The sequence below is a fragment of the Carcharhinus amblyrhynchos genome, chromosome 23, assembly GCF_965287045.1.
Source record: "Carcharhinus amblyrhynchos chromosome 23, sCarAmb.v2.hapA, whole genome shotgun sequence".
Taxonomy (NCBI): Eukaryota; Metazoa; Chordata; class Chondrichthyes; order Carcharhiniformes; family Carcharhinidae; genus Carcharhinus; species Carcharhinus amblyrhynchos.
The window spans coordinates 16,923,323-16,995,411 of record NC_137346.1 but is presented as its reverse complement, the minus strand read 5'-3'; the positions used below and the strand labels follow the sequence as shown (position 1 = coordinate 16,995,411).

Sequence of the window (72,089 nt, the reverse complement as noted above, 5' to 3'; positions counted from 1 at the left end):
ATGTGTTAGTATACAGTGAAAAGTATCGTTTCTTGCGCGCTGTGCAGACGGTTGTTCGTTTCAGGACGGTGTAAAGGGCCCTTTCCCTCCCATTTCCAGTCAGTAACACTGCAAGAACCCCCCCTGTAGCTCCCTGAAACTTGTATGAGTAAAACTTCCAGTTTGGTGAAAGGATCGGGCAGTTCTCTTTCTGTGTAAACCAGACCCATGCCAACTTACATTTATATAGCGCCCTTAAAGAAGGTAGTTGGCAGGGCTGCTTGTCCCTTCCTGCTGTGTTTTGTGGGTAAAACTGCCCAGTATTCTTCAGTGGTAGTTCTATATCTATCAGGAATGTGACTCTAAATGCGGGGTCACATTATAGCGACAACAGGGCAAATTTTCCTCTTTTGCCCACCATTGGAGCGGGCGAGGGGCAGATCACAGAAAGGTCCATTGACTCCGGGGGGGGGATTTTCTGGGCAAGTGCAGCCGGAAGATCCCACCCAACATGTTTACATATTATTTAACATTCTCACTGTTCCATAATCTTTAACTCTTGAAAAATTAAAATCTGAAAATGAGACTCACTGAACAGCCTTGAAGTTTTTCTCGTTCAAACTTAATTGTATTAAAGTACCAAAATGTATTAAAGCAGTGTGGAAGGCACGGTGAGACAGTGGTTAGCACTGCTACTTCACAGCACCAGGGACCCGGGTTCAATTCCCAGCTCGGGTCACTGTCTGTATGGAGTTTGCACGTTCTCCCTGTGTCTGTATTGGTTTCCTCCCACAGTCCAAAAGACATGTTGGTTAGGTGCATTGGGCATGGTAAATTTGCCAGAGGATTTTCACAGTAACTTCATTGTGGTGCTAATGTAAGCCTACTTGTGACACTAATAAGTAAAATTGCCGCAGTTTTGTTCGAAGAGAACAAATTGCATTTCATTCTCTCCTGGCCTGAGACAAGCCAGTGAGGGGAACACGCAACTTTGCTCAACTTGTAAGATTCCCCATGATGCAGAGTGTCATTGACTGCATGTACATTGCTTTACAAGTTCCTCATGTCAATTTTGTCCTACGTGCCCAGCAAGTCTATGACCATAAGCAACATGTAAATTTTTAAAGTTTATTTATTAGTCACAAGTAAGGCTTACATTAACACTGCAATGGAGTTGCTGTGAAATTCCACACTCCGACACCTGTTTGGATCAAGACATCTAACCAGCACGTCTTTTAGATTGTGGGAGGAAACCGTAACACCTGGAGGAAACCCATGCAGACATGGGGAGCACGTGCAAACTCCACCCAGACGGTGAGCCAGGAATCGAATCTGTATATTATCCAGGTCAATGCCCAATACCCTGGCAGCAGGCATGATGCTTCTTATTCCTCCACAATTCACTGCGCCAGCTGCATTTGAGCAACATGGCAAAGCAGAAGGTGGTGACTGGGCAACAAAGGCAACCCGCTGATGGTATGGCTGGTTGCTCCAGCTTGCAACCTAGGTGCATGGGCATACATACAATGAAATTGCCGGATGAAATGTGACAGAGCAGACCACTGCTATTCTTAATCAAAGCTCCCATGACCTGAACCAATCTGGAGGAGCTCTGTAGAACTCAGTGGTGCAGGTGTCAAGGTTCATCTGCTGCATGCTGCAGAACCTCACCAGCAGGCACATGCCACCAACCAACTGGCACACAGCTGAGGGGAAGGAGAATGCAGAAGAGACATCCTGGACAATCCCTTTCTCATCCAAATGTAATACCAGTAAATTCAACCCCAATTCCCATTTAGCAATAGAACAATACCTTACCGTCTATCTGTCAGTGAATGTTAGGTCACAATGCACAAAGAAAAGACAACATTCCAAAGCAAAATTATACATTAAATTAAGCCATATTGTGTGATGGTATTGTGCCTTTAAGAAATGTATTTATGTCATGTTTCTTGTGAAGGAGATATTAAGATTCAACTCTGTTTAAATGGTGCCACTTTGTCTGTTCCAGGCAGTCCACCTGCTGAGAACTCAAAAGAATAATTGCTCCTAGTTATTGGGGTGTTTGTTTTAATCTGAGTTAATGCAGGGATTTTTTGGGTTGCCTGCTGGGGTTTCAGAGTAGGGTTTAATTAGGGTGTTAGCCCGAGACATGTAACTAATGGGAGGAGCTAGGGTTACAGAGGGAGACAAGCAGGCAGTTTCTGTTCCGATCTGGAAAAAGCAAGAGGTGTTTTTTCTTCTCTCTTCTCTCTTTGGAGATTGAAGTCTGGGACCTGCTAGAATATAGATATCTCTCTCCAGTGATGCTCTGGAGGTTTGAGGACTAGCAGCCCGCATACCAGCACTTAAGTCTGTTGTTTGCTAACTGATTTTAAAGAGGAGTTTATGGCTGTGTGGAATATTGCTTAAATTGGAACTAATAGAGATAGGCTAGCAGTTAAGAATTGTATCTTGTCATGTTGAAGTATCTCAACTGGTAAAAGTTACTCTAATTTTTGTTATGTATTAAATTTTGTATTAAATAAAGTTTGTTTCGAAAAAAGCATCTGAGTGTTGCAATAGAATCACACCTGGAGTGATACATCTTATCCTCACATTAATGCCAAAATCTAAAACAGATGGTGTCTAGTCTAACTTCATAATATACCTTGGAGTTTCTGATCTGGTCCCTAACAATTGAATACAAATAATAAACTATTGTGTGTGCCTTTGCTTGCCTTACTGCAGCTTGGTTGCTGACATACAGTGAAGGAGATTGCATAAGGTCCTCCTGGGAGCTCTGGCTGCTGTGTGCACGACCTTGGTGTGGGCTGCAGCGATATGAGCTGGCCAGTTGGCAGGCAGCAGTAGGGGCAGGAATGTTGTTTCTCTGAGAAAGGATAATGGGTTCATTCACCATGAAGCTACTGCCATTGTTCCAGGACGATGCCTCAGCAATTGACATAACATGGAGAAGGACAGATTGCTGGACTGCTGTGCCACCCTGCAAGCTCCTCGGCACAGCATAATCCACAGTCCTGATGATAGAAGTCTCAGCTTGCATGGCAGCAGCTGACCTTGCAGGACCCTGGACTGGGTTTCCACTTAAAATGTTGGCCAGTTGCTGCTTATAATCTATTGGATGCTGGGACGTTGGCCATCAGACACACCCAGAAGTATGAGAATAAAGTTGATGGCCAATTCCATGTTGGAAACGATGGGCTCCAAGCTCTGTGCAAAGCCCTGTGCCAAATTGGTGCTGGACTCTGGTTTCCTCCCACACTCCTGAGATGTGTGGGTTAGGTTGATTGGCTGTGCCCAATTTCCCCTCAATGTCAGGGTGACCAGCAGGGTAAATAGATGAAGTTATGGGAATAGGACCTGGTTGGGATTGTTGTCAGTGCAGGCTTGATGGGCTGAATGGTCTCCTTCTGCACTGTAGAGACTCTATGATTCCTCCATGCTCCTTGATGTTGACCGCTGGTTCCTGGCAGGCTATCCAATGCACCAAGAATTTCATCGAGCACACCCATCAATGTCTTCTGGAGGCTGCCCCATTTAAGCTGGAGAAGCCATGTGCCCTTTGGTGAGCTGGCATCTGCACTATCCTTGTTCCCTCCCTGCTTCTGACTGATCCTCTGTTATAAGTGCAATGTCAATATCTGAGCTGGCGAGTGCAAATGTGACATCAAGTGAGAGCGCTGTGTCTTCATCATCACTTTCTGACTGATGTCCCTCCACTGCCTGACCAGGTTTCACCTCTAAGGTGTCAGAAAGGACGAAAGCACAAGTAATGCAGGGAGCAAAGAGAGAAGACTTCCACCATCTCAGCTTGGAAATCGAAAGGGAGTGTGGATGGTGTGATATGGGATCTGAGGAGGGTGAGGAATGAGAAAACTATAATCTTTCAAGGTTTCAAAAAGACTGGAGATAGGATAGAAGTCAAAAACGAAGGCTGATCTGAAGTTGTAACCGACTCACTAGCTCTTTAAACAATTGGCACATGTTTAACCCCCAATCAATATCACTAAAACATATTATCTGGTCATGATTACACTGCTGTTTGTGGGATCTCGTTGTTAATAAATTGGCTTATTTCCTACATTACAACACTGAGTATTTTGATGGCTTTAAGGTGCTTCGGGATATCTTAAAATTGTGAAAGGTATTCCATAAAAAATTGATTCATTTATTTAAGTTAACTCATAAACTTTACAGTCATTTACCAAACTGTTTGTTTGCAGCTTTCTCAGACATGCAAGGTATGTTACTTCTGTGTACTATTCTGTCAAACCCATGGCCAGAATGTTACCATCGTTCACAGCAGTGGGATTTTCCCATCTCGCTGCAGTAAAGAGATTTTGGCTGGGCGCCAAATTCTCCAACCTCGCTGCAGCGGCAGTGTGGTGCGAACATAAAATCGCACCTGTTATTTTGCAGAATGACTGGTGTAACATGGCTTTGGGAACTTGCCATAAAAAAACAGACAACATTCCTATTGATTTTTGTACAACACTGTAACAGTACAGATTGAATAAATAACCAGAGCAAAAAAATCTGGTCAATTTTGTATTCTTGAATAACGTATACTGATAGTTGTTTGTCAGTATAATTTTCATAGAATCCCTACAGTACAAAAGGAGGCCATACGGCCCATCAAGTCTGTATTGACCACAATCCCACCCAGGCCTTATTCCCGTAAACCCTTACATTTACCTTGCTAATCCCCCTGACACTAAGGGACAATTTAGCATAGCCAATCAACCTAACCCGCACATCTTTGGTCTGTGGGAGGAAACCCACGCACACACAGGGAGAACATGCAAACTCCACACAGACAGTGACCCAAGCTGGGAATTGAACCTGGGTCCCTGGCGCTGTGAGGCAGCAATGCTAACCACTGTGCCACCAAAGAGTCAACAAAGGAAATAGCAGATGCTGGAAATCTGAAATAAAACAGATATTGCTGAAAATGCACAACAGGTCCATCAGCATTATAAAAGACACTCTCAGATGCAGTTTGCATGTGAAACATTCAATTTGTCCTTTCAGACTTTGAAAATGGAAATATTTCCTGCTCTTTTTCTTCCAGATTCAAAGTTGATAAGTCATTAACGCTTCAAGCGAAGTAAGAAGTCTCACAACACCAGGTTAAAGTTCAACAGGCTTATTTGGTAGCACGAGCTTTTGGAGCACTGCTCCTTTATCAGGCCATTCACCAGACTCCACATAGACAGTCACCAAAGCCCGGAATCAAAGCCGGGTCTCTGGTGTTACGGGGTAGCAGTGTTAACCCACCGTGCCACCAGGTGAAATTGATGATAACATAAAACTGGCCAGAGCAGAACAGCAGCCTATTCAACACATTTTTGCCTGATATTTTTTCTTCATCAAAGTCAAAATCAGGCAACGTATAAAATGGGCTATCAATTTGTTGTCGCTTGTTTAACACCTCCACCCAGGATTAGTTTCACCTCTTAAGTGCAAGAAAGTTGTAATCAAACTGCACAGCACCCTGGACAGTGTGAAGGTCTGGGTTGCCAAATTACAATCACTGGCGACAGTGCAGAGGAAAGCTATGACACTGATCCACAGAGTCAGAGATCTGAGTTCTGATGGATTCCTGCAGAGGGACCTGAGTTCTTCAGCCAGCCAAAAAGGCATCTGAGAAATGATCTTGTGAAGATTCAAAAATAAGGGAATAGGAAAGATGAATTCAGAATATTATATTACATCTACATATAGTGCATATGGTTAGCACTGCTGCCTCACCGCACCAGGGTTCCGGGTTCAATTCTCAGCTTGGTCACCGTGTGGCATTTGCATTTTCTCTCTGTGCCTGCGTGAGTTTCATCCACGTGCTTTGGTTTCACCCCAGAGTCCGTGATGTGCGGGTTAGGTGGATTGGCCATGCTAAATTGTGCCTTAGTGTCAGAGGCACTAGCTAGGGTAAATGCTTGGTCCTATGAGGATTGGGCCTGGGTGGGATTGTGGTTGGTGCAACCTCGATAGGCTGAATGGCCTCCTTTTGAACTGTAGGGATTCTGTGATTCTATTAGAGGAGGTCCAAGGAAATCAGTTTCTCAAATCAGTAGAAGGAAACCCAGCACTAATATTGGAAAGATCTACTCCCCAGAGTGGAAATACTTGGAATGGGCTTCCAGAAAGATTTTCGGAAGTATGACGGAAGCGTCACGGCATTTAAGAAATAATTAACTGCAGCAATGGGAGACTTTAGAGAACATAAGAAATAGGAGCAGGAGTAGGCCATCTAGCCCTTCGAGCCTGCCCCGCCATTCAATAAGATCATGGCTAATCTGAAGTGGCTATGAATGAGTGTTTAGAGTGTTTATGAATGAGTGATTTGAAATGGCCAAAAGACCGCCTCATCTGTTACCTTGTGATCCTGTTAAATGCAACAATGGATTGCATCTTAATATAGTGACACCATATAGGAATATCTACACCTTATAGCTGAAGAATTATCCTGTTTGGTTTTTTTTTGGTGCAAAAATAAAAATATTGAATAAAAGCAAATTACTGAGGATACTGGAATCTGAAATCAAAAGAGAAAATGCTGGAAAATCTCAGCAGGTCTGGCAGTATCCGTAAGGAGAGAAAAGAGCTGACATTTCAAATCCAGATGACCCTTTGTCAAAAATATTGAAAGGCTCATTGGTGCATTTCCCATAAAAGTCCTGAAGTTACACCGCAGAGGTGGTTCCAATAAATGATGCAGAAGAAGCAAGCTGCAATCCATAAACAAGGAGAGGAATTAATACTCCATTATGTTTACACTCTAATTGGATGTACTTTCAGCTCATTTATAATTTATTGTGTCAATGCGGTTTCAAATGAACTCGACGCCACTGCCTTTGATTTAATTTCTCCTATCGTACTTCCCTCTGTTTTCTGAGAACTGCAAACACACTTAGTTATAATCTGTCAAAATAATTGCAGTATGTGCGGAAAGAAAATGGCAGTGCGTAACCACACTTCATAAACTTTAAATAAATAAAGCACAAAGATAGTGAGTTTCCTACCAGTCCATACAAGAATAGTATAATTTCTCAAACAAGAACAAAGAACGTATTTGACTTCCTAAACACACAAAGTGAAAACAGCCACGTAACGCGAGACAGCTTTGTAAACAAATTTAGAAATAATCAAATTTTAGTTTTCAATTTCCTGAATTATATTCCTATTTGAATTCATTTGATCCAATGTATATATCTGAACAGAAAATAGTGCCAGTTTTAACCTATTTCTTTCGCGAACAAACTTTGGTCATATTTGGTCTTGAATAAAGTTCTGATCAAAAACATTTGTCAATATATATGGCTGTTCATTTTTTTCCTTCTCGTCTTGTCAGGAAGTATTATCAAAATTTTAAGATGCTTTAAGGATGGGCATGATTACGGTTTAAAGTCTCACAGAACTCTGAAAGGCCACAAGACATAGAACCCCAGAAGGAGGCCATCCAGCCCATCGACAACCATCTCACCCGGGCACTATCACCATAACCCCAAGTATTTACCCTGCAAATCCCCCGATACTAATTGATTGGTGATTTAGCATGGTCAGTCAACCTAACCCATGTATCTTTGGAGTGTGAGAGGAAACCAGAGCACTTGCAGGAAACCCACGCAAACACTGGGAGAACGTGCAGACTCCACACAGTCACCTGAAATCAGAATTGAACCCGGGTCCTGGCACTGCGAGGTAGCAGTGCTAACCACTGTGCCATATTGCCATACAAATGGACTCCAGTTGGCCAGGACTAGCTTATGAAATGTACATGGCCTTTGTACAGTTCCCTTTGCATTTGGTCTCTGCAGCCCACAGTGGATTATTAGGGTCTCTTCAGAGGTAACAAAGTGTCACTTCTAATGAAACCATGATATTAGCTGCGATTGTGCCTGAGTCACAATCAGGCATAGCTTCAGCCATTTTTCAAAGGGTCTTTGTCCAAAAAAGAGTGGACAAGCAATCCTGATAGGACGTTTTACCGTATGGGGAACAGATAGCTGTTTCTGCAGCTGCAGACATGACATTAGGATAATATGTTGCCTCCTTGCTGCCAGGAGCAAGGATGTCACTGAACAGCTGCAGGGCATATTGGGCAGCATGGTGGCACAGTGGTTAGCACTGCTGCCTCACAGCGCCAGGGACCCAAGTTCAATTCCCAGCTTGGGTCACTGTCTGTGTGGAATTTGCACATTCTCCCTGTGTCTGCATAGGCTTCCTCCTGGCGTTCTGTTTTCCTCCCAGTCCAAAGATGTGCATGTTTGATGGATTGGCCATGCTAAATTGCCCATTAGTGTCAGGGGCACTAACTAGGGTAAATGCAAGGGGTTATGGGATAGGGCCTGTGTGGGACTATAGTTGGTGCAAACTCGATGGGCCGAATGGCTCCTTCTGTACTGTAGGATTTTATGATCTATGACATTCCGAGGGAGGAGGGTGAACAGCCAGAGGTTGTGCTCCTTATTGGTGCCAATGACATAGGTAAGAAGGGAAATAAGGTTCTGGAAAGTGAATATAGGGAGCTAGGAAATAAATTAAAAAGCACAACCTCAACCGACATGATGGCACAGTGGTTAGCACTGCTACCTCACAGCACCAGGGTCCCAGATTCAATTCCAGCCTGGGGTCACTGTCTGTGTGGAGTTTGCACATTCTCCCCATGTCTGCGTGGGTTTCCTTTGGGTGCTCTGGTTTCCTCCCACCGTCCAAAGATATTCAGGCTAGGTTGATTGGCCATGATAAATTGAACCTAGTGTCAGGGGGATTAGCAGGGTAAACACGAGGCTTGGGGATACATGTTACAAGGATGCAACAGTAATCGTGGGTAACTACTTATGGATTGGGTAAACCAAATAAGCAATAATACAGTGGCAGCTGAATTCCTAGAGTGCATACAAGATGATTTTTTAGACCAGTATTTTGAAGAAGCAACTGGAGAACATGTTATCCACGATTTGGTATTATGCAATGAGAAGCGGTTAATTAACAATTAGGGAAAGCTGACAAAACATGATAAAATGATTCATTAGGATGGAAAGTGAAGAAGTCTGATCTGAAACTAGGGTCCAAAATCTAAAACATAGGATACTATGAAGGTATGAAGTGGGAGTTAGCTCAGATAGTTTGGGGAACTCCATTAAAAGTCATGATAGTAGTTAAGCAATGATTAATATTTAAAGAACAAAACTATACGTATGGCAACAGTTTATACATTCCTTTCTGACACAAAAACACAACAAGAAAAGTGGTTCAACCATAGGTAACAAGATAAACTAAGGATAGTACTTGATCCAAAGAGGAGTCATATATAAAGTTGCTAGAAAAAGTAGCACACGTGGAGATTGCGAGCAGTTCACAATTCAGCAAAGGAGGAACAAGATTTTGATTAAGAGGAGAAAAAGAGACTACGAGACTAAATTTACAGGTAGCATAAAAACAGACTGTAAATACATCTATAAGTATGCAAAAAGATCAATGAAGACAAATTCAGGGCCCTTACAGTCCAAATGGGGACGTTTATGTTTGAGAAGAAAGAAATAGCAGAGAAATTAAACAACTACTTTAGTTCTGTCTTCACAGAGGAAGACATAATTAACTTCCCAGAAGTGCTAGGGAACTGTGATAACCCCCATGAGGCCCATGGGGAATCACTGATTGATCTCCCTGTGGAGCTCATTGAATATGGGTTCTCCTGGTAACAGGCAGTGGCCTACCCAGCTGAAACTCATTACCTGAGTCTTTTATAAGACAGGCCCAGGACTGGGCCTGCTGAACTGTAGTCCCAGGCAGGGACAAGTGTTTGTTGAGTTAGCGGATTAGTCATGATCATCTTCGATGGTGGGGAAGGTTCAAACGGCTGAATGGCCTAGTCCTATCCCTATTTTCTATGTCGATGTTTCGAAACTGATCCTCAGTGATATTGACAAGGGGAGTAAAACCACGTATTGTTTTCAGCTAAAGTGGAGTTAGTGCGTAGGAGATAATTGCATTAGGGCACACAGTCCACTTGTTAATGTTGCATATTGTGCCCTATAATCTGGATTTTTGTTATTAAAAAAAACATATATCAAGTTTATAATGGAAAGTGTTTATATAAACTTGTCACAGTGTAATTACACCTTCCTTTCAAATGATACAACTTTATAAAACCCAAAATACTCCTGGCACTTTTATGAACTTTATCTAACTGCACTTTCAAGGAATGCTGAACTTGAGCCCCCAGGTATCTTTATTGATCCAAACCATTCAATGTATTTTCATTACATGTAAACTTTAATCCTTGTTTCTCTTCACAAAATGGATTCATTCACACTCTTCCATATTAAATTCCAGTGGTGTGGAGATGCGGGCGTTGGACTGAGATAAGCACAGTAACACCAACACCAGGTTAAAGTCCAACAGGTATATTTGGAATCACGAGTTTTCACTAGCGCTGCTCCTTCATCTGGTGAGTTAAATTCCACTATGCCACCTGTCTTGTCATTCATAATCTCTTTATACCTTTTCAAAGTTATTTCCAATTTTTCATTTTTTAATCCCTTGTTTTTGTATTATCTTTAAATTGATTGTATTGCTTCTACCTCAATCCATGTACATATAATAATATGTGTGTATGTATGTATGTATATGAAGATCAGAAGTGCACCCAGTACTGACCACTTTCAGCATTTCTTTAATTCAAACGTCACCCGTTAACCCTACCACTATGCTTCTTGTCTACAACCAAACTTTAACTTATACTGTTACATTTCTGATTGGGGCGGCACGGTGGCACAGTGTTCAGCATTGCAGCCTCACAGCACCAGGGACTCAGGTTCGATTCCCGGTTTCGGGTCACTATCTGTGTAGAGCCTGCACATTCTCTCCTTGTCTGCATGGGTTTGCTCCGGTTTCTTCCCAGAGTCCTGGTTAGGTGCATTAGCCATGCTAAATTCTCCCTCAGTGTACAGGCACCAGAGTGTGGCGGCTAGGGGATTTTCACCGTAACTTCATTGCAGTATTAATTTAAGCTGACTTGTGACTAATAAATAAACTTTATCTTTTACTTTACAATGTATTGATGCTTTTTTTAATGTACTTTGCGACAGGTAAATCATTGAGCATCTTCTGAAGATGTCATGTTAGCTACATCCAGTCCATATTCTTTAACTGTATAATCATAGAATCATACAGCGCAGAAGAGGCCCTTCAGCCCATCAGGTCTGCACCGACACATTAGAAACACTTGAACTCCCATCTAATCCTATCTGCTAGCACTTGGCCCATAATAGTCCTGAATGTCATGATATGCTAAGTGTTCATCCAGATATTTTTTAAAGGATGTGAAGCAAACCACCTCTGCCACCCTCCCAAGCAGCGCATTCCAGACTGTCACCACTCTTTGGGTAAAAAAGATGTTCTTCTCAACCCCTTAAATTTCTTGCCAGTCATCTTGAACCTATGTCCCCTTGTGACTGACCATTCAACCAAGGGGAATAGATGTGTAGGTTAGGTGGATTGCCCATACTAAATTGCCCCTTAATATCCAAAGATGTGTAGATGAGATAGATTGACCATGTTAAATTGCCCTTAGTGTCCAAAGATGTGCAGATTAGGTTGGATTAGCTGTAAATGCATGGGTTACGGGGATAGGATAGGTTGTAGGCCTACTCTTTCGGAGACTCAGTGCAGATTCCATTGGCTGAATAGTGTCTGTTTGCACTGTAGGGATGCCATGGATTCTATAAAACATTACAATCCCAGGGACCCAGACAAAGAGATAAAAATCTTTTGCTAAAGCCTGAGTAGAGAGATGAGAGTCATGTAACATGAACCCCTAGTTAGTGGAACCAGTAATATTACCTTGAAGAAACCACAATTCGCCATTTTTCCACCTACACAGCGGCAGCACAGAAAAGTCTGAATTCCTGGCCCCACCTACACTATTCCGACAGGAACTTCTGTACTGTGGTCTACAAGACTCACCTCCGTGTGCCTATCCCATCGTGGAAGTGAACTCTATTGAAAAGGTGAACCCTCCTTCTGCACTGTAGGGATTCTATGATTCTATCAAAATTGCCCCTTATCATCAAGGGGACTAGCAGGGTAATTACATGGGATTACGGGGATAGGGCTAGATGGGATTGTTGTCAGTGCAGGTTCAATGGGCTGAATGGGCACCTTATGAACTGTTGGGATTCTATGATTCTAACCAGCTTCAGTTCAGCCTGTGGACCTCTGTGATGGAATATACCATTGGACTTTGACTCTGGACCCTGGGCACATATGAAACAGTGGGTAGGATTTTCCGCTCCCCTCCCATGCCATGTTTTGTGGTAGTGAAAGCAGTCTGCTATTGGTTCCGCTGCTGTTAACGGGTTTTCCCATTGTTTGCACCCTTTGCGTCCAGGGATTTTGAAAATTGAATGTGTATAATTCCCTTCATTTGTTTCTGGGGAATGTAACACAACATTCCAGTTTTCTCTCAGTGACAAGTTTTCTGGAAGGTGTTGTTTCTAACGCTCTCTCCCTCTCTCCTAAACACTTCATGTTGTGTCACTGTGCCCTCTGCTATCTCACCCATGTGAAACCGGAGAATATGTACCAACAGGCTACATGAGCAACTCTTTCAATATCCACATGATGCACTTTTGAGGAGTGGTCACTGGATTAGTGATCCTTACTTGGCTGACTTGATATATTTTTAGCCCAGTACAACAAAGGCCAATTATAACACCCCAGCTGCCATCTTTGCTGAGGTCAGCTAACTTACAATACACAAGGGATGGAACCTTGGTCCTTTCTATATGACAATATCGTACACATGATTTAGCAAGCGGTTCTCTCTCTGTTGGGCTGTTGTGATGAGAAATGACTGCTTACCAACACATTGACTTGGAGAAACAGAAAGTAAACCACAATAGAAGAGTGTTCTGGCATGAAAATGGTAGACCCTTCACTTTTGAAGTATAAAACTGCTGTCCACATGTGAGACACCACCAGATAAAGATAGTGAAAAACAAAGTCTCAACTAAAGGACTTAGTTGCCGTGACACTGAAGTATCTGGAGCCCATTTCATACTTTAAACTTTAAGGGATGGTCCTATACGTGATTGAAATGGAAATCCATCAGCCACTTCCTCCCCATGTAGTATGGCCTAATCTTTATAACATATCAATTAGATCTGCTTTGATACTTAACCAACAGAGCCATGTTGTGTATTTGATATACAAGAAGGTTGAGACTTTGTGATCGGCATTGAATATGCAGTTATTGCTTCATAAATTAAACAATCATCTAAAAAGCTGCAAACAGAGTACCATGGTGCAGTGGAGAGGTGAGGCAGTTCAAATCTTAATTTTCACCACAATCAAAAGATTAAAACCATTGAGTTTATATTCTGAGTTAATCATAACCGTAACTCTCAGTGTAATAAAGTCAGTAGGCCATGTAGTGGGATGGTATTGGGGACAGCCTCTTATCTTATAACTTCTTGGGAAATGTATTGCTAATTGGTGGGTGATGCAAAGAAGGAACTTCTTAACAGCAGTGAGCATCATCAGGTCTTAGGCCAAGCCAATGTCATCAAATCAAATTTGGGTAGATTGACCCCTGCTTTGGGTAGATTGACCCCTACAATGACAAACTATCATTGTGCCAGTTTGTCAGCGAGTGCAAGTCCTCGATCTTTCTACCTAATGTAGATAGGCTTGGGAATGTTAGATTTTACTTCATCTTGACCATTTTTATACAGTATTCATTATAATAACTAACAAGGTCAAGGAAGCCATCTTGACACTAACACATGGTTGAAGAAATAATTTGTATCAGTAGCAATCACACACATTAATTGGATTCTGTACAGTGGCACGGTGGTTAGCACTGTTGTCTCTCAGCTGTAGGGATCTGGGTTCAGTTGAGTGACTGTGTGGAATTTGCACATTTTCCCTGGGTGGGTGTGGGTTTCCTCCGGGTGCTCTGGTTTCCTCCCATACTCCAAAGATGTGCTCGGTAGGTTGATTGGTCGTGCTAAATTGCCTTTTAGCATCAGGGGGGTTAGTAGGATAAATAGATGGAGTTACAGGGATAGAGTCTGGGTCGGTTTGTTGTCGGCTCGATGGGCCAAATGGCCTCATTCTGCACTGTAGGGATTCTATTCCATTCTATTCTAATGGCCATTCATGACTGTAAAATTAACAAACCTGAATTTAGTTACAATTAGTGAATCAATTTATTAAGTATATTTGAAAGACCAGATTCTTTCTATATAATAACAGTATAAGTTTAAATCTCTGTCATGTGCTGTGTCAGTAAAAATTCTTTAAATAACGATATGTATCTGGAACCCTAATAAGACAGTACACACTGACCTTGTTGAGTCAGGCTTAATGAGTAGAGAGGCTATTTAAAGTCAGGTTAACACTGGGAGAGCAAAGAAGCCATTGATCTTCATGGAGGACACATTGCTGTCCTTCTGTACCAAGTGCTATCAACCAGATGATCTCATTAAGAACCAAGTAAACTCACCTACCAATAGCCAGAGCCAATCCTAAATCAACAATAGCCTGAATCTGACATGGTGTGATGGTCATCTGGGGGATAAAAAGAGGGTTGCATAGATGAATCGTTGCCAGGCAATTCTGAAGGTTTTAAAGACTATGAACCATGTATCAATCTCCACAAACGAGTTTGTGATTGAGATCCGCGCCACCTGAAACAGTGAACATGATGTACACTTCAACAGAGTGGAGAATTGACTGAAACTGTCAAATTCACTGTCCTAAGTTTGTTGAGTAAACATTTGCTTCAAATAAACTCTTGATGAAAAGTACTGTTCTGTCAGTTGGTTGAGTCTTATGTGCACAAAAGTAAGGATTACACTTAAGCTTGTATATTTAAACTGAATTACACATTACTTCAAAATTGGAGTGCTTTAGAAACACAAAACTCATTACACTAACAAGACTTTGGAAGTGCATTCACCACATGCACCGCTCAAGAAAGTTACCCACCGCCACATTCTCAAGAGCAATAAATGCTGATCATACAAGTGAAACACATCCTAAAATCTTTTTCCAACTGGAAATTCAATTTAAAATCAACTTTTTAAAAATTCTTTCACAGAACATGGACAGGTCACTGGGTAGATTAGCATTTTGATTGCCCATTCTTAATTACCCATGAGAAGGTGGAGGTGAGTTACCTTATTGAACCGCTGTGTCCGTGTGGTGTGGGTACACCCACAGTGCTGTTAGGGAGGGAGTTCCAGAATTTTGACCCAGTGACAGTGAAAGAACAGAGGTATAGGACTGAATTTTATCACGCTGCGGTAATAAGAATGGGAATAGGAGTGGGCGAGGGGCAGACAATGGGAGGGTCCATTTACCTCAGGCGGGATTTTACAGTTTCAGAACAAGCAAAGCTGTAACATCTCACCCAGTGTTCTAAGGATGATGTGTGGCTTGGAGAGAAACCAGTAAGTGATGGTGTTCCCGCGCATCTGCTGTCTTTGTCCTTCTAGGTGGTAGAGGTAATGGGTTTGAAGGTGCCTTACAGTACAATATCCATTAGTGCAATAAAAGAAGGTTCTACAATAGTGAGAATAATGTGGGGAAGAGTGGATAAGACAATATATCTGGTGTAAAAAAAATTATATTTATCAGTCTCTACTTAGAGCTTAAAATTCAATAGTTGTGTGAAATGCTTTGCTGAGTGAGGCTGAAGAATAGGAATGGGAATCCCTTGGAACTCAATTTTGAGATGGGGATAGTAGGAGAATCTGTCAGGTTTGAAGAAGTGTGGCCAGATGCATGATCAGTCTGCTTTATAATAGGGGAGGCAATGGCCTAGTGGTATTATTGCTAACTTATTAATCCAGAAATTCAACTAATGTTCTGGGCACCTGAATTTGAATCCCACCATGGCAGATGGTGGAATTTGAATTCAATTTTTAAAAAATCTGGAATTAAGAATCTACTGATGACTATAAAACCATTGTTGATTGTCAGAAAAACCCATCTAGTCCACTAATGTCCTTTAGGGAAGGAAATCTGCTGTCCTTACCTGGTCTGGCCTACATGTGACTCCAGAGCCACAGCAATGTGGTTGACTCTCAACTGCCCTCAGACAAATAGGGATGGACAATAAATGCTGGCCGGCCAGCGGTGCCCATGTCCCACAAATGAATAAAAAAAATGAAGAAAAGATCAATTCTGAAAGAATATTTTAAATACAGACTGAAATAGTTTTATATTGCTTTGTGAGATTATCTGGGAAAGAAGTTAGGAACTGAATTTTTTGGCCAGATTCTGAATTCTTTTGATGAGTATAGGTCATCAACGACAAATTGAACTTTAATCTGCGAAGCCAAAAACTGCTAAAGGGCAGATTATTCAGTGCCGAGTGTTAATATCTTAAATGACAACATGAAGTTCTGCAGCTAAAAATTAGCAAACGAATGATTGGGCAGCACTAAGGAAAGGTCACAACGTTGTAAAGTGCTTCATGTTGAATAAATCCAATAACATATATTTTAAAATGGTTATGACAGGGGGCTGGCAAGCCTGAACTCCTCAGTTCAAATCCCACAAGTTGTGAAATTGAATTCAGTAAAATGTGGCAATTTGCATCATAAAATGATCATGAAATTGCCAGATTGTCACAAAAATGCAACCTGCTTGCTAATGCTCTTTGGGAAGGGAACCTGCCATCCCTGAGCAGTTGGCTTGTTGCCCTATCGGGAACAAGTAAAATAGAAATTCAATTAAAATAGTAATCAATGGGGGTGGGGGGAGCAAAAGATAACTCATTAAATTGTTCTCAACAATTCATCTTTAATACTTAGAAATTAAATCATAGAATCCCTGTAGTGCAGAGGGAGGCCATTTGGTCCATCAAGACTGCACCCACAACAGTCCCATCCAGGTGCTATCCCCATAACCCTTCTAATGCCCCAGACACTTTGGGGCAATTTATCTTGGCCAATCCATCTAACCAGCACATCTTTGCATTATGGGAGGAAACTGGAGGAAACCCACACAGACACAGGGAGAACGTGCAAACTCCAAAGAGATAGTCACCCGAGGCCGGCATTGAATCCAGATCTCTGGAGCAGTGAGGCTGTATTGCTGACCACTTTGCCACTGTGCCAGACCATGTCATACCAATGAGCATTACAAGACACAGTATATGATACAACATTATTATTAAATTATTGCAGTTGTCTTCATGTTGAATAGATTTCACTGGATGATGGCAGTACAGTACTTGATATATGCCATTAGATGGCAACAAAGCTTTCATAGCAAGATGGTGGCATCTAGTGATACAAGTTGTGTATTGCAGTCAAACCCCAGGGAGATTAACCAGAACAGATGCTGGAAACCTGAAATGAAAACAGAAAAGCCTGCAAACACTCGTCACGTCATGAAGTGCGCGTTAGATTTCAGGTCTTCTGGCATTTGTTCTGAACCCCTGACTGGAGGTCATTAACCTGAATCCCTAATCCTACGTTCCGTTCTCCAGTCCCGGCTAGGTGAATATTTCTGCCACTTTCTGAATTAACTCAAATGCTAAACTCGAAAGTACAGGAGAACAGACACCAGCTGTGGAGCTGTGTTGCAGTAAGAGTCAGCATCCTTTACATTCTAACTTACCCTTTCTACACAACAGTACTTCTCAAACATTCCAAATTTACCATTAAACACACGCTGCTAATTTTCTTTACTATGTCCCTTGTTTGTAAAACAAGCCTCAAAAACCTGTCCCCATCAATACTTGTGATCTAAAAAAAACTTTATCAAATTATGTCTATGTTTAAGACTATGAAATGATAAGGGAATGTTGCTTATTATAATTCATAGAGTCCCATTGTGTCTGCACTGAGCAATCCCACCCAGGCCCTATCTCCATAACCCCATGTATTAACCCTGTTAGCCCCTCTGACACTAAGGGGTAATTTAGAAAGCCAATCAACCTAACCTGTTGTGTGGACTGTGGGAGGAAACAAGAACACCCAGAGTTAACCCACACAGACATGGGAAGAATGTGCAAAGCCCACACAGACAGTGATCTGAGGCCAGAATTGAACCTGGGTCCCTGGCACTGTGAGGCAGCAGTGCTAACCACTGTGCCACTGTGCCGCCCTTAAATCATATCATGAGTACTCTGTTTCATTCTTTGATCTACCTAAAACTTAGCATTGTGCTGAAAAAAATCACAACAGTAGTGAAGATCGATTAGCTAATTCATCTGATTTTAAGTCTTGGTTTGAAGGAAGATCTGCAGAGGGCTGGCTGGGTTCCAAAGTAGGGTGTCCTTCATGAAATCAATTGAGTTAGAAATGCAATCTGCCTATCTGCAGCAGCTTGTCACATAATGACTGAAACGTTTCAGGAAATGCACACACGGGGAATCACCAAAGAACAAAAGGATTCGCCTTGAGAAACAATGATTGACGAGCTCAGAAATCTGATGCATTGTATGAAAATGCATTAAAGTGCGTGATACTATGATATTTAATTTTGTTGCACAGAAATTGTTTTGTAGATGGGAGGCATGTGGATTATGATGAAAAGACCATCTGTTCTGTGACATTAATAAAGATCTCACGTTGTTTATCTAATGTTCTGCCCCACCTATTATTGTTCGCTAGAAAACAGCAAAACCTTACACCATTGAAATCGGTCTCCAAGTCCAGCCTGGGAGTGTCGAGATGCTGCAAAGCTTTCACAAGGTTCACGTTTACTTTCTTATTTAATAGCACGGTAGCACAGTAGTTAGCTCTGCTGCTTCTCAGCGCCAGGAACCCGGGTTCAATTCTGGCTTGGGTCACTGTCTGTATGAAGTTTGCATGTTCTCCCCATGTCTGCATGGGTTTCCTCTGGGTGCTCCAATTTCCTTCCATAGTCAGAAAGTTATGCTGGTTAGGTGCATTGGCCATGCACATTCAGGGAACTAGTGTGAGACCCAGCAGGAATGAAGGGGGGGTGGCAATTGGAACCCCCCCCCAGGGAGTCAGGCAATGGGGGGGGGGGGGGGGGGGGGGTTGGTGGCCCTGGGTATGGGCATCCTGGCAATGTCAGCCTATGCCCCCCGGTACTGCCCAAGGGGTAAAGTGTCTATGCCCGGGGGCACCTTGGCACTACCCAGCAGGCATCAGGCAGTGCCAAGGGGGCAGGGCCTATTGTCAGCAGGGCCAAGGGGCAATCGATGGGGGTGGGGGGGGGGTCCCGCTACCACGCTACATGGCAATCGAACTGGGCTGGAGGGGGGCGATATTGGCAGGCTGGGAGGGGTAGTCTGCTGGGAAGGGGGGTGTGTCTGCCTCCTGGGGGGAAGGGGTCAACGGGAGGGGTGGGTGTGTGTGTGTGCTGGGGTGATGGGGTTGGAGGGATCGCCACTGCTTGGGTGGGTGGGCTCAACATCGGGGCATTCTGGGGCAGGGGGAAACAGAGCTGGCCTGGGAATTGTTGTGGGGTCTGCGATTGGGCCGTAGGAGAGGCTGGAGGGGCAGCGCTGTCAGGGTCCCAGGCAGGCCAGCAAACAGGGAGCCTGACAGATCGGAGCCACTCATTTGTGGGGCATGGGCATTGCTGGTTGGCCAGCATTTATTGCCCATCCTCAGTTGCCCTTGTTAAGAGTCAACCACCTTGCTGTTTGTCTGGACTCACATCAGGCCAGACGGCAGATTTACTTCCCTAAAGGACATTAGTGAACCAGATAGTTTTTCTGCAATCAACCAGGCTGCATAGTGGCACAGTGATTAGCATTGCTGCCTCACAGCGCCAGGGGCCCAGGTTCACTTCTGGCCTGGGGTTGCTGTCTGTGTGGAGTTTGTACATTCTCCCCGTGTCTGCATAGGTTTCCTCCAGGTGCTCCGGTCTCCTCCCACAGTCCAAAGCTGTGTTGATTGGCCGTACTAGATTGACCCTAGTGTCAGGGGATTAGCAGGGCGAATATGTGGGGTTGCGGGACTGGGGACTGGGTGAGATTGTGGTCAGTGCAGGCTCGATGGACTGAATGGCCTCCTTCTGCACTGTAGGGATCCTATGATTTCACTGTCATCAGTAGATTTTTAATCCCAGATATTTTTTATTGAATTCAAATTCCACCAGCTGCCGTGGTGGGATTTGAACTTGGATCCCCAGAACATTAGCTGAATTTCTGGACTAATGCTTTAGCAAAAATACCATTAAGCCATCACTTTCCCTAAGTTTCTCAAATTGTTTTTATTCTAAATAGGATAAAACAATATGACGGATAGATAATGTTAAAAGTTAAAATTGATGTGAATCGATGGATGAATGAAGACCGCTTGACAATCTCCAGGCAAGACTGTTCCCTTCCTGTTGGTGAACACTTCAGCGGTCACAGGCATTCGATCTCCGATCTTTGGGTAAACATTCTCCAAGGTGGTCTTCACGACACACAACAGCGCAGAGTCGCTGAGCAGAAACTGATAGCCAAGTTCCGCACTCAACCGGGATCTTGGGTTCATGTCACACTATCTATAACCCCCACGACTTGCCTGAACTTGCAACGTCTCACTTACTGCCCTGTCTGGAGACACATCTCTTTAACCTATGCTTAATACTATCTCCACTCACATTGTCTGCATCTTTAAGACTTGATTAGTTGTAAAGACTCGCATTCTAATCAGTATTTTGTGAACTGTGTGTGCCTTTATATGCCTTTCTGATCAGAACTCTCCACTCACCTGATGAAGGAGCAGCGTTCCAAAAGCTAGTGGCATTTGCTACCAAATAAACCTGTTGGACTTTAACCTGGTGTTGTGAGATTTCTTACAAAAGTTAAAATTGCCATAGTCCCAGATGACTATAGACTGTGACTGGTGGTGATTTAACCTGAGATTGACGCATCTCAGGCAAGGGGACGTGAATGACCTCAGCTGGTACAGGAATTGAACACATGCTGTTGGCGTCACTCTGCATCACTAACCAGCTGTCCAGTCAACTGATCTAAACCGATCCCTTCATAGATAACGAAGCATTGATGATTTAGAAATTCAGCACTTTCATCAATATTTAAAAGAGAAATTCTCTTTTCTTAATTAAACAGTGAAGTCCTTTAGAAATCAATTGAAATTTGCCAAAGGGCTGGGTGTAGATGGCATTAGGCAGACTTGAGATGGATTCTATCAATTTTCTAATAGCACTAAGTAATTTCCTTCTTTGGAAAACATGAGAAGGTGCCAATTCTTTTGCTTGCACCAGCACAGACTCAGGGTTTCAGTAGCTGACGCAGAGGGCGTAGACATTAAGAAGAACAATAAATCCACGCGATGCATTCTTTAGAGATATCCAGGCCTTTAACCACAGCAGCAACTCATATTTACATGTCCCCTTTTACACAGAAAAATGTCCTGGGGATCTCACAACGGCACAATCATAAAATAATGGACACAGACAAAAGAAATACATGTTGGAAAGGGCGCCCAAAAGATTGGTCTAAGAGGTGAAGGATTTTAAAACAAGGGAGGGAGCTGGGAAGCTAGAATAGTTTAGGAAGGGAATTCTAAAGTAGGGGAATTAAGCCTCTAAGACGGTACTGCCATGGGCGGAGTTAAGGGAGAGGTGTGTACAAGAGGCCAAAGTTGAAAGAATAGAGATTTCAGGGGTATTGTTGGGATGAAGGAGGTTACACTGGGAGGGAAGGGCATGACCATGAAGGGATTTAAACAACAAAATATGAATTTTAAATGTGATGCATTATGGTACTCAGATGCAAGATTAGGGGTGACGGGTGTGAGACTTGATTTGGTCTGATTTATTATTGTCACATGTCATTGAGTCATAGAATCCTACAGTGTAGAAGGAGGCCATTCGGCCCATTGACTCTGCACTGACCATAATCCCACCCAAGTCCTATCTCCATGACCCCATGCATTTACACGAGCTAATCCCCCTGACATTAATGGGCAATTTAGCATGGCCAATCAACCTAACCCGCACATTTTTGGACTGTGGAGGTCCACTCACCTGATGAAGGGGCAGCACTCTGAAAGCTCATGATTCCAAATAAACTTGTTGGGCTTTAACCTGATGTTGTGAGACTTCGTACTGTGCCCATCCCAGTCCAACACTGGCATCTCCACATCATCTCTCCCCCAGCATAGCGTGAGAATCTCTATATGTAATTCTCTCTCCCCAACAACACTTCCACACCTTCTGCTCATGCAGAGAGTGGTGGGTACTTGGTACGCGCTGCCAGAGGAGGTGGTGAAAGCAGACACATTAATAACATTTAAGAGGCAGCTGGATGGGTACATGAATAGGGACGGAATAGAGGGATATGGACCAAGTAGTGGAGTAAGGGTGAATTTTTTTTAGTTTAGTTAGGGCATCAGGATTGGCGCAGGCTTGGAGGGCTGAAGGGCCCATTCCTGTGCTGTACTTTTCTTTGTTCGTTCTTTTCTCCTACCAGCATCTCAACAAGGAGTCTCTACCCATCTCGATAGGATTTTGCCTCACGACAGCTTCACAATAGCCAGACAATTCAATCAGCATGTGTGTGGCAGCCAAAATAAATGACCAAGTAATGGTAACAGTATTCCACAACTGCATACGCTCCTGAAAGAAGCACATCAGTTTCATATGATGATTAAAGTTTGAGCCCAGCATATCAGCAAGAGCAAAACTACAGAAGGGTTTATGTGTGTTGTGGAGGGTGGGGGGTGGTGGAGAAACTGGGTGTCAGGACAGGTTCATCGTCTTAAAGGTGAAGTAAATATAAGTAAACAGCCCGAGTAGCTGAGTTTAACAGAAGCTACATTCACCTGCCTTCTATTTGGGCAATGTGTGAATTTCTCAAAATTGCTACACATCACACTGATGGGCAGCAGTTTAATGAAAGCAATGTTGCTTTAATGGCAAGAAGGAGTCTCCTATAGACAAAAAATGAATGAAGGTTTCAGCAATGGTGGAATGAGATGGATCCTGAGGTGGGCAACAAAACAGAGGTGTAAGCAATTGCTATGAAGGATTTTGTTGAATTTGCAAACCAGTTCAACAGTGAGCAAGGAACAGATATTGGATCTCGTTTGAGCAGGCACCAAAGTAGCAAAGTGTGAAATCAGGGGCTTGTAGGGTTTGTGGCAAAAACCAAGCTGGTGGTTTCATTCCTGTCTGTGTGTCGGGGGGTGGGAAACAGCAGAGGTGATTGTGTCAGTATTGTGGAAGAATCCATTGGTAGCTGAGTTTTTTTTATTCATTCGTGTTCATCACTGACTAGCCAGCATTTATTGCCCATCCCTAGTTGCCCTCGGGCAGTTGAGAGCCAACATTGTTCTGGAGTCACATGTAAGCCAGACCAGATAAGGTCGGCAGATTTCATTCCCTAAAGGACATTAGTGAACCAAACGGGTTTTTCCAACAATTAACAATGGTTATCAGTAAATTCTTAATTCCAGATTTTTTTCTTCAATTGAATTCAAACTCCACCATCTGCCGTGGCGGGATTCAAATCCCGGGTCCCCAGATTAGCTGAGTTTCTGAGTTAATAGATTAGCAATAATACAAAGTGGCCATGGCCTCCCCTTGAATTGGAGGGGACAGAGAAAAGAACCATGTGGGGTGGGTGCCACCATGGAAAAGACCCAAGGAGGAAACACAGTGAGAGTGGAGGGTGCAATTGGTCATCTGCGGGCAGGCCGAGGAGAAGAAGGCACAACAGTTCCGGATTAAACTATCAATTGAACCCATCTGCAACATATTGTCAGTGCTAACCGCCAATGGACACTCATCTATTCAAGTCCCAAAGGAAGAAAAGTTAAAGAGGATGAGCGGTTTATCTCAAATTCAAATCATTCCAATAGGTGTCGCAATCCTATGCTATCTCCTTTGCAAAAACAAATTACAATCTACTATCATGCAGAATAGTGGCAATCTGACCACACTAACTGGTGTATGTGACAAGCGCATATCACAACAAGCCACTGGAAATTCCATCTGACAAAACATCAGGAATTGGACCTGACTTCCAGAGCGAAAGTTCAGGACAATTTTGCTTTGTGTTGCTGTAGATAGTCAGGTTCCAAACATGGGACGGGGGTGGCGGGGGGTGGTCTATATATATATATAAGTATGTATATAAACGGATCCCATCCGTCCGAATGCATTAGCGGAAGCAATTTGGGCTATCGATTTTAATTTTAATGGATGTTCCGCGTCGCTGCAAATACAAGAGAATGAATTATGCACGAAGTATTAAGAGGGATTGTGTGTATGGGGAAGGAGGTGGGGGGGAGGGGGAAGAGGCTGGGGGGGGGGGAGAGATGCATGTTTGAGAATGATGTATGTATGCCCTAGGGGGGCAGAGCAAAGGAGGGAGCAGCCAGGCGGAGCGGCAGCGAAACTGCATCACTTGTCTGCCTCCCAGTGCTTTCTTGGGGGCAGAGGTAGGTTAGGGCGTCAGCTGGCGATGATGTTGTTCTGTTTCACTCCCCCCACACACACACACATCCGATGAGAAACTGGTCCAGGGCTGATTGGGTGAAGCAGGGAGGGGCGAAGTGTCTTTGGGGAGGTTACAATGCTCCCCCAACGCTCCGTTATTTAGACTGATGATTGTGAATGGACTGCTCCACAATATCTCTTCTGGGCTGGTCTAGTGTGAGGGACCCCAGTGTCTCCAATACACACATTGTGTGTGTTATTGGCTTCGTAACAGCTGCAGTGTTTATTACCCGGAGTCTGGAAATCCCTCAACCTTTATTTAACCTGGCATTTTTTTTCTCTCTATCTCCACTCTTAACTTTTCAGGCAAGTTATTTTTCTTTATATAAATTTTATTTTACTTCTTCCCTCTCTTTCTTCTCTCCCTCTCCCCTTTACCCACCCTTTTGGAGGATGAAATTCTAACACTTTCCCCACTCACCACATTTTGCTGGGAGCCCGACAGGGATGGCACTGAACGCGGACGCGGCGTTTGAGAAGGACTTGGGCGGATCTGGAGAGGCGCCCTCGGCCAAAGGGGACCACCAGGAGACGGAGAAGCTGCTCAACATCTCGGAGGGGAGCCTGGAGAATGGCATCAAGGACTCCAAGGCGTTCTCCGGCAGCCTGCCGGGCAAGGAGGCGGACGGCGAGCCGAACGGCCACGGCATGCTGACTTTCTCCTCGGAGTCCGTGTCCAAAATCGGCGCCCCGCCGACATCCCCGTCCCGCCTGAGCGTGGGGAGGGTCTCGTCCACCGTGACCACCAGTGCCCAGGATCAGCCCCCGCCCAGAGATTACCTGGTGCTGGCTATTGTCTCCTGCTTCTGCCCCATCTGGCCCATCAACATCGTGGCGCTGGTCTACTCTATCATGGTGAGTGGACTTTCTCAAGGGGGGAGGGAAACAAAGTTACATCTTTGGGGTTTTCCTTTTGTTTGCCTTCCCTGACCCCAAGGAACAGCACCCTTCCCACCCCCCCCCCCACAAAAAAAATTCCAGGCCATTCAGCCCTTCCAATCCCCACTAGCCCTAATGCCTTCTCCTGGATCTCATGAATGTCAGTCCCTCTTCCCCTTCATTCCCCCATCAGCCACTCCCTGTATCAGAGCTATCTCGGCCCCCGCGTCCTCCACTCTCACTCAGGAAGTTTTATGGAAGTGGGGGAGAGAGGAGGAGGAAGGGATGGGGAGAGGTGGGGTGGGGTATTTGGCCAGGTCTATACTTGAAACAGAGGAGGGAGGTTTCCGAATAAATGCACTGGGGCGGTTCCTAATATTTAAAACAAAATCCAACTCAAGAAGTGGGGAAGCAGAGGGTCTTAAGCTGCGTGAAACAGGAGTGTTTATACAAAGGTGTTGGAGAGGGGGAGTGGGATGAGACATTTGTACTCTCCACTATCTTCAGAAAGCTTAACTTACATTCCAATGCATCAGAATATTTAGTATTGGAGAGAAAACTTTCCATTTGATATTGAACAGAAAATCCCCCAGATGAGAAACACACTTTTCCTAAAAATAAAGACAATTACTTTTCCCCCTTTTTATCTGGAGAGTATAAAAAATCCTTTAAGTTCGAAAAAAAATCTCAATTGCAAAATATTCTTTCCAGGAATGATCTCTCTCTGTCCAAAAACAACAGCAAAAAAAAAGAATTGGAAATTGTGTCTAAGTGATGGAGAGTGTGAGCCGTGTAGATTGAATGAGAGGTGGGGTACCAGGGCTGCAGTGCTCTGTGTGTGTCTATTGAAGAGATTGTCGGAGCTGAGTGCAGGCTGCGGCGGTGTTTAAACTGCATTGAAGTCACTCTCATCCCAAAGTCGACTCAATCCTGGCTCAGGGGTTTTTGTTCGGAGAAGGGTGCGATGCAGATTCAATCTGCTGTTAGCTTTGACCCACCTCCCCCGCCCAACTGCCACTGCATCGCTAAAAATACAATTAGACATTGGGAGTTTTCCAGTCCTAGTGCCAGTTAATGTGTGTGTGTGTGTGTGTGTGGGGGGGGGCTGTTATCCATCAGCAGGATGAGACAGCTGGAGGGTGGGGCTGACCTCGCCTTTAACCACAGCTGGACAGCTCTCTCACCTCCCTTCCCTTCCCCCCCGCGGGATTTTCCGTACCCGCCCCATGGGATTTTCCACTCCCCCCGCATGGCATGCTTTTAGCGGAGGCAATTTGGCGGTCTTCCAGTCCCGCCTGCTATCAACGGGATTTCCGGGGGGGGTGGTGGGTTGGGGTGTTACGGAAAATGTCAGCCGGGCTCTTGTCTCCTCCGGCCCACCCACTCCCTGCGCCTGTCATTTGTCTAAACCAGCTCCCCAAATCTGCCACCTGGAGAGATTTGGTGGCATGAGGCACCCCCCCAAACCTGAAATTAAAAAAAAATTAAGATACTGAAGGAGAGTCATCCGGATTTGAAATGTCAGGCGGGATTCACCCCACAACCTGCCATGTGTTTTGTGGGAGGTTCCCCAGTACTGAATCATGGGGCAGTTTTCCTGTCCCGCCTGCCATGGGAATTGTAACTTGTGAATGGGAGTGGGGGAAGGGAGCCATGCAGAGATCTGTTGACCTCGGGTGGGTGGGATTTTCCTGTTATGGGGCAAGCATTGCTGGAAAATCCTGTCCATTGGCCGACATTTTACGACCTCACTGGGGCGTGGCCGAGGTCAGCGGAGAATGCCGTTTCACAAGCCTTGCCTCCTCTGATTCTGGGCGGGTGAGCGTGCCGGTAAAATTCTGACCATTCAGTGCAGAAATGGCCCTTCGGCCTGTCGATCCTGCAAGAGCAGGATCTCCTAGGTCCTGCCATTGTCAACAGGGTTTCCTGTTGAATGCACCCCTCACCGTCCTGAAACCCATGGCTGGGCTGTGTCAGCGGTGGGACCAGAAGATCCCACTGGCGCGATCGGCTGGTTTCTCTCTCCACAGATGCTGCCAGACCTGCTGAGTTTATCCAACATTTTCTGTTTTTGTTTCAGATTTCCAGCATCTGCAGTATTTTGTTTTCTTATCCCTGAATCCCACTTGTCCCTATCTGCATGGTGTCCTGGCTGTGAATAGGTAACCGGTGTCAGCAGCTGTAGCAGGAGTTGACCCTAGGACCCCGACTGGGGTGTGAAAAGTCAAGCAGGATTTCAAAGTTGAAGTTTATTTATTTAGTGTCACAAGCAGGCTTGCATTAACACTGCAACAAAGTTACTGTGAAAATCCCCTAGTCGCTCCGGCGCCTGTTCGGGTACACTGAGGGAGAATTTAGCATGGCCAATGCATCAAATCAGCACCTCTTTCGAACTGTTGGAGGAAACCAGAGCACCCGGAGGAAATGACACGAGGAGCAGGTGCAGACACTGCAGAGACAGTGACCCAAGCTGGGAATCAAACCTGGGCCCCTGGCACTGTGAGGCAGCAGTGTTAACCACACTGCCACCTTGCTGCCCTACCTGCTCAATATTTCTGTCCATTGATGCCATCTTCCCTGGGAGGTGCGCTGGTGTGAACATTGAGAATAAGAATTTATTTATTAGTGTCACAAGTAGGGTCACATTAACACTGCAATGAAGTTACTGTGAAAATCCCCTAGTTGCCACACTTTGGTGCCTGTTTGGGTACACGGAGGGAGAATTTAACACGCCAATGCCCCTAACCAGCACATCTTGGGATGGAAGCTTTTGGGCTCCTCAGTGTTGATTTCTGTATTACCCTGGCTCTGAAGGCTTGTATGTATGAATTGGGGGAGTTGGATGAGGTATTGGAGGTTACATGCCCACGGATGCGTATGCAACACCTTATGAAAACTAGGGCACTCCTGATTATTAAAAATTTACTTGGCTGAGATGATTTTTTAAACTATTTCTTTGTTTGTCTTGCTGCTCCCCCTTGAGTCTCATTACCCACCTCACAATCGGGACTAGCAAATAATAACAAAGCAAGCACTTAAAAGGAAGTGGAAATATCGGTGCAAAATGTTCAGCAGTAATATTCAAAAGTAACAAATCACTGTCTTGTTGATTATTAGCTTTATAGAGAGCTGTTGTTGCAGGTTCCCACTATACCCCTGCCAATGCTATAGGTCCTAACTCTATAGATCAGACAAGTACTTCTGTGTTTTGCCGTACATTAGCTTGATTAGTGGGAGTTAGTGTTTGGCTTGAATTCTGATCACACAATCTCACAAAATTTAATACTGGCTGTGTATCCACTTATTTTCTCCATATAGGTGGTTTTGAATCATTCCTCTTTTCCCACCACCTCTCTGTAGACTATTGATTGCTACATTCCTGTAGTGACTAAGGAACATAACAGAGACTCAAGACAGCAGTTCTTCACAAAATTAAAATTATGATTAAAAAATTGAGATACTTCCCTAAAAAATAATTTCACTCCATCCTTAAAGTTATAAAGCCAATGCTCAGAGTGGACCGGGCAAACACAAATCCATTCCCTGCTTGCTCCAAAACCAAATTCAAAATCCAATTGAATCCAATTCCAGGTCCCCATAAGAGAGATGTATAAGATCCAAGCTGACATCTTAGGCTTGATCTTAGCCAGAAGGCTGAGAAGCAAAAAGTTGAGTTACTTATGACAGGCTGGTAGATACTGTCCATGCTTTTAAAGAGACTAGATTTCAGGATAGAAAGTGCTTATTCAATTATTCTTCCTTTAATAAAGAACTATATATTTGTCACAGAAGTGAGTGATCATCTAAAATGTGCAGCTCCCAATGAAACACTTCATTGAAGAAGCTCTTTAGCAGTTCTGTTTAGCAGGATTGAATGGAGATCAATTGGGCAGAGGTGAAATTCTGTGCTTGGAATCATTATTCATTTATACGCCCTTCATTGATTGGCCCCTAACTCAGTGATAGCTGCACGCAAGGACAGTATATCTAATTTGCTGATTCTAAAATGATGCATTACCCAGGTTAGCACCAAATTTCAAAGGGACAACATGAGATGGCGTGATATGACTGGTTTATGGTTACGAGATACATGACAAGTGAAGCATGTTATAGCTTCTGTTTACTCTGCCTACAGGCAGGTGCACAATAAAGGCTGACAGCTCCCTATTGAAGGAACGATGTACCATTTAATAAGTAATATAATCACATATTTGTAAACTGATATCTAACCACAGTTATGAACCTTTTTAAAGGGTCAATCCATAGATGAATTAATTGCTCAGATGTTTGCATTTCCCTTAGCTGTTTATGTGTGATTAATTTGAACATGCAAGTTAAAAAGAAACTTAATGAAATACATAATGCTCCAAGAGACAAAGCAACCATGTTAAATATTCCTCAGCTATCAGGAAAAGTCTAGGGATTTATTTTAAAACATTTTGAATCAAACAATTTTGTAATCATGGGGTGACGCAATAATTATCATTGGGTCATAGAGGATTAGGAAGGGAAGGTTATTTATTTATTCATTTTTATTTATTAGTCACAAGTAAGGCTTACATTAACACTGCAATGAAGTTACTGTGAAATTCCCCCAGTCACCACACTTTGGCACCTATTTTTGGCCAATGTACCTGACCAGCACGTGTTTAGGATGTGGTCATATCAGATCAATGCTGTTCCTCCAAAATCAACAAAACAGAAGTACTTCTGACAGATGGGATTGCCCACGTTCAGGCTTGGGAAGTTACAAAGCACTACAATTATCCGTAGTGTCCCTTGATCAGGGTGGAGGAAACTCAGACAGGGCTCCTGCTCCTAATTAATATAGTAAGAAGTCTCACAACACCAGGTTAAGGTCCAACAGGTTTATTTGGTAGCAAAAGCCGAATTAGTATACCATGGCCCCTGCTGAAATGTGTACTGGGAGCTTTGCTGTGATGTCCTCATGCTTGATACCTGTATTTATTTAGTAGAATGTACCAGATGCTGGTTAATGTTTGTGAAACCTTGTTCTATCACTAAGTACTTCAGTAAGAGGAGGAAAAGTCAGGTGAACGTTCCATTGAATACTGTACTATAAAATTTGCTTGTAGAGTGAAACACATTGTTCTCTATAATTAAAAACAAACATGCACTTTGTAAAGGGAGGTGATGGCTTAGTGGTATTATTGCTTGACTATTAATCTAGAAACACAGCTAATGTTCTGAGGAGCCGGGTTCAAATCCTGCCACGGGAGATGGTGGAATTTAAATTAAATAAAAATTATCTGGAATTAAGAATCTACTGATGACTGTGAAACTATTGTTGGAAAAATCCATTTGGTTCACTAAAGAAATCCACTGTCCTTACCTGGTCTGGCTTACATGTGAATCCAGAGCCACAGCAATGTGGTTGACTCTTAACTGCCCTCCAAGGGCAATTAGGGTTGGGTAATAAATGCTGGCCAGCCAGTGATGCCCATGTCCCATGATTGAGTAAAAGAAATCTTGATTAATATTTCTTTTTAGTCTAATCTGTGCATCTGTAATAAGAAAGGAGACACCCTAGGTTCACTGGGGATTTTCGCAGGCTAGGGGTTCTGTTGTGAAGTTAAGAGCTGCAGTTGGCCTCAATGTGCCGAAACCTCAAGAAACAACCCAGCTTCAAGCCCAGTGTTACTTTTAGAATTAACTATTTATGTTCACTGAATCATAGAATCCCTACAGCGCAGAAGGAGGCCATTCAGCCCATCATGTCGGCACTGACCACAATCCCACCCAATCCCTACCCCCATAACCCCATGTATTTACCCTTGCTGGTCCCCCTGACACTAAGGGGCAATTTAGCATGACCAAACCACCTAACCAGCACATCTTTCAGACTGTGGGAGGAAACTGGAGCACCCAAAGGAAACCCACGCAGACATGGGGAGAATGTGCAGATTCTCCACTGCTCTCTCAAATATAAAAATCCTGGTTTTTTGTTGATAATTCTGACTGCACAGTTCTTAAACTGAACAAGTGACTAACATTCTGCCCTGACAAAGGTCTACTCACAGGTGCTTCTTTAGTACCTTTCAGCTAGTTGGGTAAGCTCCCTTAAGATCACCTCTAATTTGATGCAGTGGCCATTATTCAATTCTTTTCATCCTATAGAGCGAGTGCTCCCAACAACAGAATTGTTAATGAAGAGCTGCAGAACTCTCGGCTGATCACAAACAATTTACGAGGAAGTGCAAAACTGTGAATCCAGACTACTTGGTTGAAGTGATGTTACTGTAATGAGTGTATTGATTTACTGTAATGACCGACTGCATCAACCAGTCCCGATTTAATCTCTAATGCAATATTTTGTGCCTGGGCCAAATATACCACACCCTTTCTCATCAACAGCTGCAATCATATATTTTGAACCTGACATTAATAAATCAATATTTTTCTTGATGTATGCGATAAAATCAACCAGAAATATCGTATAAATCTCCTTTTAACAGATTTTCCTACAAAATCATTTCTTTTTTATAAAAATTCTCCATTTTACTCCTTTTGCCTCTTTGTTCTTTTAAACGCCAGCTTACAACAAACACCATTCCTGATTGAGAGGTCAAGAACATTACCTACCCTCAGGTTACCAGCAGTATAGGGTTCTTTCTCACTCCAAAAGTGTGTGATTCCAAAATAGCCTGTTGGACTTTAACCTAGTGTTGCAAGACTTCTTACTGTGCCCACCCCAGTCCAACGCCATCATCTCCACATCAGGGTTCTTTCTGACTAACTCTATTGAAACTTGTCCAAAGTGGCACAGGCTTACTTGTCCTGCAAGTTTAGCTCTTGGGAAAACAATATGGGGTGGCACAGTGGTTAGCACTGCTGCCTCACAGCGAGAGATCTAGGTTCAATTCCAGCTTGGGGTCACAGTCTGTGTGGAGTTAGCACATTCTCCTTGTGTCTGTGTGGGTTTCCTCCGGATGCTCTGGTTTTCTCCCGCAGTCCAAAGATGTGCTGGTTAGGTTGATTGGCCATGCTAAATTGATTCTGGTGTCAGGGGATTAGCAAGGTAAATAAGCGGGGTTACGGGAATAGGGCCTGGGTGGGATTGTGGTCAGTGCAGACTTTATGGGCCGAATGGCCTCTTTCTTCACTGTAGGGATTCTCTGATTGGTTGAAGAAGGACATTCACCACCTGTTGCTCTGACTGCCATTTGGCATCCCACTTTGATATGCCCGTTATACTGCACTGGCAACATGTCAGTGTGCACCCCTGTAGTGTGGGCATCCTGCTGCTAAGAATTTATTTTTGACAGCAGAAGACTGGGTGGCGGGGTAACTTTGATCTAATCAAGATGAAGGATATCAGGGTTGGGAAAGAAAATGAACATTTCCAATGGTTAGCAATATCAAAAATTGCCAAGTTAATCTACAATATGGATTAGAGGTAGGGTAATGCTTTCTTATGTTGCAAATTAGGATTATATTCAATGGAGTTTAGAAGAGTGAGAGGGCATCTCATAGAAACTTAGAAAATTCTAACAGCGTTAGTCAGGGTAGATCCAGAAAGAATGTTCCCAGTGGTGGGGGAGTCCAGAACTAGGGGTTATGGTTTGAGGATAAGGGGTAAACCTTTTAGAACTGAGGTGAGGAGAAATTTCTTCACCCAGAGGGTGGTGAATGTGTGGAATTCATTAGCACAGAATGTAGTTGAGGTGAAAATGTTGCCTGATTTCAAGAAGAAATTAGATGTAGCTCTTGGGGCTAAAGGGATCAAGGGATATAGGAGGAATGGGAGGACCAGGATATTGAATTTAATGATTAGCCATCGACAAAAGAAATGGCGGAGAAGGCTTGAAGGGCTAAATGGCCTATCCCTGCTTTTAGGTTCCCGTTTCTAAATATATTCCACTAAAGAATGGTATTTAGAATACCCACATCAACTATCCCAATGGCTTGTTTGAGATCACTTATTAGTGTTGAGCATATGCCATAAATTTGTATCCATTAGGCAATGGTTTCAGAATGGAGAAACTCATTTTAATTAAGACTTTGACCATTCAAGACTTTCATCCAATTGTTCTAAGCTAGATTGAAGTTCAAGGCTGGAAGGTGAAGGGGTAGCATGTGCAATAACCCATTGAGCTGCCACATTCTTAAGAACCTTTATCTCAAGAGGGTAGGCATGTTTTTTAAATAAATATTTGATGGTAAACTTATCTGAAAGTTATTTTCATATGAATGAAATTTGGATACCTTTAAATTCTGACTGAGTTTGAAGTAAACATATTAAAATTTCCATTACCTGTGGCTGCCCTGTTAGGTGGAGCCTTTATTTCCCTTCTATTAGGGAGGCTGAAGGTCTGAGTCATGATATTACATAGAAACATAGAAACTAAAAGCAGGAATAGGCCATTTGGCCCTTCAAGCTTGCTCCACCATTCATTTTGATCATGGCTGATCATCAAATTCAATATCCTGATTCCCCACCCTCCTGTATCCCTTGATCCCTTTAGCTCCTAGATTTATATCTTCTGGAAATCAGACCATTTTCCCCTCAATTACTTCTTGTGGTTGTGAATTCCACACATTCACTACCCTCTGGGTGAAGAAATTTCTCCTCACCTCAGTCCTAAAAAGGTTTACCCCTTATCCTCAAACTATGACCCCTGGTTCTGGACTTCCCTACCATTGGGAACATTCTTTCTGAATCTACCTTGTCCAACTGTGTTAAAATTTTACAAGCCAAAAGGAGAAATGCTGGAAAATCTCAGCAGGTCTGGCAACATTGGTAAGGGAAGAAAAGAGCTGATGTTTTGAGACCAGATGAACCTTTGTCAAAGGGTCATCTGGACTTGAAATATCAGCTCTTCCCTCTCCTTACAGATGCTGCCAGACCTGCTGAGATTATCCAGCAGTTTTTTCTTTTGGTTTCAGTTTCCAGCATCCACAGTAATTTGCCTTTATAGAATTTTACAAGTTTCTATGAAATCCCCTCTCACTCTTCTATTTATCCTACTAGTGCTTGTCCAGGCGGCCCAGTTTCGTTTAGTAACATTTTGTGGTGTTCCTGAGCAATAGGAAGGACCCACAGTCCAACCAGCTCAGGAATCATTTTAATATACTTTGCTATCACACTGTTAATTAACAATGTTAAGATTTCAGTCAATAGAGGTGAGCATTATGTAAATCGGAGTATATCCTGCAGCACGTTAGTGAAATGTAAAAAAAAACTGAATGCCCTTCCGTGAAGATTGAATTCATCCAGCCATCCCATAAAACATCCTTCAGGTCTAATCATAAAATAAAAGTGACTTGATGATTTGGAGGCATGTCTTTGTTCTGTCCGTGGAATGCCGCATAAACAGTACAGGCAGCCGGCTGAGAAGCAGGAGCGTTCAGCCAAGCGTAAAAGCGTTATAGCTCAGCGCCTCGGCTATCCCCTAGAAACAGGGAGACACCAGGAGAATGACAGCTGAGATCACAGGGCCAATCTCTTTATAGGGGGAATTTTCAAATGTTTATGTTAGAATCTTTTTCAAAAAAAATGAACGAGAGACCGTATCAATACCATTGCAATTCAGGAAAGGGCTGGAGAGTTATTTTTTTGTCTCCTCTCTAACTGGGTTTTGTAGTCTCTGACATTCCTCATATGAAATCGCAAAGATTCTCAGAAATCAATTAGCTGGCAGCCTTCTCATTTGTTTGGAAAATCGTAACACAATAGAAGTTACATTTGTATTTCCTTAAGTTTACAGTAATGACATTTGAGGATACAAGGATTCCGCTATGAGGTTCTGTAATCATGTCATTTCAACTTACTTTGAAGGCTCTTTTTCCAATTACATTACACCAACCCAATTAGTTAAATCAAGTCCAGCATAAAGTGATCATTGGTCCATTTAAAATGCTTTAACGGACAGCCTGCAATTATTGAGGAGCCAGTATAACATTAATGTTTATGGACTCAAGTGTAAAATAAATGAATTCTAAGTGCTTGCAAAAAGAAACAAGATGGGGCCAGAGTGTGGCGACTTGTTGCAAGCTGTGCCCCGCATACCTTCTAATTCTATCTTTTACTCTCATTGTATGCTTCTAAAACTTCATTCTAACTCTTTTACACAAAAGTCTGAGGTCACGTCCCAACCGACTCAAGAGCAGCTTCTTCTCTGCTGCCATCAGACTTTTGAATGGACCTACCTAGCACTAAGTTGATCTTTCTCTACACCCTAGCCACGACTGGAGCACTATATCCTGCACTCCCTCCTTTCCTTCTCTATGAATGGTATGCTTTGTCTGTATAGTGCACAAAAAACAATACTTTTCACTGTATACTAATACAAACGACAATCATAAATCAAATCAAATGAAAATAATTCAAGACCAAAAGGAACAAAATTCATTCATTCCTCATTTCGCTTTTATTTATAGATAGTGGAAGGTGGATTTATGCTTTAATATTAACACATTAAAATATTGGATTTGCCTATCAGGGCTGTATCTGAATGGTTTTACTTGCAAAAGTTTAAAAATATTGGGATAGCATCAATCTGCATTTAGCTACCCAATGAAAGTCTTGCTGACAATTTTGAATGTATTTTTAAAAACCTAACACTTTTTTTTATTTACCCAATAGTCCAGAAACAGTTTACAACAAGGTGACACAGATGGAGCCAGGAGACTGGGACGATTGGCCAGATTACTGAGTATTGTAGCAATAGTCCTGGGAGCACTCATCATTATCACCTCCTGTGTTGTCAACTATGCAGGTAAAAAAGATTAGGAAACAGGATACATTTGAGGCGCTGTGCATTCGAACGGCCTTACATTTAATAAAAGAAATAAAACAGCTATCAGGTTAATTTCAAAATAATTTTTGCAAAACTGATACGCATTGTTGCGAAGCTGAGACCATGAGGGGGAAAAAAATAATTAAATGACAAATCAAGCATGGTGCTTGAGTAATACACGTTTGGCATCCAAAGGCTTTTGTTTCCAGAATGTTCATCATTATAATTGCATTGTATTTAAACGAGTCATTGAATAATTGTTCACCATTTGTGACTGGAGGTGCGTGTGTAGAAGATACTCAGCATGAATAGAATAAGCTTTTGAGTTGCTTGACTGAGGCTGACTTGCAAATGGAATGGGAACCCGGCATCACAGGGAACCACTGGATAATTTGCTCTTCCCGCTCACTGTGCTTTGCTTGCAGTTAATTTATTTTTCTTATTTCTTTCATATCAGAAAAGCAGAGAAGCAACATTGAAAACCAATAGGCCATATAAAGACATTATATTGTAGAAAGTATTTCTGGGGTTGCCAGTTACCACGTGTTATTATAACATTGTGTCTAGCATAAGGCACTGTGTCAAAGGGTTAATTAAGAAATAAAAACTGTGTTTTGAATTAACTAAGATCGAGCCGTTATAAGATTAAACTTGATTCACTGTTTCTCTAATAATAGAACCCCTGCCTGCTTACAGCAAGACTTGGGCAATATCCAAGTTGACAATTGGCAGGTATCATTTGTGCCACGCAAATGTCAGATAATGACCATTTTCAACAGGAAGTCCAAACGTCCAATCCCTGAGACTTAATAATACCAGCATTGCAGAATCCCACCCCGGGCGCTGCGGGATCCCACCCCGGGCGCTGCGGAATCCCGCCCCGGGCGCTGCGGAATCCCGCCCCGGGCGCTGCGGAATCCCGCCCCGGGCGCTGCGGAAACCCGCCCCGGGCGCTGCGGAATCCCGCCCCGGGCGCTGCGGAAACCCGCCCCGGGCGCTGCGGAATCCCGCCCCGGGCATTGCGGAATCCCGCCCCGGGCAGTGCGGAATCCCGCCCCGGGCGCTGCGGAAACCCGCCCCGGGCAGTGCGGAATCCCGCCCCGGGTGTTGCGGAATCCCGCCCCAGCAATGTTCCAGGGCTGATGGTTGACTGATCTGGGCACGTCAACAATGCGGTTCAAAAAAGCAGGGCAAAGGCTGCATATTCTGACATGATTGACTCACTTGATCCCACTCCGCCATCTGCAAGTCAGGAATCTGATGGGCAAAGCTGCAGTAACACTCAAGGACCCTGCTATCATCATAAAGGAAGAAGCCTGCCTGATCAGCACCCTGCTACTGGACTTCATATCTATTTACTTATTTATTTATTAGGCTTGCATTAACACTGCAGTGAAGTTACCGTGAAAATCCCCTGGTCGCCACACTCCGGCACCTGTTCGGGTACACTGAGGGAGAATTTAGCATGGCCAATGTGCCTAACCAGCACGTCTTTCAGACTATGGGAGGCACTGGGAGGAAACCCACGCAGACATGGGGAGAAGGTGCAGACTCCACACAGACTGTGACCCAAGCTGAGAATCAAACATGGGTCCCTGGCACTGTGAGGCAGCAGTGCTAACCACTGTGCCACTGTGCTGCCCCTTTATCTGTCCCTTAATGCTGCCTCTAATATCTGTCCCTTTCCCCAGCACTGTGGTTGTAATATGTAACAGTCTACAAGATGCATTGCAGCACTGTGACCTCTTTCATCAGAAAGGATGAAGGCAGTAACATCATCATCTGCAAAGTGTTCTCTTAGTGACACTATTGGTCAAAATGCTAGAATATCCTATTAATCATCAATATGGAAGCACCATTAGCACAAATATTCAGTGATTCCAAGAGAATTCCAATTGCACATAAGGACATTGATAACAATAAATGTGACCTTAACAGTGTTGCTCACAACTTGAGAATCAATTAACATAGGGTAATGGGAATGGTAGCATAGTGGTTATCTTACTGGACTGGTAATCCAGAGGCCTGGACTAATGATACAGAGAAATGGGATCAGATCCCACCACACCAACCGAAGAATTTAAATTAGTAAATAAATTTTGAATAAAAAAACTAGTCAATAATGGTGACCACGTAACGACCAGATTGTTGCAAAAGCCCACCTCGTTCATTAATGTCCTTTATGGAAGGAAACTTGCCGCCCTTACCTGGTCTGGGCTGCATGTGATTCCAAACTCAGGAATGCGGTTTACCCTTAACTATCTTCTGAAATAGCCTGGCAAACCGTGCAATTATAGCGTCATAGAGGTTTACAGCATGGAAACAGGCCCTTCGGCCCAACCTGTCCATGCTGCCCTTTTTTTTTAGAACCCCTACACTCATCCCAGTTGCCTGCATTTGGCCCATATCCCTCTATCGTACCCATGTAACTATCTAAATGCTTTTTAAAAGATAAAATTGCACCCACCTCTACTACTACCTCTGGCAGCTTGTTCCAGACACTCACCACCCTCTGTGTGAAAAAATTGCCCCTCTGGACACTTTTGTATCTCTCCACTCTCACCTTAACCCTATGCCCTCTAGTTTTAGACTCTCCTACCTTTGGGAAAAGATATTGACTATCTACCTTGTCTAGGCCCCTCATTGTTTTATAGACCTTTATAAGGTCACCCCTCAGCCTCTTATGTGCCAAAGAAAAAAGTCCCAGTCTACTCAGCATCTCCTTATAATTCAATCCGTCAAGTCTCAGTAGCATCCTAGTAAATCTTCTCTGCACTCTTTTTAGTTTAATAAGATCCTTTCTATAATAAGGTGACCTGAATTGCACAGAGTATTCCAAGTTGAAGGCAATTGGGAATGGACAACAAATACTGGTCTTATCAGCGCCACCCACATCCTGTGAATGCATTAACAAATCCAAATTGCTCTTGTTATACAATCATAGAATCCCTACAGTACAGAAGGAGGCCATTCAGCCCATCGAGCAAATCCCACCCAGGCCCTATTCCTGCAACCCCACATTACCCTGCTAATCCCCCGACCCTCAGGTCAATTTAGCACAGCCAATCAACCTAACCCGCACATCTTTGGACTGTGGGAGGAAACCGGAGCACCAGAGGGAACCCATGCAGACACAGGGAGAAGGTGCAAACTGCACACAGACAGTAACTTAAGGCCGGAATTGAACCCGGGTCCCTGGCACTGTGAGGCAGCAATGCTAACCACTGGGCCACTGTGCTGCCCAAACGATGAACCAATTCTGAACATCAATTTTATCTGAGTATAATTATATTGTGCAATAAGCATGCCCAGTCTTTTATCTTTGTAGACCAATTGGCAGGTGACACAACATACATTTCTGTTCATTTTAAATCTTAAGCCTCTGATGTTGCCAGAGTTTCATATTCTCATTAAATATAATCCACCAATAAGGCAAGAACATGAAAAACCACCATTGCCAAGCCTCCTTGCTGTTATAATTCAAATCAGACAAGTGAGTGAGTAAGAAGTCAAGGTTTTTATTCTTTTATAGGACATGGGTGACCAGCATTTATTGCCCATGCATAGTTGCCTTTGTTCAGAGGGTAGTTGAGAGTCAACCACATTGCTGTGTGGCTTTGGAGTCACATGTAGGCCAGACCGGGTAAGATTTCCTTCCCTAAAAGGGCGTTAGTGAACCAGATTGGGTTTTTCTGACAATTGACAACGGGTTTCATGGTCATCTGTAGATTCTTAATTCCAGATATTTTTTATTTTACTGAATTCAAATTCTGCTGTGGTGGGATTGGAACCAGGGGTCCCCAAGAACATTAGCTGAGTTTCTGGATTGATAGTCTAGCAATAATACCACCAAGCCATCACCTCTCACTAAGTGCAACAGGACTAAGATCCTTTGGGTTTTGGGGACCGATTTGCCTGAAGCTTCATGTGTCCTTAAAGGGCATTCCCGCTCTTACAAAATTGTTCTGTCATCAGTGGTGTAAGGGAATTAGATATCTACACACGCATTGGCATCCTCTTACTGCATTGAACTGCTGATTAAAGGCGGCCAGGGAGCCAGTGTGTTGTACAGAACTTCCCCAGATCAAATGTCATGAAGTTCCCCTCTAATCTAAATCAGGAGTATGCAGTCAGCTCAGTGTCTCCCTTCTGATATCACAGAAGATCACTCTGATATTCCACAGTGGTGATGATGTGTCGAAGGGCAGGTCTCTGCTCATTTCTCCGCGCCTCAGAGTTTTATGTTCTCCCCCTCGGTTGCCTGCAGAAGCTTCCTGGTTTTCATTTCAAATTGTCTAACATCATTCTCTTTTCCCCACTTGGTTTACATGCCTTTAATCTTCCTTCTGTACAAATTGCCCGCCTACAGAATGGAATACTGTTACAACTGATCCGAGATAGTAGATGCCTCTTCTTGTAAAGTTTAGAATAATGCGGAAATCCGGTAGCATATATTTGACTTTTAAATGGGAATCAGATCCTACAGGAATGGTATGTTTCAATAACGAAATGATATGTTTACTTTACATCATCACTAGCAATATATTAAAATTCTTCCAATTGTACAAACTTCATGTTGTCACACTTTCTTACAATAATAGAATTCTACACATTTACAGCTTGGAAGGAGATCATTCGGCCCATCATGTCTCTTCCTGCCAACTGGCAGCCATTCAGCCTAATCCTATTTTCCAGCCCTTGGTCCATAGCCTCAGAGGGTACGGCATTTAAGCGCATATCCAAGTTCTTGTTAAACATTCTGAGGGTCCTGCCTCTCCCGTCAAGTAGTGAAATCCAGATTCCCTCTACGGAATCACAGAATCGTGACGGTGCAGAAGGAGACCATTTAGCCCATCATTGCCAGCTCTGCAAACGTGCACCATGACTTAGTGCCATTTTCCTACCTTTTCCCCATAACCCTGCACACTGTTTCTATTCAGATAATCATCTCATGTTCTGTCGAATGCCTTGATGGAACCCGCCTCCACCACACTTCCAGGCAGTGCATTCCAGACCCGAACTACACACCGTGTGAAAAAGTTTTTTGCTCACATCATATTTGCTTGTTTTGCAAATCACTTTGAATCAATGCCCTCTCATTCTCGATCCTTTTAGAACAGGAGCAGTTTCTCCCTATCGACTCTGTCCAGCCCCCTCATGGTTTTGAACATCTTTATTGTCTCTCTGTTCTTTTAGCCAAAATGAATCACCCCACAATTCTCTGCCCTGAACTTCATTTGCCACCTGTCTGCCCATTTCACCAACTTGTCTATATCCCTGCTCTGGGTGAAAAAAATTCCCCTAGAATCCTTTCTACACCTCATACTTCTTATATTAAATCAATGCCCCCTGGTTATAAACACCTCAACCAAGGGTAATAAGGCTTTTCTATTCACTCAATCTAGACTCCTCATAATTTATATATATCAATTAGGTCTATCCTCAGTCTCCTCTGTTCTGAAGGAAACAATCCTAGCTTGACCAATCTAAACAATATCCTCGTAAATCTCCTCTGAAATGCAATCAATTCTTATCGATGGTGCAATGACCAGACCTACACAATCTAATTGTGGTCGAACCAGTATTTCACACAGTTTCAGCATAACCTGCAGTTCTTATCGTCTATAGTACTGGTGACCTGCATAATGACACATCCTCTGCTCATTCCTTCATGCATCATGGTTTTAACATCTTCCTCTTCAGGAGCTTTCCATTTTCACTTTCTAGTTGTCGAACATCATCACTCTCTTTTTCCCTTTTATTTTCAATTCCTTTAATATTCCTTCAGTAAGTTCTTCTGCCTTAGAGTTTGGTCTATCCAACCTTAGAATGATAGAATCCTCCAGTGCAGAAGGAGGCCATTTGGCCCATTAGGTCTGCACCAACCACAATCCCACTCATGCCTTATCCTCATAACCCCATGCATTTACCCTAGCTAGTCCCCCTGACACTAAGGGGAAATTTAGCATGGCTAATCCACCTAACCCGTACATCTTTGGACTGTGGGAGGAAACCGGAGCACCCAGAGGAAACCCATGCAGACATGGGGAGAATGTGCAAACTCCACACAGACAGTGATCCAAGCCAAGAAGCGAACCCAGGTCCCTGGCGCTGTGAGGCAGCAGTGCTAACCACTGTGCCACCCACCTTCTTGCCTTTTCTGGATGATATCCATGAAAGATCTTCCCTCCTCCACCATCCTGTGAACTTCTTTGCCTGTGTCTGCACACCAGTCTATCCTTCTCCAGAACCACAATTCACTACTGTCTACCCTTTGGGCTTTTATCAAGGGCTACATTTCAGCCACGTACAGTAAGGCGCTGAAAATCACAGTCTTGATCATTCTTCTTTGCAAGGTTTTTACTCGTTCCTGCTCTGAGAAATATTTTCTGTTTGGAGAATGCATTCATTGTCATTACTGTTCTAACTCTGATTTATTTGCAGTGGTGACCTTCTGCCCAGGTGCTTCCTGGTCATATCTGTTGCAGCCATTGATCATTCATCTTGACATCTGCTTTCCCACCACTTTGTCTTCCAATCTTTGTAACTTTCAGAACATTTTTACACTAATTTTCATTCAATAACTTTTACCACTTCACTCATTCTATCCATCAGTGTCTGTGAATCTGCTGTGCTAAGCAGTCGGGGTGCAATGTCTGTAAATGTCACCAACTTCACCAACTGAACGCCCACTTCGACAACTTTCAGTCCTTCATCTAACACTTCTTTTATCATGGATTTCACAATGGTGATGGTAAACAGCCCTGTCTTGTCTCACGACCAATGACACCAGTTTCAGTTCCACCAAGCACACGCTGGCACAGTGGTTGGCACTGCTGCCTCACAGCGCCAGGGACTCGGGTTCGATCCCCAGCTCGGGTCACAGTCTGTGTGGAGTTTGCACCTTCTCCCTGTATCTGCATGGGTTTCCTCTGGGTGTCTGGTTTCCTCCCGCACTCCAAAGATGTGCTGATTAGGCATATTGGCCATGCTGAATTCTCCCTTAGTGTACCCGACAGACTCCAGAGTGTGGTGACTAGGGGATTTTCACAGTAACTTCATTGCAGTGTTAATATAAGCCTACTTGTGACACTAATAAACAAAAGCAATATCCAAATTTTACCAGTCTGTCACATATACAATCATCCTTTTATCTCTCCAATCAACTCTGATTGCCTCCAGCATCTACAATAGCCTTTGCCTGTTCGCCCAGTCAACATTTTTTTCATAATCCACAAAATTGATCTCTTGGCTAATGAAGATAAACATCCCACACGCCTTCTTTACTGCCTTACCCACCTGTCCAGCTGCCTTCAGGATTCTGTGGCTATGCACTCCAATGCCTCTCTGTTCCTCTACAGTTCTCAACATCCTACTATTTATGATCTATTCCCTTGTCATGTTAGTCTTCCCCAATGCGTTACCTTGACCATCTCTGGATTGAACTTAACTTGCAACTGTTCCATACTATGAACTAGTCCATTGATATATTCCTGCTTTCTTTGTCACTATCAACTACAAGATCAATGTTTGGTGTTGTCTGCAAACTTCTTCATCATGACACCTACATTCAAGTCTAAATCAATTATGTATACCACAAAAAGCAAGGGACCTAGTACTGAGCCCTTTGGAACCCCACTGGAAACAGCCGAGCAGTCAGAAAAACAACTGTTGTCCATAATCCTTCAAATCCTGCTTCTTAGCTAATTTTGTATCTGTTTGCCATCCTGCCCTAAATGCTTTTACTTTTGTGACAGGTCTGCCATATGGAACTGTATCAAAATCTTGGCTAAAATCCATATAGACTACATCAATTGCACTATATTCATCGACTCACCTTGTTAACTCCTCAAAAATCCAATTGTGTTAGTTACCAAATTACTGTAAATGCTGGAATCTGAAACAAAAACAGAAAATGCTGGAAAATCTTAGCAGGTCTGACAGCGTCTGTGAAGAGAAAATTGAGCCAACATTTCGAGTCATCCAGACTCAAAACATTGGTTCTATTCTCTCTCCACAGATGCTGTCAGACCTACTGAGATTTTCCAGCATTTTCTGTATTTGTTTCCCTTAACAAATCCCACTGACTGTCTGATTGTGGCTTTCTAAGTGAAGATCTATCCTTCAGAATTTTTTCCCAATATATTTCCCAATGCCGTGGTTAGTTTAAATGACCTGTAATTACTTGGTCTATTCCTTTCCCCCTTTGTAAAGAATGGAAGAATATTAACTATCCTCCGATTCTCTGGCACCGTACCTGTATCGATGGTAGTCATGATGTGGAGATGCTGGCGTTGAACTGGGGTAAATACAGTAAGAAGTCTCACAACACCAGGTTAAAGTCCAACAAGTTTATTTGATTGTAAACTCTCCACTCACCCGATGAAGGGGCAAATCCCGAAAGCTAGTGGGTTTACTATCAAATAAACTTGTTGGACTTTAACCTGGTGTTGTGAGACTTCTCATTGTACCTGTAGCCAGAGAGGGTTGAAAGATGATGATCAGAGGCTCCCCTATTTCTTCTCTTGCTTCAGGCAATAGCCTAGGATACATTACATTTGGGTCTAGCAATTTATCCAATTTCAAAGATGTTATACTCCTTTGACACTTATTCCCCCACTATATTAGGTTCATCTGATATTTCAAGCTCCTAACCCCTGATTGCAATGTTTATGAATTATTCCTCTTTTGACCTGCTGTGCAAAGGATGGCACATCACAGCACCAGGGACCCGGGTTCAGTTCTGGCCTTGGATCACTATCTGTGTGGAGTCTGCACGTTCTCCCCATGTCTGCATGGGTTTCCTCGGTGTGCTCTGGTTTCCTCCCATGGTCCAAAACTATGCAGATTAGGTGAATTGGTTATGCTAAGCTGCCCCTTACTGTCCCAACATGTGTAGGTTAGGGGGAATAGCAGGGTAAATGTGTGTGGAGTTACAGGGATAGAGCGTGGGTGGGATGCTCTGTAGGGGAGTCGGTGCAGGCCAGATGCAGACCTCCTTCTGCACTGTGAATATTCTATGATTCTATGTACTCATTGAGATGGGGATCAGTTTATCTCAGTTGGCTGGCCAGCTGGTTAGTGATGCAGAATGAAGTCAGCAGCGTGGGTTCGATTCCCATACTGGCTCAGGCAAGCCTTCTCAAGCTTGCCCCTCACCTGAGGTGTGGTGACCCTCAGGTTAAATTACCACCAGTCAGCTCTCTCTCTCAAAAAGGGGGAGAGTAGCCGATGGTCTTCTGGAACTTTGGTAACTTTCATTCATTGAGAACCATACACAGGTTATCCTTATGATTCTTAATGTGTTTGACTCTTTCTTTGGGCATAAAAAAACAGAAAATTCTGATAAAACTCAGAACCCATCCCTCTTCCCTCTTTTTTCATCGGCATAAACCATCACATTTCTACCTTTCTCCATTTCTGAAGCTGAGCCATATTGGATGCAAAACTCTTTCCCTCTCCACAGATGTTGCCAGATCTAAATGCCAGGCTGTTTCCAGTGGGGTTCCAGAGGGCTAAGTACTAGATCCCTTGCTTTTTGTGGTATATATAAATGATTTGGACTTGAATGTAGGTGCTGTGATGAAGAAGTTTGCAGACAACGCCAACATTGGTCTTGTAGTTGATAATGACAAAGAAAGCAGTAGACTGCAGGAATATATCAATGGACTAGCTGGTTGTACAGAACAGTTGCAAATTAAGTTCAATCCAGTGATGATCAAGTTAACACATTTAGGGAAGGCTAACAAAGCAAGGAAGCACATAACAAATGGTAGGATATTGAGAAATGTAGAGGAACAGAGGGACATTGGAGTGTATAGCCACAGATCCCTGAAGGTGGCTGCTAAACCTGCTGAGTTTCTCCAGCATTTTCTGTTTTTATTTCAGATTTCCAGCATCTGCAGGATTTTGCTTTTACCTTTCTTTAAATTTCCTCTTGCTGTTTATGTGTTTATAAATAAAATGCTCGAATGTCTCTTGATTTCACTCACCAATATATTTTTCGTTCTCTTCCCTTTCCCAGTTTTTTTAATTTCACGCATGCACTTTCTCTGCATTTTCTACAGTTGACCCCTTGGTATCTGTTATAAGTATCCCTTTCTTTCTTAATTCTCTCCTTCAGGTCCCTGGACACCCAAGGGACTCTGGATTTGTGAGTACCTCCCTTTTTCTTTAAGGGAGAACACTTGCTCTGAACTGTCAATATCTCTTCCTTGAATGCCTCCACTTCACAGAATTTGGCCCATCAATACCACCCAGACCCTATTCCCAGAACCCCATGTATTTACCCTGCCAATCCCCCTGACACTAAGGGGCAATTTTTAGCATGGCCAATCCACCCTTTGGAGCATGGGAGGAAACTGGAGCAGCCAGAGGAAACCTGCACAGACATGGAGGGAATGTGAAACTCCACACAAATAGCCATCCAAGGCCAAAATTGAACACAGGTCCATGGTGCTGTGAAGCAGCAATGCTAACCATTGTGCCATCATGCCATCCTAATGACCTCAGAATAGCCGGTTCCGCCCCACTTTAGCTAACTCACGTTTCAGCTAAAATTAGCTCTTCTCCCAGTTGGAAGCTTTTATTCCTGTCATGTCCTTGTCCTCTTCCATAACTGCCATAAACGTGACTGAATTCTGACCACTTCTACCAAAGTGCTCTGGCGGACCTGGAGACTTCAGTCCCGGGCCTGCTAATTATATGGTAAGTAAATGAAAATGCTGCTTTGTATAATTTATACATCTCTGCACCAAAAATTGGCACGGAGCTGACTGTGCTGGAAATCAGGCTGCCAAAGACTCACGGAGGCCATGACACCTAGCGGAGAGCCCACTTAATGGCCTCCTGTGATAAAGCAGCACAGCGAGCTGGGAAAATCATGCCCATCACCCACCTCCGCACCCCCACCCCTCCCCCCAGCTCCATTTGCAGTGTAGGTAAGAAATAAACTCACCACAGAAAAATAGGGCTTGTCCATTTCGGTATCCCTTTTTAACCACGTGACAAATAAGTCTTCGTTACTGCCGAACAACCTCTTTGGCACTGAAGACCATAAGACTTAGGAGCAGAAGTAGGCCATTCGGCCCATCGAGTCTACCCCACCATTCAATGGGATCATGACTGATCTGAGTAATCCTCAACTCCACTTTCCCATCCTATCCCCATAACCCTTGATTCGCTTACTAATTACAAATCTGTCTACCTCAGCCCTGAACATACGTAACAATCCAGCCTCTATAGTGCTCTGCAGTAAAGAATTCCACAGATTCACCACTCTCCAAGAGAAGAAATTCCCCCTCATCTCTGTCTTAAATGGGTGACCCCCTTACTCTGAGATTATGTCCTCTGGTCCTAGATTCTCCCACAAGGGGAAACAGCCTCTCAGCACCTATCCTGTCAAACCCCCCTGAGAATCCCACATGTCTTAATAAAGTCACCTCTCAATCTTCTAAATTCCAATGAGTACAGGCCCAAACTGCTCAATCTCTGCTCAGAAGATAATTCCTCCACACTCAGGATCAGCTGAGTGAACCTTCTGCAAACTGCCTCCAATGCTAGTGTATCCTTCCTTAGATAAGAGGACCAAACCTGTTCACAATATTCCAGGTGCAGTCTCACTAGTGCCCTGTATAGTTTTAGCAACACTTCCCTATTTTTAATGTCCATTCCCTTTGAAATAAAGGCCAACATTCCATTTGCTTTGCCAGTTACCTTGCATGCTAGCTTTTTGTGATTTATTCCAAATCCCTCTGTGTTACCACTTTCTGCAGTCTTTCTCCATTTAAGCAATGTTCAGCTCTTTATTCTTCCTATCACAGTGCACAACTTCACATTGTTCTACATTATATTCCGTCTGTCAAGTTTTTGCCCACTTAGTTAATCAATCTATATCCCTCTTGACTCCTTAACTATAGACTCCTTGTTCATCCTCATCACTTGTCTTCCCATCTAGTTTTGTGTCATCCACAAACTTGGCAATAGTACATTCATTTCCTTGTTCAATTCATTAATATATATTGTAAATAATTGGGGCTCCAGCGCTGATCCCTGTGGAACTCTACTAGTAACAGGTTACCATCCTGAAAATGCTCCTCCTATCCTAACTCTTTGTCTTCTTTCAGTTAGCCAATTCTGTGTTCACACTAATATACTTTGCCAAACACTGTGGGCTCTAACCTTATTATGAATCCTTTTGTCTGGTACCTTATTGAATTCTTTTTGGAAATCCAAATATATTACATCTACTGGTTCCCTATTGTACTCATTACTATCTCAAATAATGTGAATGAATTTGTCAGGCATGATTTCCCCTTCATGAAGCTATGCTGACTCTACTTGATGAGATTATGTATTTCTAAATACTCCCCAATACATCCTTTATAATGAACTCTAAGATTTTCCCAGTGACAGAAGTTAAGCTAACTGGCCTATAGTTACCTGCTTTTTATCTCCCTCCCTTTTTGAATAAAAGTGTAGATTGGCAGATTTCCAATTCTCTGGGACTTTCTCAGAATTTAAGGATTCTTGCCTTATTATTACCAGTATGTCCACTATCTCTGTAGCTACTTCCATTAATATCCTGGGATGCAACCCATCAGGACCAGGGTACTATCAGCCTTTAGCTCCATTAGTTTCTCTCATGCTTTTTCCCTCTGGTAATAGTTATTGCATTTATTTCTTCTCCCTGTCTTCTGCTCCTTTATTGTTTAGTACTTCTAGAATGCTTCCACTGTGAAAACTGACACGAGGGGGGTTGGGGGGGGGGAGGGGTGGAGCGGGTGGTGGTGAGAGGGAGGGGGGAGATCATACTGGATGAGGGGTGGGAGCGGGGTTGATCTCAGGTGGAATTTTCAGATTTGGGGGAAGCGCAGTTGGAAAATCCCATCCAAAGTATTTGTTTAACTCCTCTGCCATTTCCTGATTCCCCATTATTCCCCTTGTTTCATTCACTTTGGCCTCTCTTTTCCTTTTTATATATTTAAAGAAGCTCTTGCCATCCATTTTTATATTATTTGCCAATTTACCTCATAGTTTATCCCCTCCATCTTTATTTTTGGTTGGTTTTTAAAACTTTCCCAATCCTCTGGCTTACCACAAATCTTTTTTTTTCAGTCCAATATCCTTAATTTATTTGGTTAACTATGATTGATTTATCCCCTTCCTAGATTCCTACTTCCTCACCGGGATATATCTTGGTCGTGAGTCATGAACTATTTTCATAAATGTAAAGTCAACATTTATGGGTTTAATTCATGCCACTTAAAGTTTATATTTATTAGTCACAAGCAAGGCTTACATTAACACTGCAATGAAGTTACTGTGAAATTCCCCTAGTCGCCACACTCTGGTGCCTGTTTGGGTCAATGCACCCAACCAACACGCCTTTCAGACTGTGGGAGGAAACCAGAGCACCCGGAAGAAACCCACACAGACATGGGGAGAATGTGCAAACTCCACACAGACAGTGACCTAAGCCGGGAATTGAACCCAGGTCCATGGCACTGTGAGGCAGCAGTGCTAACCACTGTGCTGCCATGCTGCCTTTTAATTGCTTTGGAGATTTTTAAACAATGGTGTATATGTGTATATACATATATATTGTGTGTGTGTGTGTGTGTGTGTGTAGTTTTGCCGTTTTTCTCTTAGAATCATCAAATATTACCCCATGAAGGAGGCCATTCGGCCCTTTGAGTCTGCTCTGGCTCCCCTTAAAGGCAATCTGAACAGCAGTCTTTCCCTGTATCCCTGGAATTCTTTTCCACTTCAAGCGCTTATCCAACTCCCTTTTGAAGTTTACGATTGAATCTGCATCCACCACCCCAAAGACAGGATGTTCCGAAACCACCTGCTCTTTGTGTTAGAAAGCTTTCCCTCATTTCACCTCTGGTTCTTTTGACAAACACCTTCAATCCGTTCCTTCAATCACTGGAAACAGCAAGCTGAGTGAAACATGATAGAAATGGAAGGGCTATGCGCCCACACCAATGCTGCACTGACGTCAGGTCACATTCCCCATGTCATCGTGCTCAATCCAAATAATACGCTGGAGGGTTCAGGGCTGGAAATTAGGAGTCCATCCGCACTATTTATGGGCAGCATGGTGGTTAGCACTGCTGTCTCACAGCTCCAGGGACTCAGGTTTGATCTTAGCCTCGGATCACTGTCTGTGTGGAGTCCCGCACATTCTCCCCATGTCTGCATGGGTTTCCCCTGGGTGCTGTGGTTTCCTCCTACACTCCAAAGATTGGGGTTAGGTGGATTGGCTGTGCTATATTTCCCCTCAGTTTCAGGGGGATTAGCAAGGTAAATACTTGGGGTTACGGGGACAGGGCCTGGGTAGGATTGTTGTCGGGGCAGGTTCGATGGGCTGAAGGGCCTCATTCTGTACTGAAGGGATTCTATGATTATCCAAATGTTATTAAACAGTGCAGTTAAGCTGATTGATCTCCCAATTGACTACAGTAAATTCATGGTGTGAGCAATAAGTCATTTGCAGAATGTGTTTCACACCAGGTGTTTTTTTTTTAATCAGGCAGCTTGTTCAGATGTATTTACAGTCTCCAACTGAGGCCTAATAGTTCAGGCTGCTGTAATCGCTGGATGTGCCTCAGACAAGAAGCAGAGTTGCCAATTCGGACTTCTCTTATTCAGAGGCCTTGTTCCTCCTGCAGCAAGAGGTCCTTTCAGATTCTCATCATAACCTTGGCCTTTGAACTAGGCCAATTGTGGGAATAGCTATCACTTTTGGAGACACAAACTCCCGTGAGGAGGCAAGTGAGAGGAAGAAAGGCACAGCAAAAGATCCACGATATTCTGGGGTTTACAACCTGTCTTGGTCCCTCTATGTGGACACTGTAGTTAAGAAAACCCACCAATGTCTCTACTTTCTCAGAAGACTAAGGAAATTTGGCATGTTAGCGACGACTTTCACCAACTTTTACAGGTGCACCATAGAAAGCATTCTTTCTGGTTGTATCACAGCTTGGTGTGGCTCCTGCTCTGCCCAAGACTGCAAAAAAACTACAAAAGGTCATGAATGTAGCCCAATCCATCACGCAAACCAGCCTCCCATCCATTGACTCTGTCTATGCTGCCTCAGCAAAGCATCCAGCTTAATTGAGGATCCCACATGCCCCGGACATTCTCTCTTTCACCTTCTTCCGCTGGGAAAAAGCTACAAAAGTTTGAGGTCACATACCAACTGACTTAAGAACAGCTTCTTCCCTGCTGCCATCAGACTTTTGAATGGATCTACCTCACATTAAGTTCATCTTTCTCTACATCCTAGCTATGACACTACATTCTGCACTTTTTCCTTCTCTATGTACGGTATGCTTTGTCTGTATAGTGCGCAAGAAACAACATTTTTCACTGTATTCTAATACATGTGACAATAATAAATCAAATCAAATCAAATAAAAACCATCATGAATCCTCAGTGGGAGTCCAGCAGAACCTATGCAGATCCTTGAGGCGGAGACCGAGCTGTCTTCAGATGCTCGAGTCACAATGCCAGAGGAGGCTCTCAGGAGCCACAGTCACAGCTCTTAGTGACGTGCGAGCAGGAGAGATCCCATTAGGCTTAGGCTTTGGGGACTACCCAATGCTTGTGGTTGCAATGGCCTCTGTTGTGCTGAACTTCTTTGCAACATGATCTATTTGGGCAGTTTGTGGAGACCTCGGTGATATTACGCAGTCTGCTGCACACCACTGCATCAAGCTGTTCACTGATGCTCTGTTCAGGAGGGTAGGAATACACATTTCTTTCACTGTGGACAGCCAGAGTGAACTCGGAAGAACCTGAGGCTTTTGTGGCTATTGCACGTTTCCCCAGGGTCCAGGGAATCATTCGCTGGTTTTAGCTGGCCAGCACTGCACCTTTATTAACAGGGAGAGATTTGACTCGTTAAACTTCCAGGGTCTCTGACCATCATTGACAGACATGCGCAAGGTACCCGGGCAGCAGGCTTGCCTTTTACATTCTCTGTAACAGCTACCAGGTCTGTTCAGTAGTCCTGTTGCTCTGGGTGTTTGGCTTCTGGATGACAAGTGTTACCCATTGACTCATGACTCCAGTGAGGCTCCCTGTACAGGATGTGGAGAGGTGCTACAATAACAGTCATGGAAAGACCAGGGCCTACATAGAGCGGACAGTTTAGCTTCTGAAAATGAGGTTCAGATGCCTTGAAGGGTCTGGAGGGGTTCCATTATGTCTGTCCCTCATATTTGTATCACATTTTACCCTCCATTACTTCGCCTTTCAGACACCTTGAGAAAGAGGGGACAAATAATAGTCATTTATCTGAGGATGGGAGTGAGGGAACACTCTCACCTACAGATAAAAGGCCCTGGACGTGACTACATGGATATTCGGGTACTGTGATGCCCAGACAGGGCAGCGGTTCCAATAGATTACAAAGTTCCAGCCTCGGATGTTGTGCAATATTTGTCCAAACATTATCCTGAGATTCCTGTTACCGTCCTGCCAGCACACACTGAGGATGCCCAGTCCCAAACATTCAACACATCCTGCCTCACCTCCAATTATCGAAACTCCTGTTTCTATCCCAGAAGAAGCTCACCAGCAATGACATATTAATAACCTCTCAGTTAGGGGCAGTGAAGCCAGGGTTTCTCCACATAGAACGAACGATGATACATTTCATTAACAACCAGACTAAACACATCCATCTGACCCGGGTTCAATTCCAGCTTCGGGTCACTGTCTGTGCTGAGTCTATATGTTCTCCCTTTGCCTACATGAGTTCCATCCGGGTGCTCCGGTTTCCTCCCACGCTCCAAAGATGTGCAGGTTAGGTGGATTGGCCATGCTAAATTGTCCCTTTGTGTCAGTGGGACTATGTAGGGTTACAGAGATAGGGCCTGGATGGGATTGTTGTTGGTGCAGGCTCATTGGGCCTCCTTCTGCACTGTAGAGATCCTATAACGCACATGGTGATTATTCATAGGTTAAGTTGGTCCGCCTTGTTGTCCAACGAGGGACATACACGCGATGGGTTGTACTGGGGCTGCTCTTGGATGTTCAAGAGTAGCCTAGTGCTTCATGTCGTTAGTGTGCGCTTAAACTGGACCAGATGCTGGGCAACATGACAGCTCAGTGACTATCACTGTTTGCTGTGCAGACACATGGATTTGGGCCAGTGTCTGTGGGAGTTTGCGCATTCTCCCCGTGCTTGCGTGGGTTTTCTCCGGGTGCTCCAGTTTCCTCCCACACCCCAAAGATGTGCTATTAGGCTGATTGGAGGTAATATATTGTCCATAAATTAGTTTCCCTCAATGTGGATTGCCATAAAACAATAGATAAGGGTCATGGGTGGAGGGGGGGGTAATGTTAAAATGGCGGCGCGGGCTCGTTGGGCCGAAGGGCCTGTTTCCCAGGCTGTTTTTGTTCTTTTTTATTGTGGAGTTTATTTAGAAGTCTTTCTCGTGCTCTGATGCAGTGTTCCCCACTTGTTTGCTGCTACATCCTTTGGCCTGAATGACTGGTGGGCATCCTCTCTGTAGCTGAGCCTTCCCAGGGTCCTGCCACGGTGGAAGGCTCCTGTTGACTGCCAAGAGGAGCCTCTGTCACCGTGGCATTGCACGAGGAGGATAGACGGAAGAGAGGCTGCCTCCATCAGGAGTACCCAGCATCATTCTATCCTCCCTCCTTTCCCATGAAGTTCCACAGGCTGGCTCAGTCACCAAACTCTCAGCTCCCACTATCGTTTGACTCTGGGCCCCTGAGCTTGGCGATGGTGGGCAGGTCACAGCACATCCCCACAATTGCTTCTGCCAGTCTGCTGGGTTTTGCCCCTTCAGGACAGTTGCCAGTCTGTCCATGGAGGAGGCTCGTTGCTCTGAAGTGGGTGATTGCAGTGCAGGTGGCCTAGATGGACACCTCTGCAGTTTGGGCCAGAGCTCACAACCTCTCCGGTATACCCACCAAATCTCCACACCAGCATCTGCTGCCTCGTGGACAACTCCAGAGACTCATCGTCCAACTCGGACCCAGCCTCAGCCACTCCTCTGGCTGCCCGAGGGCTACCCTGGCACACTCTTCAGCAGCTGTACGAGTGCCCTCACCGGATTGTGTCTGCCCTCTCTCTTGACGTGTTAATCACAGCCAGAATGGGTGCTGGTGTTTGGGACAGAGCGGATATGATCATGTTCCTTTGAGGTTTGTCCTCATCCTTGGGGGTTCTGTGGGGGGTGGGTGATGGGTTGGCGTCGGGATCTTGAGGATCCTGTGGAAGAGTCTTCAGCTGAGCGGAAGAGACAGAAGGAAGGACGTTTATTGGCCTTCCAAATCTCCCAACAGCTGTGCAAGGTTACAATACTCAGCACCACTAAGAACCATGTGCAGTATGAGCTGTGACAGTCTACACACTTGCAGCAATATCAGAACCTTGCCACTTGGAAGCTCCCCTGGCTTTTAGCACTGGCACAGGAATCCATTGAACTGTGCCAAGCATCAATCCACCTCCCACCTGTCCTTTCGCCCGACTTCAGCCATTTGCTCTCTCACCAGCCCTACACCTTCCTCCAATCTCGCCTCAGCCAATTAGCCTGAAGACAGCAGTAGAAGCTCCTCCTCTCAGGCTCAGCGACATCACTGCCAGTTCTGTCTCTCCCTCGGGCATTGAGAACCTGCTTCTCTGGAAAGTAGATGTAAGTGTGCGATGACTAATGTTGTTAGGTTAAATGATGTCACCCCACCTCATGCACAATGCTTCGCAGCCAAGGCGTCATCCCCATCTGTACAGGCTCCTCCATTTCTCTGTTATCCATCTGGAAAACTTTAAACCAGATATTTTCCCCTTTGTGTGACAGAGTCGACTCGGATTTCATTTAACCAAAGCTTCCTCTTATAGAATCGTAGAATCCCGACAGTACAGAAGGAGGCCATTCAGTTTATCAAGTCTGTACTGACCACAATCCCACCCAGGCCCTATTCCTGTAATCCTCATTCACCCTGCTAATCCCCCTGACACTAGGGTCGACTTAGCACGGCCAATCAACCTAACCTAACCTATTTAATTCTTTAGATACTAATACTCACCATAAATCCACAATAGCTGCAACACTTAACTTCAAGTGAAAGGCAGTGGAAGCAGAGTCTTTGGATATTTTTAAAGTGGAGCTAGATAGATTCTTGCTTAACAAGGGGATGATAGGTTATTGGGGATAAACAGGAATGTCTGATTAAGGTTACAGTCAGATCAACCATGATCTTGTTGAATGGCAGAACCGGCTCGAGAGGCTGGGTGGCCTACTTCCATTCCTAATTCATATGCACTTATCATTTTAGTGCAGAAAAATTTATTTTTTATTTTTTTTTTATTGCCATTACTTTGAGGTTGTAAAAGATTTGTGGACCAAGGCCATTCTGATTTTGAACTTGAACAGTTCTAGGGTTGAGACTTTAATGGTAAGTGCTGTACCAGGAAAATGTTGGACATGCCCCACGTTAGGGAAGTTTTTGGTAAGAGGACATCTCCAGGTAGTTGTGGGAGGGAGCAGAACAGAGACCACGATGGTAAGAGTAGGTGGTGTTTATGACAATTGAATAAGTTTGTCTGAAAGTGTTCTATCCAAAAGCTGGCGTGTGTTGTCATGGAGAGTCCAAACTGCACGGCTGGTACATCCAGTCGACACTAAATGTTACATTCACATTACCACATTAAGATCAGCGGACAGAAATGGGATGGATGCTGACCTCGGGCCCAGAGCAGTGGCATCTCGCCAGAAACAGACTTGTGAAATAAATAACCTCAGCTCATTTTTATCCCAGAGAGGCAATGTGGCAAGACTCCATGAAATTGCTTGCACACCAGATGAAGAGTGCAATATCTCATGGAGGAGGCATGGTGATTTTCATCGTAGCATTTAACAGGGAACCACTGTGCATTTTTGGTACAGTTTCTCCCATTAACTCGAATAAAACATTTTGCACTCTGGGAAATTTCTTAATTAGATTTGAAGCATTGTCGATTCAATAGCTTGTGCTACAGTATGCACACCAAACCTGGCGTTACAAAAATAGATCCAAACACCTCCTACCTAACTTGACAGTATGTGCAAAAGATTCTTGGTGTTTGCGGTTTGACATAAACATGTTCTTAATTTTCCTAACTGTGATTTCGCCTGTCGTATATATTATATATCTCTAACTAGTTTTTCCAGAATCATGTTAGATGGCAGGACTGATTTTGTGGGGTTTAAGGAGTATTTCTGTAGTGTGATGGTTAGCGCGTTTGCCTAATATGCGAAAGGTCCCAGGTTTAAGACCAGGCAGAAACAAGTGAGATTGTCAGATTAAGGTTACGGTCAGATCAGCCATGATCTTGTTGAATGGCGGAATAGGCTTGAGATTGAGCCTGCAATTGAGGAAATAAACAATAATCATGTTTAGTGTTGAATAAATTGAAATATCAGTTTTATGTTGACCTGTTTTCAATGGAACTGTTGGTGTCTGACTAAATGGGTTTCCTTGGAGACTAAATTGGGGGCCAGAGGACCCATGTCTAACTGGGTCTTCATGCAGCCACCAATGGGTAACATTGTTGGTGGTGACAGGACAGCTCTGTGTCACAACATTCCTTATCCACATGTGGACCGTTCCCTTTTAACACCAAGACACATGGAGCAATTGCTTGAGCCCATTTTGTCACGTGATCATGTCGCGCAGTGCACTATGGTTCTTTGGTATGTCTATGCCTTGAAAGGGCCTTCCCTTGTGCTGAGCCTTATGCATTCATGCTGCTGCCTACAATCCAAATTAAAAACAGCTGGGATACATAGAAACTGGCGCCTGAATACTTACTAAAAATCTAGACGCTCCCAATAGCCGTACATTCGGTTGCCAACCACACGATCCATGAGGAACCAAGTGGTATTAATGAAGGTTTCATGTGATGAAACCTCATATTGTGCTTTTAACAGCCTGAATGGAGGCCATTCAGCCTGCATTAACAACAATCCCACCCTATCCCCCTAACCCTACATATTTACCCTGCTAACCCTCCAAAACTAGGGTCAATTTAGCATGGCCAATCAACCTAACCTGCACATCTTTGGACTCAGAGAGGAAACTGGAGCAAACCCATGCAGACGGGGGAAGATGTGGAACCTGCCCACAGTCACCCAAGCCGGGAATCACACCCAGTCCCTGGCGCTGTGAGGTAACAGTGCTAAGCACTCTGTCACCATGCCGCTCCAAAGTATATTATGAAGTTAGCCTAGACTGCAACTTTTACTTTAGATTTTGGCATTAGGGTGAGCATATTCCGTTCCAGGTATTATTCAGTTGACCCACTAGGAAGCTTATTTCAAAACAAGCTTCATTTCAGAACACAGTTAGAACATAACAAAAATAATTAGCATAACTTTTACCAGTTAAAATACTTAAGCACAACAAAGTATAATTTTTAATAGCTTTCCATCTGTTGTTCCAATTTAGCAATATTCCCCATAGACACAAATCCTTTCTTCAGAACCAGTTAGCATCAAAAAAAAGCTGATGTAAATGCTGGATGTCTTACTTTTAGCACGTCCGGACTAAGGTCTAGACAGACATTGGTCTTCTGACTCTCATAAAGCAGAATCTCAGAGGAAGGAACTTATTTTCTGGCAGATTCCAGTCTCCAACTTCAGACGGTGAAAGAGGGGCACTGCTCTCTAACAACTTCATGCCGCATCTGACTTGAATTTTCTGTGTAAGTCTAGCTCCACCCAGTCATACAACCTTACTTATAAATCAAACTAATCAAGTCCTACTCTGCAAAACCCCAGGGGAAATCACGAAAATCAGCATTAGTTCAGATTAAAGCAAACTTTCGAGCAACTTAGAACAATTATGCTGCTGCAGGACCAATATAGGGATGCCGGTTATAGACCCAGTGGCACTAATTAGAATCATAGAACCCTACAGTGCAGAAAGAGGCCCTTCGAGTCTGCACCAAACACAATCCCACCCAGGCCCTATCCCAACGTAATATACCCACTAATCCCTCTAACCTACACATCCCTGGACACTAAGGGGCGATTTCTTAGCATGGCCAATCAACCTAACCTGCACATCTTTGGACTGTGGGAGGAAACCGGAGTACCCGGAGGAAACCCACACAGACACGAGGAGAACATGCAAACTCCACACAGGCAGTGACCCGAGCCAGGAATTGAACCCAGGACCCTGGAGCTGTGAAGCAGCAGTGCTAACCACTGTGCTACTGTGCCACCCCATAATAAAAAAAACTGCTAAAACAGATCCTGCAGAAGGAACAGGACAAATACATTTCTTAAAGGCATAGAAAGAAAGTTAGAAACAAATGTGAATCAATGAATTTGAACTGTTTTGTTCAGTCATTTCTAATGTCATTTTCATATTTCTTTCAGTTACTGCGTAGAAAACATGCCACTCAAGCAAGAGGGTTTTGGATTAGTTCTTGTGGGATATAACTAGATGAAGTCTGTCTCTTTGTGGAAAATGCAGTTTATCAACTTCAGGACAAGAGGGTCTTCATCTGTGTTAGGGGCTACCCAGCCAATTTCAATTTAGCTTCATGTCAATCACTTGCAACGAATGCAGGAAACAACATTCCTTTCAGTCTTATGACAGATTTCAAAGCTACTCAAAGCCAAGTCCGATGAGGTACCTGAAAGTGGAAGAGCTCTGTGGAACCCTCCTTGTCGGGAATGGCACAAATGCATGCGCCTGGAAGCAGAGGAACCTCTCGCCCTTTTAGATCTGTTTAACAAACCCCTTTTCCCGTGTTAAAACTTTGTAAGTGCGCACTGTGATTTTTGTATGACAGAAAAGGACAGTGTCGACCACAGAGCTAAAACCTGCCAGTGGCAACGTATTAAACCACACAGCGAAAGAAGTGGAGGAAAGGAACCAAGAGTGGAAGATATTGGAACACAGGAGGGAACCAGTATTGGTTCCTGGGTGTTGTGATGCTGGTTTTGGTAAATAGCAGGATTTTGTACTTTTTATGAAAAAAGCTGTCACTTGCATGCGGAATGTGAATGTATCATGATTGAATTATGTGGTTGAGGTATCTTGTGGGTGTGAATTTAATGGCCATATTCTCTGCTGTGGTATTGTACTTTTTTTTGTGTGGTTGTATTTGCTTACAAACATGGGTGTCATCCAAATATGTTCGCTCCTTCTGATTTGTTTTGTCACATTCACAAAATGATTGATTGCTCTTGCGAAGCAATCTCTTAGCCACTAAAGCTTCACTTGCTTGGCAACATACTGGGGGATTATTAAATTCAGGAAGTGTAATTCCAGGGACTTATCGATTAAAAGTAAATGCATGTTATTTTAGAAGGAAGATTTTATTTTTGGAAGCTGGAAAGTGGCCAACTGGCTTCCCACCCTCATTTATTTTGAGTCAAGAACTGGCCAAAACAAACAGTCCCTGAAAATACAATATTTGGAACGATGTGGTTGAGTGGAGGGGGTTGAGGAATTGTTATTTTTTAATAATTAAATATATTCTGATTGAAACATTTATACAAGCTCTATATCGCCTAGTGGTGTTATCGCTACACTATTAATTGAGGAACTCAGCTAACATTCTGGGGACCTGGGTTCGAATCCCGCCATGGCAAATAGCGGGATTTGAATTCAATAAAATAAATTTATGGGCAGCACAGTGGCACAACAGTTAGCACTGCTGCCTCACAGCGCCAGGGACCCAGGCTCGATTCCGGGCTGGTGTCACTTTGTGTGTGGAGTTTGCACATTCTCCTCGTGACTGCATGGGTTTCCTCCGAGTGCTCCGGTTTCCTCCCACAGTCCAAAGATGTGCAGGTTAGGTGGTTTGACCATGCTAAGTTGCCCCTTAGTGTCAGGTGGACTAGCTAGGGTAAATGCATAGGTTATGGGGATAGGGCCTGGGTGAGATTGTGGTCAATGCAGACTCGATGGGCCAAATGGTTTCCTTCTGCACTGTAGGATTCTACAAAATCTGGAATTAAGAATCTACTGATGACCATAGAACAATTGTCGGAAAAACTCATCTGATTCACTCATGTCCTTTAGGGAAGGAAATCTGTCATCCTTATCCAGTCTGACCTACATGTGACTCCAGAGCAATGTGGCTGACTCTCAACTGCCCTCCAAGGGTAACTAGGGATGGGCAATAAATGCTGATCAGCCAGTGACACCCATGTCCCATGAATGATTAAAGAAAGCACCATTACAAATCTGTCAACTTAAATAAGCTGTGTATATAGATTTCATATGGTGTTAAATCTGAGGTTTTATTTTAACTTTTATTTCAGCTACATTTGGAAATCATCCAATTGCAACCACTTGCTGAAGATTGATTTCTCCCATCCTTATTAATTGTTACCCACCTGTCCAGCCAAAGAATGCAAATAGCAGGGCAGCGAGGGGAGGGTGCTGAAACCATGATCATGCAGCGTACGAGGCTAGTCCATTGCACTGGGGATAGGCTGATGTCTAGGGTAGAGTTAGAGATCAGGGTAGCTGTCATGACTTCAATCATTGAGGCTGGTTTATTGGAGTGCGAATTCTCTGATTAAGGATCCAATTGATGGGCCAGTCAGGGAGTCATTGCTTTGTATTTAACTGGGAGTGTCAGTTCCTCTGATACCCCCCGGAGGTAGAATGCTATTAGCATTCTAGGGTTTGTAGATCAAGGGATTTTGGGAAGAGACTTCTACCTCTGAAGACTTAATACAGTAGCTAATGAGGTTAAACTGAGGCAGCTCCTGACGCAACTTTTCAAAGCCATCTCGCCCTTTGGGCTAAGATGGTCATAAGAACTTAAGAACATGAAGCCTCAGATAAAGCCCAAGCAATGTCTCTTCCTGTCAGCTGGCATCTTGTTTGTCCCTCAGGTGGGGACCCTGAATTGGATTCAATTTGAATTTGGTTTTTTGGATAGAATTAAAACTTAAAAATTATAAATTGTGAATGGATTGTTTGTTGTAACTGTGTGCATCTCAAAAGTCTCAGCTTGCATCATAGCTCAGCAGTCAGAGTGGAGATCGCTCCGTCTGTAGGACTGGCTGTGTACTTACCGGTGCCATATTAATGTCCGCCTCCATCAATACCATTGGACATTCAGTATAGAGTTATGGAAGGCTGAAAGGGAAATTCCTCTTGTAATACACACATGGGGGTGGGATTCTCCAGCCATGCTCACCTCAGACCCGGAGAATCCCACCCGAGGTCCGTGAATCCTTGCATTGTCCACCCACCCTCCCACCCCTACAATTCCCATGGCGGGCAGAATGGGGGAATTCTGGTCATGTAGTTTTATTTTCCAACATGTCCTTGTGAGGATATGTGGGTGATGCACAAGGTTCAGATGATACTGAGAGTGTAAGGGACTGGTGGGTGTTATCAGTGCAACTGACAAACCAGCCACTACGCTGGATGGTGTACCAAAGATATTTTTAATTTTGCAGCAGCTTATTAGTGTTCACCAAAGTTTGGCTCGATCACTGTTCCTTGTTTTTTTTAGGGGAGGCAATACAGAGACCAAAATCATCCTTGCCCTTTAGAACACATTGCTTCAAACAGCAAAACACAGAAGATAGGAGCAGGAGGAGGCCATTTGGCCCTTCGAGCCTGCTCCGCCATTCATCATCATCATTGCTGATTGTCCAACTCTATAGCTAATCCTGCTGTTTCCCCACAACCTTTGGTCCCATTTGCCCCAAGTGCTATATCCAGCCGTCTCTCAATGTTTTGACATCAACTGCTTCCTGTGATAATGAATTCCACAGGCTCACCACCCTGTGGGTGAAGAAATGTATTCTCACCTCCGTCCTAAATGGTCTACCTTGAATCCTCAGACCCCTGGTTCTGGACTCCCCCACCATTGAGAACATCCACCCTGTTTAGTCTTGTTAGAATTGTATAAATCTCTATGAGATCCCCCCTCATCCATCTGAACTCCAGCGAAAACAATCCTAACTGAGTCAATCTCTCCTCATACATTAAGTTCATTGATGGTTCACGAGGTTGGTATATAATGCAAATTTCCGAGATATAAGTTTCGAATTCATTGAGCAACTTAATAGAGAGACAAACTAGCCATTTATTGTATTTGACACTCATTCCATACATTTAACGTCTCCTTCTGCCAGCTATTATTTTCGATGTTACTCAGACATCCATTAATGTCCACATATTTCCTCGAGATTCCAGATATAAGATATACTTTAAGCCTTAATGGCTGCTTCCTTCAAGTCGACTCTCTGCATAAATTAAACTGCGTGCAGGATGTATTGCAGGCAGCACTACTAAAGCGTTAAATAAACATGAATCACAGAACATTATTTCCTGGCAAGTCAGTCACTTTATTTTTAATATCCTGTTTCTCCAAGACTCACAAAATGTATTTTAACAAACCAATAAGTTGTACTACCAATAGATTGAATCTCATATTGATTTGAACCATATCTAGAGAGATGCTAAAGCCTTTTCCAATACTGCTGAGCAACCACAGACACTTCTCTCCCTCCCCTACCTCCCGCCTCACTATTCATTGCAACCTTTCTTGTTTCTGTATTAGTGTTGTTGGACTAAATTTCCTTCCTGCTCCCTGTACCCTCACTACATTAAAATGACGGCCTGTCTCCTTCCCCGATTCATTCTTTTCCAGAACTACAAAACCATCCGCAGACTTCCCGGGTGGGATTTTTCCAGCCATGCTCATCCCAAGGCTGGAATGTCCCACCCGAGGTCAATGGACGTTTGTATGGTCCGACCCTTGCCTGTGACGATTGCCATGGAAAAATTCCACCCACCATCTCTCCTATGACCTGAAGGATTTTAAAACTAGTTTGGCAGCAAATAATTACTATTTCTTGATTTTCACCTCTCCTGCCATTGTCAAACACAACACTGTATTGCAATATCGTTTTGGTTCTTCAATAAATTTCCTCCAAATTACAAGAGATTTATGAGCTGATTGTAATTTTTCAGCATTCAGACTTGCTGCATTACCCTCAATTGCCCCTTTGTGTCCCAAGATGTGTAGGTTAGTTGGGTAAATACATGGGGTGATGGGGATAGGACCTGGGTAAAATGTTCTATCAGACTTGATGGGCTGAATGGCCTTCTGCACTGCAGGATTCTATGAAATGAGCGGGAATTTTGATGATTGGGAAATTCTTCCTGTTCCCTTTACTGAAAGCGTACACAGCAGTCCTCCCCCAACTGAATGTCACATTGAGCTATGACGCAATGGAACTGACCAAAGTTGGTTTCTAGACATTGAAAATCTTGGGATTGGAATTAGTTGATAAAAAGTACATGATAATAGATTCTCAGCCCTTCAAACAAATCATTTATACAGTGGTATATTTAACGTATCCACAGTAATCCTATAGATTAAAATAATCCAGTACAAAGAGTCTTCTAAGTGAAAGGCCATCATTTTATGCATTGTAATTTGATAGGTTATTTGCCCAGAACTATACACTAAAGCTGGCTGGTTAATTGCCACTAGGACACACCATCCATGATTCAGACAGTATAGTTAACACCCACATTGCATCAAAATGATTTATTTACGCAAATATCTTTAGATGCTGTCGGAATAGTTTAACTTCAGTGTTGATTTTATTACATTATATCAGGGTTAATGCTTTACCGCAATCAATGTATTAGCATGAAAATTTTCTATTGTATAAGGTTGTATGACCAAATCTTTGGGTGAATGACTGAGTTCACACAACAGCTCTGCTAAAGCATGAATCTGCTGGTATCTTTGATCTGATACTTTTGACGTGTCTGTTGACTTATTTTCTCGCAAGTTGAAAAAGGGAAACTCTGTACATACACTTGTTTTGTATAACTTTGCATGGGATGGAATAAAATGTAACATGCATGGTCACTATTTGTGCATTACAATTGACTTACAAAAGCAAGTGTAAGAACTTTGCTAATGTGTCCCAATACACAAATAAAATTTCAAACATTGTATCGGTGCTTAAAAAATGATTACCTCAAACCAAAAGAAAAATGGCAAATCCTGGAAATCTAAAGCAAAAAACAGAAGAAATTGGTTTTATTGGGTGCCAATCCTTTATTATTATAAGCCCTCTTAGTTGACTGATAATAACACCATTCCATAGCTATTAACAGCACCAATTATAGAACATAGAACATTACAGTGCAGTACAGGCCCTTCGGCCCTCGATGTTGCGCTGACCAATGGAACCAATCTAATGACCCTCGAACCTAAACTATTCCAATATTATCCATATGTCTATCCACTGACCATTTGAACGCCCTTAAAGTTGGCGAGTCCACAACTGCTGCAGCAGGGCATTCCATGCCCTTACTACTCTCTGAGTAAAGAACCTACCTCTGACATCCGTCCTATAATTACCACCCCTTAATTTAAAGCTATGTCCCCTCGTGTTAGCCAGATCTGGTCCAGATTTTGCAATAGGAATTGTAATGAAGCTTTCGAAGTTCACTTTCATAATGCAACAAATCTGACAGCAACCTCTGGTGTCTGTACATGCGCAGTTAATCGCAGAAATCCAAAAGTCACTGTCAGAGATATCCTTTCATGCAGCAATAGTGCTTGTAGATGGACTCAACACTTAAATCAATGGAATGGAGTGAATTTGAGGTACATGTGGATGGCACAATGGTTAGCACTGCTGTCTTACCGTGCCAGGGGCCTGGGTTCAATTCCTGGCTTGGGTCACACTCTGTGTGGAGTCTGCACATTCTTCCTGTGTCTGTATGGGTTTTCTCTGTGTACTCTGGTTTCCTCCCACAGTCTGAAAGACATGCTGGTGAACTGCATTGGCCATGCTAAATTCTTCCACAGTGTACCCAGAGAGGCGCCGGAGTGTCGCAAAAAGGGGATTTTCACAGTAACTTCATTGCAGTGTTAATGTAAGCCTATTTGTTACACTAATAAATAAGCTTATAACCGCTAGTTCCTCACTAAAGATATCAGAAAAAGTTAGGGGTATTATGTATAGGTACAAGTGAATATTTAATGCTGTGTTAAGTGAAATAATGGTCTAACAATCCCTCTGAGTCTAAAAATGTAATTTTGCAAGTGTGGGGTGTCATTACTTCAGAAAATAATTGGTGTTGCAGATGCTGCTATTACTTTCTTTTTAAATCTCTCCCTCTTGATCTATCTTTCCCTATTGTTACTTGGCATTCTGTACATGGATTCAATCTGATTGGTGTTTCCTGTTTCATACTTCTTGGTTTAGACTCTGTAAGGGTGATTTTCGTCTGCAAAATGGGCAGGGGTAAAGTCAGCTGAGATGTAATTTTGTTTAAATAATTCAAGCCTGACCACAATCTGCTTAGTGTTGTGTTTAATCGATTTAATTTCATTTCATTTCATTTTTAAATTTAATTTAATTTTAAATTGCTGGGGTGTAGGTACAGAGGAGATATCAGAGATAAGTTTTTCACTCAGAGGGTGGTGGCTGAGTGGAATCGGATACCATCAGTGGTGGTGGAGGCAAATTCGATAGGGTCTTTCAAGAGACTTCTGGATGAGTACATGGAACTTAATAGAATTGAGGGTTATAGGTAAGCCTAGTAGGTATGGATATCATCAGCGCAACTTGTGGGCCGAAGGGCCTGTTTGTGCTGTAGTTTTTCTACGTTCTATGAGTCAGGATGAGGATGGACAGCCCAGTCAGTCTGCTCCCAGGAAGCAGGTCATTCATTGAAATATTATTTTGAGATTGGGCGCCTGAGGCTTAACCCTGCTTTGTACATTTAACCCTGGGTTTCCCGGTCCTTGGGAAACCTAGCAGCCCGAGGAAAGCAAGGACAGCTTCAGGGAAAAGCTAAATGCCTTTGCAGCACTGCTTGTGGGCCAGGAAGAGTAGCAATGCTTCCAGCCACCATTCTGTAACCTTCCCTGTTGTTGGACCACTCCCCTTCCAAGCCCTGCTATTGAACCAGGCCTGCAGATAGGAGATCTAGACTTTACACGCACCCCCCACCCCCTCCCCGCCAGTACAGAACAGATTTTTTTACCTGCTTTTGTGGTTGCAGCCTCCTCGAGAACACTCCCTCCCCAGATGGAGCCAAGACTCTCAATAAGACTGGCTTGAGGGAGAGGAAGTTGGGGTTAAAACTTCATAGCATATCATAGAAACCCTACAGTGCAGAAGGAGGCCATTTGGGCTTACACTGACAACAATACCTATTCTCATAACCCCACGTATTTATCCAAGCCAGTCCCCCTGACACAAAGGGGCAATTCACCATGGCCAATCCACCCAGCCTGCACATCTTTGGGCTGTAGGAGGAAACTGGAGCACCTAGGGAAATCCACACAGACACGGGGAGAATGCGCAGAGCCCTCACAGACAGTGACCCAAGCCGGGAATTGAACCCAGGTCCCTGGCGCTGTGAAGCAGCAGTGCTAACCATTGTGCTGCCAGTCTCCTAGTGAAGATTCTTCACTCCAGTGGATTGAAGAGCCTTTCTGTCCTTCGCACGGTCAAAAGATGCCTTTGATTCCTCGCTGCCAAGCATGCCATGCTGCATCATGGTCTTCACTCTAAAGCCCACACTGATACAAGTCGGACAGTCAGTAGCTCTCTGTCGGTACTGACCAAAATAATCCAGGCCATAGTATAGCCAGCTGAATGAGTTGGAAACTCTTTCCTTTTGCTTCCTCACACCTGGGTTTAAATCCACTCCAAACTAACGGGATGAAAGTTTCTTCCTGATGGTTGAAGGGAACCAGGCAAAATGAGCTTGGCATTTTCAATGCAGCCCCGAGGGGACACAAATCCGCAGAGCGTAACAGCTCTCAATTCAGTTTCAGACTGGTAATTTGAGCTAAGAAGCCACGGGGCGGTTGACATGATAAATGAGGAAAAGGAGTCATACTGCTGTAACCTGGGTATTTTTCCCAAGGTCAGATTACAATGAATTGCTCAGTCTGTGTAGAATGATACAATTCTGAGTTTGCAGTCTGCTCCTTGAGTACTTGACACTATATGCAAAATCTGGGAATAGAAGTTATTTTCCCCCAGTATTGGCACTGGGATTCAATGTCATTCATTTTATATAATATATTTTAAGATGTTTGAGTGATGTGTTAAAGTGCTCTATAAACTCAAGCTATTTTATTTTCATCTTTATACATATAATGTCGACAAAATGCTTTTTGCAGAATTAAGGAATCTGTAGCCTGGTCTTAAATATACTTAAATAGTATTAACTTGGTTACCATAAACCCATTACTTAACTAAAAATGATCTACAAATTACAGTAAACAATCCCCACAGTCTGTTGTTGAAAATTCAGTCAGATTTTTGTACTGAAAATTTACATGATCTGATAAATTAAGCAACACAAGTGTTACCACAAAATGAGAACTTAGTATGTAAAAAATTGCAGTGTTAATGTGATTATGAATTAATAGAAATAGGGCCAGGAGTAGTCCATTCAGCCCCTCAAACCTGCTTTATCATCAGCTATAGGATCAACTGCTGATCATTTGAATTGAAATACACAGAGGACATGAATTGTGGCACTGATCCACCAATTACCCACAGACCATGGCAAGAAAGGTTAGGCTTGGTGTATTGAAATAGATCAAAATATTTTGCGGTATGATTTACTAAGTTCTCATCTTATGGTATTATATATGTTGCTTAATTCAATTTACCCATTTTTTATTGCATGATCAGACCTAATTACCATGTAACAACCTCTCTAGCACTGAAAAACTAATTTGCCAGGTGTGGAGCCTCATTCCTTCAGAATTTAACTGTTGGAATTATATTTAAATGAAATGTTTTATTTTACTTTTTCTTTCTGGCTCTCTAATCTCTTTCTCCCTCTCTTAGCATCCTGTTATCCTTTCTCTCTGTTTATTTTCAGTGTATGATTTTACAATCAAACAAATATTCCAGTTCACACTGCCTGGTTTACGCTTTGTGTCTCAGTGAGGATTTTTCCATTCGACTGCTTGCAGAGACACAATGATGTTTATATTGCTCACACACATCACAGATCTCCCACTGAGAACGTCACACTGAAAATGGTCTCTCAGAGAATTAAATTGCCACTAAAAAACCTGTGAAAAATCTGTGGGCAGATGTAAACAAACTGAATAGCAATTGTCATTGTTGTGTCACTGACTACAAATTCTGGGACACGTAACCGATATGTTAACATTGCATTGAGGTAGAGTACCTGATGTACAGATATCATAGATTTATGGGCTTCCAGATGATTCACCTACTAAACTTCAGTCTTAAGTGTCAGGAAACTTTCTGATTTGATCACCATGTGTTGTGTTAGACTGTGTTAAAATGTATTTATTAGTGTCACAAGTCGGCTTACATTAACACTGCAATGACATTACTGTGAAAATCCCCTAGCTGCCACACTCTGGTGCCTGTTCAGGACCCCTGAGGGAGAATTTAGCATGGCAAGTGCACGTCTTTCAAACTGTGCGAGGAAACCGGAGTACGCGGAGGAAACCCACACAGACACGGGGAGAACTCTGCACAGATAACAACTCACACTGGGAATCGAACTGGGATCCCTGGCACTGAGGTAACAGTGCTCACCTCTGTGCTGCCATTTTATCATGCCAGTGAGGTATTAATGATCTTAGGACATGGAATGGAAAACTTCACCAGGGGTTCTGCTCCTGATTGATAATCAATGAGTCCTGTTTGCTTTGCAAATGCATGGACACAGGAATGTCACCAGGAAAATCACTGAAAGGTCTAAAATGTTTATGCCTCAGCAACCAAGTACAGTAAGACACAAGTACACAATCAGTAAGGGTAGACAACAAAACCGCCTCCATGATCATCCTCAATATCGGTGCCCCACAAAGCTTCAGCGCCTTACGATACTCCTTATACACCTATGACAGTGTGGCCAAATTCAGCTCCAACCCAAATTTCAAGTTTGCTGATGACACCACTGTAGTGGGTCGGATCTCAAAAACTGACAAAGCAGAATATAGGAACGAGATAGAGAATCTGGTGAACTGCTGCAGCAAGAGTAATCTCTCCCTCAATGTCAACAAAACAAAGGAGATTGTCATCGACTTCAGGAAGCATAGTGGAGGACAGGCTCCTGTCTATATCAATGGGGATGAAGTGAATATGGTCGAGAGCTTCAAGTTTCTAGGTGTCCAGATCACCAACAATCTGTCTTCTGCACTGATGCTATAGTTAAGAAAGCCCACTAATACTTCTGCATTCTCAGGAGGCAAAGGCAATTTGGCATATCCACAACGACCCTCACCAACTTTTACAGATGCACCATAGAAAATATTCTTTCTGGTTGTATCGCAGTTTGGTATGGTTCCTGCTCTGTCCAGGACTGCAAGAAACTACAAAGGGTTATGAATGAAGCCCAGTCCATCACACAAACCAGCCTCCCATCCATTGACACTGTCTATACTTCCTGCTGCCTCAGAAAAGTGCCGGTGTAATCAAGGACACAACGCATCCCAGACATTCTCTCTTCCACCTTCTTCTGTCAGAAAAAAGATGTTAAAGTTTGAGGTCATGTACCAAATGACTCAAGGACAGCTTCTTCCCTTGTACCATCAGACTTTTGAAGGGATCTACCTCATGTTAAACTGATCTTTCACTACACCCTAGCTATGACTGACTGTAACACCACATTCTGCACTCTCTCCTTTCCTTCTCTATGTACAGTATGCTCTATCTGTATAGCACACAAGAAACAATATTTTTCATTGTATAGCATGATGCATAGTGGTTAGCACTGCTGCCTCACAGTGCCAGGGACCCAGGTTCAATTCCGGCTGAGGATCACTGTCTGTGTGGAGTCTGCACTTTCTCCCCATGTCTGTGTGGGTTTCCTTGGGTGCTCCGGTTTCCTCCCACACTTCAAAGATGTGTGGGTTAGGTTGATTGGCCACGCTAAATGAACTCTAGTGTCTGGGGGATTAGCAGGGTAAATATGAGTGGTTATGGGGATATGGCCTGGGTGGGATTGTGGTCGGTGCAGACTCAATGAGCCAAATGGCCTCCTTCTGCACTGTAGGGATTCTAATACATGTGACAATAATAAATCAAATCAAATCAAAAGCAGAAACCTGGGATCAAGTCTGCAGTCTCATGGTTAGGAATCAATATGTTGTGTGGGAGACATTAACTGGCCCAGAACATGAAAATAGTTATATTTAAAATAAAACACTGGAATGACAGTTCCCTCTCAAATGACAGCTCATCAGCTACAAATGCAGAACGTTAACTATCTTGGTTAACTATAACTAAAATTCTTTGAAATGGATGAAGCGAAACTTAGAAAGAGAACTTTGAGGGTGGGATTTATGCCAGTTTTATGACTTTTCATGGTTCAAAAGCTAGATTGCTGGTTTAAAATATAACTTGTCAAACAACTGCATCAAATCTAATTTTCCTGATGTGCTATTTAACAAATGTCTTCAACTCTAAAGAGATTGGATTACTTTTTTGTTCCCAAGATTTTATAATTTGATTAACATTGACTAAATGTTTAAATACATCCTTCAATTGGTTTGAAAGGTATTCTTTGAAAGCACTAAGTTTAATTATACAGGTGCAATTATGCAAACAGTGGCCCCAAAACAATAAATCTGTAAAGTTATGCTGGACAAATCGATCTTTCATTGAATCATACAATCCCTACAGTGCAGGAGGCCATTCAGCCCATCGACTCTGTGCCGACCACAATCCTACCTCGTCCCTATTCTGGTAACCTCATATATTTTACCCTGCTAATGCTTCTGATAAGAACGTCGATTTACCATGGCCAATCAACCTAACCCACACATCTTTGGGAGGAAACCCATGCAGACATGGGGAGAATGTGCAAACTCCACTCAGACAGTGACCCTAGGCCGGAATTGAACCCAGGTTCCTGGCGCCGTGAGGCAGCAGTGTTAACCACTGCGCCACCTCGCCACCCCTAATCTAACTCCTTCTCCAGTGTTGCCCCCATCACACTTGACATTGTGCATCATATTTCTTTCCACCCAATATTGTTCTGCAACTGGGAAATCAGTTCTTTCAGAGTGATAAAGACCATCCCATGATTGAACATCCTCTGCAGTCCTGGAAAAATGTATGTAAGTTGCTGCAACCAGATAAAAAGTTATTGCCATCGGAATGTAAGAGCGGGAATAGGCCATTTAGCCCATTGAGCCTGCCCCATCATACAAGAGGTTCATGGCTGATCTGGTAGTAGTCTCAACTTGTCTTTTCTCTCTGTCATCACCCCCCCACCCCCTCACATAACATTTGACTCCAGTGTCTATCAAAATTCAGACTAACTCAGCTTGGAATAAATTCAATGACCCAGCCTCCACAGATCCCTGACAAGGAGAATTCCACACATTGGTGACCCTCTTCAGAGACATAAATTCTCCTCACCTCCATCTTATTCTTAAACTATTCCATCCTATTCTAGTTCTGGTCTGTTCACAAATGGAAACATCCTCCCAGTATCCACCCCACCAACTCTCCTCCCGATCTTATATTTTCCAGTAAGATTGCCTCTCATTCTTCTAAACTTGTAATGTGTTGTTGACTCTCAACTGCTGTCTGAAATGGACTAACAAGCCACTGAGTTCAAAGGCAACGAGGGATGGGCAATAAATGCTGGCCAGCCAGTGGTGCCCATGTCCCACGAATGAATGAAAAAACCATTAACCAGTTGCACCACAGACACAAAATCTGGGCATCGGTAAAAGGTGTTGGGAAAGGAAGTTTTATTTTCCTTTCTTATTTACTTGGTATCTGGGCTGACACGTGAAGCCACTTAGCTGTACGTTTTTAGCCCTGGCATAAGACCAGAGAAAAGTTACAGCACATGAGGAGCTATTCAGTCCATCTTGTCCAAGCCAGCCCAAGGACACCCAGGTACCTTTTCTAGTCCCACACTCCTCCACCTGTCCCATAGCCCTGTAGCTTACAGCACAAAGTGCAGATCCAGGTATGTTTAAGAAGAGTTTAGAGTCTCTG

At 43.4% G+C, this 72,089-nt stretch overlaps 1 protein-coding gene across 2 annotated transcripts; it reads left to right on the top strand.

Annotated features, from left to right (window-relative positions):
* The first annotated feature begins 24,524 nt into the window (after positions 1–24,524).
* trarg1a (trafficking regulator of GLUT4 (SLC2A4) 1a) lies at positions 24,525–61,318 on the top strand. 2 transcript variants are annotated; one of them, XM_080210550.1, is made up of 3 exons: positions 24,525–25,296; positions 35,927–36,059; positions 58,482–61,318. In XM_080210550.1, exons 1-3 carry the CDS (start codon positions 24,889–24,891, stop codon positions 58,490–58,492), a joined length of 552 nt encoding a protein of 183 aa, XP_080066676.1. In that variant the 5' UTR covers positions 24,525–24,888; the 3' UTR covers positions 58,493–61,318. The 2 variants fall into 2 exon arrangements, with proteins under 2 accessions (XP_080066676.1, XP_080066675.1); XM_080210549.1 differs by lacking the exon at positions 58,482–61,318 and having other exon boundaries at positions 35,927–36,073.
* Positions 61,319–72,089: the final 10,771 nt, after the last annotated feature.

Coding starts and splice junctions, on each gene's coding strand:
- trarg1a (XM_080210549.1), top strand. CDS start 24,889: ATGGCACTGAACGCGGACGCGGCGTTTGAGAAGGACTTGGGCGGATCT. Junction 25,297..35,926: donor CGCTGGTCTACTCTATCATG/GTGAGTGGACTT, acceptor TTTACCCAATAG/TCCAGAAACAGTTTACAACA.